Source organism: Taudactylus pleione, unplaced genomic scaffold (genome assembly GCF_031769625.1).
Source record: "Taudactylus pleione unplaced genomic scaffold, aTauple2 ptg000838l, whole genome shotgun sequence".
Taxonomy (NCBI): domain Eukaryota; kingdom Metazoa; phylum Chordata; class Amphibia; order Anura; family Myobatrachidae; genus Taudactylus; species Taudactylus pleione.
The window spans coordinates 548,911-620,999 of NW_028285240.1; the positions used below are offsets into that span (position 1 = coordinate 548,911).

General features: G+C 47.7%; 1 protein-coding gene and 1 pseudogene across 3 annotated transcripts; both read left to right on the forward strand.

Annotated features, from left to right (window-relative positions):
• Positions 1-19,593: 19,593 nt before the first annotated feature.
• LOC148474517 (5S ribosomal RNA) lies at positions 19,594-19,710 on the forward strand (annotated as a pseudogene).
• A 7,019-nt stretch (positions 19,711-26,729) lies between these two features.
• On the forward strand, positions 26,730-49,707 carry LOC148474518 (uncharacterized). 3 transcript variants are annotated; one of them, XM_088458500.1, is made up of 4 exons: positions 26,730-26,885; positions 28,196-28,275; positions 29,217-29,242; positions 47,792-49,707. In XM_088458500.1, exon 4 carries the CDS (start codon positions 47,801-47,803, stop codon positions 48,887-48,889), a length of 1,089 nt encoding a protein of 362 aa, XP_088314626.1. In that variant the 5' UTR covers positions 26,730-26,885; positions 28,196-28,275; positions 29,217-29,242; positions 47,792-47,800; the 3' UTR covers positions 48,890-49,707. The 3 variants fall into 3 exon arrangements, with proteins under 3 accessions (XP_088314626.1, XP_088314624.1, XP_088314625.1); XM_088458498.1 differs by having other exon boundaries at positions 26,730-26,865; XM_088458499.1 differs by lacking the exons at positions 26,730-26,885; positions 29,217-29,242 and adding an exon at positions 27,747-27,904.
• Positions 49,708-72,089: the final 22,382 nt, after the last annotated feature.

Sequence of the window (72,089 nt, forward strand, 5' to 3'; positions counted from 1 at the left end):
CATCCAACTAAACTGAAATTTTGTCAGCGGAAGCCCATCGCCATGCATCAGCCATGAGCCCTCCGCTGAGGGTCTGACAGATGCATAACGAGTGGCCAAGCCGACCGGACAAATTCGACAATCCGCCGAGGGGACCAATGTTATCCAGCGACCCCTGCCTAACTGATCGGTCTTAGAACGACGCAATCTGCACAGCAAGGACCTCTCACCCACCTTCACATCCGAACGCAGCATAGTTGAATCCCTCCACTTGGAGGGAGCAACCAATTCCGACACCCGGAAAGCACCATGAAAAGCCATGGAAAAAGCTAACTTAAACAAAAGCGTTTCGAAACCGGAGGCCGCCACGTCCGCAACCGCTCCTAGAATGGACGGTAACAGATAAATGTCTATAGGCCGTCTTTTATCGGGGTTAACCGGCTCAGCGCGCGCCCAACCTTTCAAGGCCTTTGTGATGACAAAACTCCTTGTAAGGTCAGGGATTCCCTTCAATTTGGAGAAAAACGAAATACCTGCCAGGTACCGTGAAACTACCGCTCTCGATTTGCCAGATACATACAGCTGCCAAATAAAAGCAAGCATCAATTGATGCTGACCCTTACCTCCAAGGCCTTGGCTACGGGAAAAAACTTCCCATTCTTCCCAAGACCGACGGTAAGCCTTGAGGGTACTTGGTACAATGGACAGCTCCGCTAACCCCTCCAGTCCGGCTTGATAACCTGCCAAACATAAGAGGGGCACAGCACACCATCAGTCTCTGCTTCAGGAGCCAATGTACGGAACCGACCCCATTGACATCTGGACAGCGCATCGGCAATCCCGTTGTCAACTCCGGGTACGTGTTGAGCTCGAAACAGCACATTATGGCGCAAACAGGCAAGCACCAGCTGCGCTAGCACACACAAAACCAGCAACGACTTTGCTTGCTGCCCGTTTATCGCATGCACCACGCCCAGATTGTCACATCTGAACAGAATGCTGCGATTGCAGATGCGCTCGCCCCAGACCTCCAAGGCGACCATTATTGGGAACAGTTCTAAGAGCAGCATATCTCTTGTCAAACCTGCACGAATCCACTCCTCCGGCCAAGTTGCGACGCACCAGGATCCCCTCAGGTAGCAACCGAACCCCGAAGATCCTGCTGCATCGGTGAAAAGCTGCAAATCGACATTGCCCACCAGAGGGGATAACCATATCCTGATCCCATTCAAATCTGCCAAAAAGGAAACCCAAACTTCCAGGTCTCTCTTTATTTCTGACGATAAACGGATCAAATGGTGAGGTTTGGAAACCCCCGCTGTGGCCCTCTCTAGCTTTCTGCAAAATACCCTCCCCATCGGTATAACTCTACAGGCAAAGTTCATACAACCCAACAGTGATTGGGCCTGCCTGAGCGAAATTTTGCGCGCAACCAAACACTCTGAAATGGAATCTCGCAATTTGTCAATTTTATCGCGCGGCAGCCGACAGGATCCAGCCAAGGTATCAATCTTGATACCTAAAAATGACAAACACGAGAGGGGTCCCTCTGTCTTTTCGTCTGCCACAGGTACTCCAAAATGAAAAAACAGCGCTCTCATGGAACCAAGTAACTCGTTACAACGCTCTGACCCAGCGGGCCCCACGCAGAGGAAGTCATCGAGATAGTGCGCTATCCCATGACCCCCACAAGAAAACTCTACGCACCAATGAAGGAAAGTGCTAAATTTTTCAAAGTATGCGCAGGAAATCGAAAACCCCATAGGCAAGCACTTGTCTATGAAGTATTCCCCCCCAATGCGAAAACCCATGAACCTAAACGATTCGGGGTGCAAAGGAAGCAAACGAAAAGCTGACTCCACATCCATCTTAGCCATGAGGGCCCCGCGTCCATATGCCCTAACGATACTGAGAGCATCATCAAAAGACTGATACCTCACTGAACAGAATTCAGGAGGTATAGCGTCATTAACGGAGGACCCCAATGGATAAGACAGATGCTGGATCAGCCAAAATTTTCCTGGAGTTTTCTTAGGCACCACCCCCACTGGGGAAAGAATCAGATTCCCCATTGGAGGATGCGCAAATGGACCCACCATACATCCTAACTGAACCTCTTTCTCGACTTTTAACTGAAGAACGTCAGGAAAAAGTCGAGCTGATTGTAAATTTCTCGGGGAACCGACTCGAACTTCCCCTATAACTGGTAAACGAAAACCCAACTTGAACCCGAAAAACAAAAACTTAGCGTCCTGCCTATTAGGGTACCACCCTAGCCACCTGGACATAGCATCCAAACGGATAGGGGTTGGTGCCCTATTTAGCGCCTGCGCTACCTCCCGCTTTGGGAATAGCTCCTCCTCCCGACTTGGATCCCTGTTGGGCTGACAACCTGAAACAATTAGAGGCGGGGTGCGATCCGTTGCAACGCAAGCAAAGGTGTCGAAAACGACACCGTTGGCCCTGGGAACAGGAGGCATTATTAAAGGCAAAACATTTACCTTTAAAAGGTGTCTGCGCAGAAAGCCGACCGGGGCCCGTCTGTCGACGCCCCGGGGAGGGATCAGAACTCGGGCGCCACGCCCCAGACCCCCCCTTATGAGTATCCCCGCCTACCCGAGAATCCTCCACTCCACCTTTTGGTGGTTGCGTGACGTCAAGCCACAATTCCACGTCCTTGCACCCAAAATCTAAGCGCTTGGATCCGTCCTGCTTGCGCCTAAATTCCTCATCATATGTTCTCCAGGCACTGCCCCTGGATTTACGCTGCATCCCATGAATCAGGTGGATATACCTTATTACGTTCAGGTGCTCCCCTGGGCGATCTTTCAAGTAGCATGCTGCGAATACGCAAAACCCAGCAAGCCAGTTATCATAGGAACGAAAAGCTTCCAACCCCACCCCGCCTTTAAGCTTAGCTGCCTTGAAATCTTTTTTGGCTTGCTCAGTTAAAATGAACATGTCCACATAATCGCCCTTCCTGATTTTTTTCTTGCAACAATCGCGCAGACCCCGCAATACTGCTGTATTGTCGCAATGCACCACACCTGGTTGATGCTGACGCTTCTTGGACTTCCGCGCGCTACTACTCTGACGCTGCCGCTTAGCCCGCTTATCCCGCCTATCCGCCTCCTTGCGCGCATATTTAGCAGCCCTCTTCCGCGCCTTTTTCGCGCTGCTGACAGAAGAAGCCAGAGAAGAAGAGGTCGACGACAAGTCAGAGACAGAGGAAGAAGAGGAGGCAGAGTCAGCAACATCATCATCTTCTGAGATCTCACCTGACGATCCGGACTGCTCCCTCCCGGACACGACAGATGATGAAGCCTCCTCGACGCTGAAATCCTGTTCCATAGCTTCGCCCTCAGCAGTATCTGAAATAGACGATGAAGCCGCCCCCTGGGCCGAAACCCTGGGCACGGTCGACACAGCAGGAGAAGACACAGCCGCACCAGCCCCAGACGCCTCTGGTCTTGCCAACTGAGCCGCAGCAGAGGCCATAGCCCTGCAAGCCCGCATGAACTGATCTACCGCTGGCCCTAGAGTAGCAGAAATTGAACGCTGCCTCTGATCCACCCTTTCACTATCTGCTTGGCTAGGAGCCAATGCCGCAACCATGGGAGCAAAAGCAGATGTCATTGATGACATCATGGCCGCAAAAGCTGCAGGGTCAAAGGACTGACTTGCACCCCCACTAGGGACCTGAGTATCCACATAGCCAGAAGCTGCTGCCCCAGACATGGCCCTGTCTGCTGATTGCTGACTAGCCTGCCAATCATCCTCCATATTAAGTGCAAGCCCCGCCCCCCTTTCATCAGCTCTCCCTGTCCTAAAATGGCTGCCTGCCTCCCTGTCTGACAAAGCCCCTAATGTGCTGCCAGGGCTGTCCATCTCCCCTACCTCCACATTCCCCACTTCATTAACTGTGGGGAAGTCCCCCCTGCCCCTCTGGGCACTAACAGGGCTATTAGCAGCCCTTCTCGCGGTGCGCGTGTGCGCCTGTGACCTTTGAACCCGCGGGGGGCGAGCGCTCACCGCCCTAATCGCGGCAGCTCTGCCCTCCCGCGGGCTCACTAACTGCCTCTCGCGGCTGCTCAGAGCAGCCGCGCCTTCCCCCTGCTGGCGGCTGTGTCCAGCCGCCCTGACACCACCTGCTTGACGGCCGCGGGTAAGCGTGGCCGCGCCCGGCCGCCCATGACGCCGTGGGGCCGCGCGACTCGCGCTAGCCCCTTCAGCTCCCTCTTGAGAGGCAGGAGCCTCCCCAGAACTCCCTGGGCCTTCTTCCTGCACCCGGTAACGGGCGGGGGTCCGCGATGCGCGGTGCGGGCGGGGCATGGTAACAAATGGGGGGGGTTGGGGCTCACAGTCCTTATAAGGGTTAGGAGGTAGCTAGAGAGTGCACAGCGCAAGTGTGTGGGGGGGGGGGTGTGGAAAAGAGAGAGGGATAGATGCAGAAGAAGCTGAAGAATAAAGATAAGAAGAGTAAAGAAACACAGAGAAGGATAGCTATGCAGATACTATAACAGCTCAGGTAAGAGCACTTACCCCACTTACCCACTTACCCCACTTACCCCACTCCAAGACAGGAACAAAAGAGGCTGACTCCGCCTCCAACAATCTCTAATATCCCTGCTATAACCTACAACCCTAAAAACCCATTGGCCCTAATTATCACATGATTCCTCACACTGGTCTGCCCCCAGCCTAGGAAGTTTAACCCTCTCCACTCCTATACAGTCATTTCGTTTATCTTATAGTAAGAGACAGTGACTTTATCTCAGTGCAGTTCATTATAGTAAGAGACAGTGACTTTATCTCAGTGCAGTTCATTATAGTAAGAGACAGTGACTTTATCTCAGTGCAGTTCATTATAGTAAGAGACAGTGGCCCTCATTCAGAGCCGTTCGCTATTTGCGGTCGTTCGTTTAAAAACAAGGGGTGGCTATTCAAATGATCCGTACGCACATTGCAGTCTGTTCACACCTCTAAGTCTGAACGAACGAGCAAAACATACGCTCGTTTATTTGTTAAAAACGCCCCCCTGGCCGCTCGCACCATACGTCATGTCCGCTATTTATTAGATTAATCGAGTACATCGACCAGCGTATGAACTGCTCGCTATTCTTGTGGTTGGTGTTTGCTACCACAAATTTGCGAGCAGTTCTGGCTCTAAAATAACCCAGTGACGTGGTCATTGACGCTGCTGTTTTAAATATACACACCCATAAAACGCCCGTTTTGACCTTTAAGCACGCCTGCGTTCGGATCTCCACTCCCCATTTTCAAGCACCTTCCCCTGTTACCACCCACATACGCCTCATTCTGTCACTCAAAATAGCAGGCACTCGCTATATAGCGTACAAACGATTTTCGGCCGCACTGACTGGTTCGCGCATGCGTACTAAAAAGCGTACGCATGCGCAGATGTGCAAACATCGCTCGGAACGAGCGTACTGCCGCTAACGAGCGGCTCTGAATGAGGGCCAGTGACTTTATCTCAGTGCAGTTCATTATAGTAAGAGACAGTGACTTTATCTCAGTGCAGTTCATTATAGTAAGAGACAGTGACTTTATCTCAGTGCAGTTCATTATAGTAAGAGACAGTGACTTTATCTCAGTGCAGTTCATTATAGTAAGAGACAGTGACTTTATCTCAGTGCAGTTCATTATAGTAAGAGACAGTGACTTTATCTCAGTGCAGTTCATTATAGTAAGAGACAGTGACTTTATCTCAGTGCAGTTCATTATAGTAAGAGACAGTGACTTTATCTCAGTGCAGTTCATTATAGTAAGAGACAGTGACTTTATCTCAGTGCAGTTCATTATAGTAAGAGACAGTGACTTTGGTTGCGTTCCTGGCGGTCGGCCAGAGTTTACAATAAATAAGGAATCAATTGCTGTAAGGAACAAGTTAGTCTCCTATCCCTTGCAGTGGAACTTTACCTGTTCAGCCGGCTAAGGATAAACTTATAAATAATATCCCGGGCAACGCAGTGCACCCTCAGGAGGACTTGTTACGTTATTAATGTATTAACTTGAAGCTTCTGGCCAGCAAGCGTTAGGTTAATTAATATATGCGCAAAGGTAATTGAAGTTTGTTATCATTCCTGTTACTATGGAAATAGTGTGAGTAAGATAAATTGTGTTTTATTGTGTTGCATGCAACAACTTTGAATCCCACAGGGAACGTCAGTTGCTGATCGTGGCCAGGAGGCCAAGTTCCTGTATAATAAAATCCAATTTACTGGTTGTGTGGTGAATAGACATAGTAAATGTTATTGTTATTGTAGATGCTGTTGTAAGTAGATCTGTGGTTCACTAAACAAAAGGAAACAAGTGGAAAATACTACGTTACCTGTCGTGGAAATAAAAGATTGTAAACTTCTTTTCTGAAATTGTTGCATACTTACCTCTTCACCTCTCTGTACCCAAAAAGAAGAATCTAGGAACCCCCGTCCGACGTATACCCAAAAGAAAAAGGGGTAGGTCACATTTGGCGTCACTAAGTACAGGATCCAGAGTCCAAAGTGAAGAGAGTAGGTGAGAAGTCATTAGAAAAGTGTACAATGTCACAGGAACAAAGAGCAATGGGGGACTCGGCTGGAGCAAGTGGAAGTGGTATTCCGCAAATCAACCCCATAACCCTTCCTTATTACTTCGGCGCTCCCTGGCTGCCTACGTTTAGTGGAGATAGATATGGAGGCGAGGGAAGTAACCTAACGGAATTCCGAAATAAAATAAGATCGATGTTTAGACTATACCCGTTAAATGAACGTCAACAAGTGGAAATCCTTATTGGCCAGTTAAAAGGGGCGGCTCTACGAGAAGTGACATCATGGCCAGCAGAGGAAAGACGTGATGTAGACCAAATCTTTCAGCGACTGGCCGCTACATTTGAAACCAGGACAGTATCAGAACTCAAGACGTTGTTCTATGGCCGTAAACAAATTCCAGGGGAGACACTAAGAGATTACGCTCTAAGTCTACAAGAGGCACTTCGGGATATTCGGACTATTGGAAATGAAGAAGTGGGAGACACGGATGAAGTACTCATAGCCCAATTCATCGAGGGCTCTAATGGGGAAGGCATTAAGTCCCAACTGAAATTGTTAAAAATGCAGATGCCGGAACATTCTTTTCTGGATTTTAAAGAAATGGCTATAAAAATAGTGGGTTCCCAAAGAGGACCCGAGTTAAGTTTTCCAGAAATGCCAGACTTCCAGGAGGGTCATAGTGGGACCAAGACAAGACATATGGGCGAAGGAAATCCTTTGACTAGAAAGGACCTTGTGAAACAAAGCACTCAGTTACCCTCTAATGATCCTCTTGAAACTGTAGAGAAACAGCTGAAGGAATTAATGTTGGGAATGGCTGAAATTCGCCACGAAATGCGAACTTTGAAGAAAAACAAATCTACCAATTATCAAACAACACGGTGGAGGAATGATAGAGAACGGAATACGGAGGATTGGTGGGCCCCTCCTAGAAGAACGGGACGATGGGCGACCGGCCAATTTGATGCCCAGGGGCGTCCTATTTGTCGACAATGCCAGAGACCAGGTCATATCGAAAGGAACTGTTCTTAAGTGGAGAGTTTAAACTCCCAGGCCCCGGGGAGAGAGAACGAACCCCGGGGGGAACAATAGTCACAGACCCTAGTATGGGGGAATGGTGGCCCCGTTATGTGGGAAAGTGTCCCATGCTCACCATTGATATTAATGGAATCAAAACCCCTGCAATGATTGACACTGGGTCGCAGATTACCACGATTCAAGTTACTCTCTTTCAACAACATTGGGCCGCGGACCAAGTCATGCTACCCCCACCATCCTGGTTACAATTAATAGCCAGCAATGGGCTAGGCATTGATTGTCTCGGATACTATGAAGCAGATATTAAAATTGGCAACAGTTCCTTATCTAAACAAGGGTGTTTGATTATGCATTCGGAAGACCCCAAGTCGATACCCGTCATACTTGGCATGAATATTCTCCAAAAATGCCCCGATGAATGGATTGCTGCTTTGAGGAAAGAATTATCGCAAGCCATGATGGCGGAACAACGGATTCTGAAGAAGACGATTAAGGTGCTCCAGGGGCATCAACACCTGGTAAATGCAAAAGGAGAAGTAGGATGGGTACGAATCGGGGATGGCAAACCTGTCAAAATCCCACCTAACTCGGAAGTTCTTCTATGGGGAAAAGGACCCAGTGGACCCCATGGGGAAAAATACGAGGCCATAGTAGAACCATGTATGATGCTGAACCGGGGGGAAGTGGCAGTAGCCCATGCTGTTGTCACTGTGGACCGAGGACGGGTACCTATTAGGGTACTGAACCCCCATAATAAGACGGTGAAACTGTATCGACATCAACCAGTGGCCAAACTTATTTGGACATCGTTCCAGGATGTTCATAGTCTGGGAATGGAAACCAAAAAAATGGAGGAAAGGACAGAAGAGGACAATTCCGAGGGGCTGCCTTGGTGGGAAGAGTTACACCTTGGTGGCGAGGAAACGACACCAGCTCAGAAGGAAGGAGCCCTGAGGGTGGTGAGAGAAAATGGCGAAGCTTTTAGTAAGCATCCGGCTGATTTTGGGACGGTAACTCATATTCTACACCGTATTGTGACTGGGGGAGTGCCACCAATTAAAGAAAGACATCGTCCCTTAGCGCCAGCCTTATATCAACCCGTGCGCCGAATGTTGGAGGAAATGAAGGCTGCAGGAGTGATCCAAGAGAGCCATAGTCCTTGGGCGGCGCCCATTGTACTAGTGAAAAAGAAAAATGGTCAACTACGACTATGCGTTGATTATAGGAAACTCAACCACGTTACACATCGAGATGCCTATCCACTGCCCCGGATAGAAGAGTCGCTGACGGCCTTAAAATCTGCACAGTATTTCTCTACATTGGACCTGACCAGTGGATACTGGCAAATCAGAATGGCCCCGGAAGATCAGGAAAAGACCGCCTTTACCACCCCAATGGGCTTACATGAATTCTTGAGGATGCCGTTTGGACTGTGCAATGCCCCCGCAACATTTCAAAGAGTTATGGAACATTGTTTGGGACATCTAAACTATGAGTTAGTACTCTTATATTTAGATGATATTATCATATTCTCCCGAACTTACGAAGAGCATCTCAACCATCTTCAGGAAGTGTTCCAACGCTTGATCAAATACGGACTCAAACTTAATCCGGCCATGTGTCATCTGCTAAAACCTGAGGTGAAATATCTGGGACACATAGTAAGTTCAAAAGGGGTAAAGCCCGATACCGATAAAATCCAAGTCATTCAGGAATGGCCCGTGCCCCGAACCATTAAGGACGTGAGGCGTTTCTTGGGATTTGTCGGGTATTATCGACGATTTATTAGGAACTTTGCCAAAGTGGCCTGCCCGTTGCATGAACTACTTAGAGGAGTACCCAAATCAGGAAGAGAAGTGTCCAAGGAAGTAGAGTGGAATGCTCGTCAGCAAGAGGTGTTTGAGCAACTGAGACAAGAACTAATGCAGGCTCCTATTCTGGCCTACCCCGATTACAGTCGCCCTTTCTCACTGTACACGGATGCGAGCAAACAGGGGTTGGGAGCCGTGCTGGCGCAGAAGCAAGATGGGGATGAAAGGGTTATAGCCTACGCTAGTAGAGGATTAAGAAAGACAGAACGGAACGATTCCAACTACAGTGCCTTCAAATTAGAGTTCTTGGCCTTAGTGTGGGCTGTCACTGAGAAATTCAAAGACTATTTAACTATGGCAGTTTTCACAGCTTACACTGATTGTAATCCACTAGCCCACTTGCAGACAGCGCAATTGGGAGCTCTAGAGCAACGATGGTACTCCCGTCTAGCCAACTTCAGATTTACCATCGCCTATCGGACTGGTAAAAGTAATAGCAACGCGGATGCGCTATCCCGCTTACCAAGTCAGGAAGAACCAGAACACATAGACCAACGGGAAACTATAGAGATCCCCGCTTTCATCAAAAACTTCATACCAAAAAGGAAAGCGATCTCCGCATGCAGTTCCATTAATTATGAAATCATTGACTTGGGGTCTGTGGGGGAGTGGCAAAAGTGGCAGCAGGAGTCCCTTATGATTAAACAACTAAAAACCATGTTACAACAAGGGAAGAGGCAAAAGAAACAACAATTACCAGAGGAGTTAACTAAACTCTGGCGGCAAAGGGACCGATTGACTGTGCAGGAGGGCATCATCTTAAGACAAAGCATAAATCCAAAGACGCACCAGCCCCATAGTCAAATTCTAATTCCTAGGGAGAAGTCTGCTGAATTGTTGCAAGCATACCATGACCGGTCAGGACATTTCGGTTACAAAAAAACAGAAGCTAACCTAAGACAGCGGTTCTATTGGGTCGGTCTACGCTTGGATGTAGAGGAGTGGTGCCAGAACTGTATTAATTGTAGCTTGAGGAAACCATCGTTGGGTACCCAAAAGGCCCCCCTACACCCCATCAACAGTACCAGTCCATTAGAATTGGTCACATTAGACCATGTGAAACTGGAAAGAAGCCATACCGGATTCGAGTATGCACTCACTATTGTCGACCATTATACTAAGTTCGCAGTGGTACTACCGGTAAAAGACCTAACAGCAAAAACCACTGCTGAACTCTTCTGGAGAGCTTTCGTACGTCCTTACGGGTACCCAATGAAAATATTAACGGATCAAGGACCGGCGTTTACCGCGAAGCTGTTCAAAGAGTTGTGCGCCTTATATGGGTGTCAAAAGCTGCAAACAACCGCCTACCATCCTCAAGGAAATGGGTTGTGTGAACGGACCAACCAAACTCTAATCCATATGCTGAGAGCATTGTCCATGCAGGAAAGACAGGAATGGCCTATGTGGGTGGCTGAACTAATATATATATACAATAATACCACTCATGACTCCACAGGGCACACGCCATATTATTTGTTGTTCGGAAGATTAGGGCAGCTACCTGAGGATATTCGTCTTCAATTACCGTTCGTTCGACAGCAAGAACCTACTCCAACCTCTGATTGGGTAACAGAACATCAACAGAGACTTAAAGCCACTCAAGAGATTGTAAGACGGCACATGGACATTGCTCATGAGAGGCAAAAAGAGAATTATGATCTGTCTGCTTGGGCTGAGCCATTGAAAATAGGAGATAGAGTTTTAAGAAAGAACAATCAAAGGCATAGTAAAATTGACCCATGGTGGGAACCAACACCTTACCTTATATTGGAATCAGCACATCAAGAGAAAGATGTATATAAAATACAAAAGGAAGATGGAGATCGTGCCATAGTGGTCCACCGGAACCAACTGAAACTATGTCCTTATCAAACAAAGAATGTTCCGCAGAGAGAGGATCATGCTAGCAGCATGCCAATGGAATCAGATACTCAGAATTCTGATGAATGCATGAACTTAATGATGAGTACGTACTGGCCAGTACTGTGGTCCTCCAAACTTTCCGAGACTGTGAGATCGGAGGAGTATAATGCAGCAATTCCAATAGGAACAGAAGAGAAAGAGTGTCAGTTGAGACGTTCCGAGAGAAGCACAAAAGGAATGTTGCCGCATAGATATCGTGAATAAGCATAACTTGTTGTAACTGTCATTAAATTGTACAAAATAGACAATGTTATAAAGTAAGATTTGCTTAATGTGTGGAAATGGTGAAATGCGTGAAGACACACATGATTCAAGTGGGGAGGAATGTGGCACCCCCAAAAATAGGGGAACCCACCAGTGGGGCATAAGGATGCTGATTAGAATGGGTGATATAGTTAATTTTAACCCTTGCTTGTATATAAATATTTAATTCGTGTAAGTAAAATAGGTTGGAGAACTGTCCCCTGGAATGAGGGGAGTAATTGGTTCTGCCCAGTGGAAAGCCTGTTAAACTGTGAGGGGAACACGAGGACGGGACACTACCAAGGGCAAGAATAGGGAGGAGAGTGCCCTGTTTGTACCATAGGGAGAGACAGCACGCGAGTAATGGCCCGTTGAGAGGAGCACGAGGGGGAAGAGACTGATATAAAAAGGGGGCATACGCGCGACAAGTGCGCAGTTGTACCGGAGTGTGAAGGGAGCTGGCTGATACGTGGCTGCAAGGAGCTTACCTGTTGTCCGGAAGGTGTTCGCCGACGGTCGGACGGCCAGCGGCATCTAGAGAGTGTCCTCCGCGAAAGGAGAAGGCGGACGGAAGTGAAGAGGCGTCCCGACAGGCGGAAGGTGTGTCCGGGGGCGGAGGCTTGGAGACTGTCAATCCTGCTGGACAGAGGCGGGTCCGGAGGCGGGGATCTCGGGACGACACCCACCGGAGGCGGAGTAAGACTCTCTGGAAAATAAGCAGAAAAGTGAAATTGGGATTAACGGAGCGGGGTAAGAGACTAGTGACCGTATGCACTTCCCTGCCTTCCCGCACGCACTCACAGTTAACCCCTGCTTAAAGTCTGGTCATCGCAGCTTATAGTCTCCAGGATTGGGGTCTTACAGTTACATCCCAATCACCTTGTTAGCAGTCACCCTGTCTATCTGACCTAACCACAGTCTAGTACCAAGCAAGAACTCTGCAAAGAGTAAAAGAGACTGGTTTACACGATTAGTGCCCCATTAAAGTAGACCCTCGCAGCAAGCTACAGTAGGGGTGCCAGTATAAAGCTGGCTCATAAACTATCATAACGAGTGGTACATAGTAACAAAAGGACCCCTCCCACTGTCATTGCAGCAACTGGCCCTCAGTGTAGCCCAGGAGAGTAAGAGACAGTGACTTTATCTCAGTGCAGTTCATTATAGTAAGAGACAGTGACTTTATCTCAGTGCAGTTCATTATAGTAAGAGACAGTGACTTTATCTCAGTGCAGTTCATTATAGTAAGAGACAGTGACTTTATCTCAGTGCAGTTCATTATAGTAAGAGACAGTGACTTTATCTCAGTGCAGTTCATTATAGTAAGAGACAGTGACTTTATCTCAGTGCAGTTCATTATAGTAAGAGACAGTGACTTTATCTCAGTGCAGTTCATTATAGTAAGAGACAGTGACTTTATCTCAGTGCAGTTCATTATAGTAAGAGACAGTGACTTTATCTCAGTGCAGTTCATTATAGTAAGAGACAGTGACTTTATCTCAGTGCAGTTCATTATAGTAAGAGACAGTGACTTTGGTTGCGTTCCTGGCGGTCGGCCAGAGTTTACAATAAATAAGGAATCAATTGCTGTAAGGAACAAGTTAGTCTCCTATCCCTTGCAGTGGAACTTTACCTGTTCAGCCGGCTAAGGATAAACTTATAAATAATATCCCGGGCAACGCAGTGCACCCTCAGGAGGACTTGTTACGTTATTAATGTATTAACTTGAAGCTTCTGGCCAGCAAGCGTTAGGTTAATTAATATATGCGCAAAGGTAATTGAAGTTTGTTATCATTCCTGTTACTATGGAAATAGTGTGAGTAAGATAAATTGTGTTTTATTGTGTTGCATGCAACAACTTTGAATCCCACAGGGAACGTCAGTTGCTGATCGTGGCCAGGAGGCCAAGTTCCTGTATAATAAAATCCAATTTACTGGTTGTGTGGTGAATAGACATAGTAAATGTTATTGTTATTGTAGATGCTGTTGTAAGTAGATCTGTGGTTCACTAAACAAAAGGAAACAAGTGGAAAATACTACGTTACCTGTCGTGGAAATAAAAGATTGTAAACTTCTTTTCTGAAATTGTTGCATACTTACCTCTTCACCTCTCTGTACCCAAAAAGAAGAATCTAGGAACCCCCGTCCGACGTATACCCAAAAGAAAAAGGGGTAGGTCACAAGAGCAGGAAGTTCACTCGGGCTTGCGGGAACCGAGACCCTACCACAAGGGTCTTGTTGTAAGCCTGATGGTGGCGATAATCGCGACCATTGCCAGGCCGCTCGCAAAAGCTGTGGGTGGTCACCCACAGCTATGCGAGCGGCCTGGAGGCGGATTTCTTTTGGAAAAAAAATCTGCCCTGATTCAGAGCGAGCGCCTCTGAATCAGGCCCTTAAAATCGTCTCCACATTGACGACCAATATTTTTCACAAAGCAACAGATAAAAACACCTTTCTGCATGCAGGAAGTTACCACCATCCAGTTCCTATGAGAAAGGGACCGCCTTACTCCCAGTTCCTCAGAATAAGAAGGATTGTGAGCGATCAGAGGTCGGCAGCAGGGGTGTATCTACCTATTGGCTAGGATAGCACTCGCCAGGGGCGCCGGCCAAAGGGGGAGGCGCTGTACGGCAGTGCCACCAGCAGCCAATAGGTGGACTACTCCAGGGGCTTGAACTAGCCCCGCTAGTACTCTGGGCCCCAAAAGTGTAGGGCAGACTGCAGTGAGAGTGGTCTGCCCTACACAGTAATAAACACACACAGCCACCAGTGGCGGTTGTGTGTTTGTTATAGTAGCCAGTCAGTGAGAGTCAGAAAGACTCTAATTGGCTGCTGCGTCCACGGAGGGAGCCGGCTGGAGCTCACTCTTGAGCTCCACCTTCCGGCTCCCCCCATCCCATAGTGCAGAGCGAGAGCGGGCTCGGAGGAGTGGACAGCGGCGGACGTCGGCAGGAGCGGGGATTAGGTAAGTTGCTTTTTTTTCCAGTTTTTTTTCTGGCACAGCACAGGGGGGTGTGGCTACTAGGGTGCACTATATAGGGAGACCGCTACTGGGGGCACATTATGTGGGGGATGGCTGCTACTGGGGGCACGTTTTGGGGGGGTGGCCGCTACTGAGGGCACTGTATAGGGGGGCCACTACTGGGGGCACGTTATGGGGGGTATGGCTGCTACTGGGGGCACAGTATAGGGACTACTACTACTGTGGGCAATGTATAGGGGGGACTACTACTGGGGGCAATGCATAGGGTGGACTACTACTGGGGGCACTGCATAGAAGGGACTACTACTGGGGGCAGTGCATAAAGGGGACTACTACTGGGGGCACTGCTACTGAGGGCACTTCCTGAAATTATGAGGGGAGGGGGGGCGCCAGTCCATTACCTTGCCAGGGGCGCTCGGATCCCTGGATACACCCCTGGTCGGCAGAAAAAGAAATGGACGAGTTGTTACAAAAATGTCTCCAGATGGGATACCTATATCAAGATCTAGCTTCTGCTAAGAGGAAAGCATTATTGATTCCACGAGAACATTGCTTAGCTCCGAGAGAACACACTTCTAAGAAAAATGTCCCACTTGTCAGTACTTACTCAACAGCCAGTAAAACTGTATCTAGGACCTCCAAAAAATGATGGCCTCTTATAAAAACAGATAGAAGATTAACATGCTTCAAAGATGCGGGACTACTGAATTGCTATAAACGTGGCCGCAACTTGAAGGACTGGCTTGTCAAAAATGACATTACAACATATCAACAACCACTATCCACGCTTTACTTACAAACATTGCTAGTGAATATATATATAGCAAAAGTTCCTGCACTCACATCACAGTGGGCCTCATTCAGAGGCGGTCGTAGGATGCAAGCGGTCGTACTGAAACAGGGCAGCCGCTTGCATCCTGAACGACCGCCTCCATGTCGGTCGTTAGGCTGTGGGTTAACACCCACAGCTATAACGACCGCTAAGGGTGATGGTCGCAATGGTCAAGACCATCGCGACCATCGGGGCTTTTGACGAGACCCTAAGGTTGGGTCTCGTCAACCTTAAGCCCCAGGGAGCTTCCTGCTCTGTTTGAGCAGGAAGCTCCCCACTGACATCACTGATGATATCAGTGGGACCGCCCCCAAACGGCAACCGTTCCGACAGGAACGCCTCCGTTTGGCCGGGCACACCCCGGCCCGCCCAGCAAATGGAGCGAGCTGTCATTCAACATCGATAGCTCGCCCCGTCTGCTACGAGACCCCTAACGACGGATCACCCGTCGTTAGCCGGGTCTCGCGCATGCGCACGACGGAGCCGGCTCCGTCGTGCGCATGCGCACTAGAGCAACATCGACCCGGTTGCGTGCTCGTAGAGCTAACAACCGGGTCTGAATAAGCTCCAGAGTCCCAGCAGCGGGGTGCAGCCCCCCAAACCAGTTAATCGGTCTTTTTATAGATACAAAGTATTTTCCAATATAGGAAAAAAAACATGTAGAGACAATCCCAGCAGAATCATAGTATCGTCAACGTTTCAGTCCGGTAAGACCCTTGTCAAGACTGCAGCATATTATGCATCATATAACCAACAGCAGCACACAGCCAGCAGCATGCTTGTCACACATAGTTATAGCATGCTTGTCACACATAGTTATAGCATGCTTGTCACACAGAGTTATAGCATGCTTGTCACACAGAGTTATAGCATGCTTGTCACACAGAGTTATAGCATGCTTGTCACACAGAGTTATAGCATGCTTGTCACACAGAGTTATAGCATGCTTGTCACACAGAGTTATAGCATGCTTGTCACACATAGTTATAGCATGCTTGTCACACATAGTTATAGCATGCTTGTCACACATAGTTATAGCATGCTTGTCACACATAGTTATAGCATGCTTGTCACACAGAGTTATAGCATGCTTGTCACACAGAGTTACAGCATGCTTGTCACACATAGTTACAGCATGCTTGTCACACAGAGTTATAGCATGCTTGTCACACAGAGTTATAGCATGCTTGTCACACATAGTTATAGCATGCTTGTCACACAGAGTTATAGCATGCTTGTCACACAGAGTTATAGCATGCTTGTCACACAGAGTTATAGCATGCTTGTCACACAGAGTTATAGCATGCTTGTCACACATAGTTATAGCATGCTTGTCACACATAGTTATAGCATGCTTGTCACACATAGTTATAGCATGCTTGTCACACATAGTTATAGCATGCTTGTCACACAGAGTTACAGCATGCTTGTCACACAGAGTTACAGCATGCTTGTCACACAGAGTTACAGCATGCTTGTCACACAGAGTTATAGCATGCTTGTCACACAGAGTTATAGCATGCTTGTCACACAGATTATAGCATGCTTGTCACACAGAGTTATAGCATGCTTGTCACACAGAGTTATAGCATGCTTGTCACACAGAGTTATAGCATGCTTGTCACACATAGTTATAGCATGCTTGTCACACATAGTTATAGCATGCTTGTCACACATAGTTATAGCATGCTTGTCACACAGAGTTGTAGCATGCTTGTCACACAGAGTTGTAGCATGCTTGTCACACAGAGTTATAGCATGCTTGTCACACAGAGTTATAGCATGCTTGTCACACAGAGTTATAGCATGCTTGTCACACATAGTTATAGCATGCTTGTCACACATAGTTATAGCATGCTTGTCACACATAGTTATAGCATGCTTGTCACACATAGTTATAGCATGCTTGTCACACATAGTTATAGCATGCTTGTCACACATAGTTATAGCATGCTTGTCACACATAGCTATAGCATGCTTGTCACACATAGTTATAGCATGCTGCTGGCTGTGTGCTGCTGTTGGCTATACGGGACTGAAACTTTGAATCAGATCAACGTTTCGATGCTTTAATGCATCGTTTTCAAGATACAAAAAGACCAATAAAACAGTTTACTTACCCTTCACCACACCATGTGAAACGCCGCGGCATCCGGGTCCAACATGGAACGCCCACTGATGACGTCACAGGTGCGACCCGTTGCCATGGCAACAATCGTGCAACTAAAAACAAAAAAGTCAGACATGGAAACATGTAAGCACAGATGTAAACATCAGCATATTATAATCAATGTTTCTCTTTTATCCACTAGGGGACACTGGAGGTGCTTACGCTGGGGTATAGAGGCGTGGATAGCTGGAGCCGGCACTTTAATTAATTTAGAAGTGTGAAGCTCCTCCCCCTCTATGCCCCATCAGCCCTCAGTTTAGAAAATGTGCCTCATGGAGCTGGTCACAATCTGCTGTGCTCCAGCAACACATATATGTTTATTATTTTCTTTTATTTAGGTTTATTTATTTTGTACACTTTTTACACTATATTAGGTACCCTTCGCCACCTCTCTAAAGGTGGGGTCCGGGTACCTGGCGCCCTGTCCTTATAGGAGGCAGGAAGGAGTGCACAGCGCTTATACTAAAAGCACTGACAGCTCCTTACCGCCACAGCACATTCTCAACAAGGAAGAAGAGAAGAACACTACAGAGAGACTCCATCGGGGACCACGCGGTGAGTAACCACCTGCACATCCCCCGGCTCCCGCACCCGCCGCTGCCCAGCGTTCTTACAGAACTTAGTGTGCTGGGCAGCTAATGCAGACGGCTCCCTGCTCTGCTGACTAAGGGCCTGATTCAAAGCCGCTCGTAAGCGGCAGTACGCTCGTTCTGAGCGATGTTCGCACTTCTGCGCATGCGTACGGTTTATAATACGCATGCGCGAACCAGTCAGTGCGGCCGTAAATTGTTTGTTCGCTATATAGCGAATGCCTGCTACTTTGAGTGACAGGATGAGGCCTATGTGGGTGGTAACAGGGGAAGGTGCTTGAAAACGGGGAGTGGAATTAAGAACGCAGGCGCGCTTAAAGGTCAAAACGGGAGTTTTATGGGTGTGCATAATTACAACAGCAGCGTCATTGACCACGTCACCTGGTTGTTTTATAGTCAGAACTGCTCGCAAGATTGTGTTAGGAAAAACCAACCACAAGAATAGCGAGCAGTTCATACGCTGTTCGATGTACTCGATTAATCTAATAAATAGCGGACATGACGTATGATGCGAGCGGCCAGGGGGCGTATTTTTCAAATAAACGTCCGCAAGTTTTGTTCGCTCGTTCAGATATGGAGGCGTCAACAGACCGCAAAGAGCGAACGGATCATTTGAATAGCCACCCCCTTTTTCTGAACGAGCGAGCGCTAATTGTGTCCGGCTCTGAATCAGGCCCTAAGTGCGCTCTCCCTCCTCCCGCTGTTAAGGCGCTGAACCCCGCTCTTACAGTGGCGCAGGGCTGCTAATGCAGAGTCTCTTTATCTCCGCGCTATTACAAGGCGCGGGGCTGCTGACTAAGAGCGCTACAGCGCGGCACCCGGCTCTCTCTCTCTCCCCGCTGATTAACTGGGGCAGCTAATTAAGTGCACTACCGCACGGCTGCACCTGCTCTCCCTATCCCCGCTGTACATGCGGTGAGGCACGCTGGGGGGGAGGTTAATGTCCAGACATCTTGTATAGCCCTTTAGGGCATAAAGAAGGGGTGGAGCTTAAAGGCAGCGTGGGTCTCTCTCCTCTACGCGGCAATGGCTGTATAACAGCGGGGCTGCTGTTCTCTCATACATACTGCATCTCCATTACAAGAAGATTGCAGTGTAAGAGACACAAGACTGGACTCCTCTGCCTCCATTCCTCTGCTGCAGGACACGTACATCTCCTGATTACATCCCTGGTAGAGAGGCTGTAAGTAACTGGGGTGTAAGTGCAGGGGAATCTGATTAGTGGGAGGGGGTTTCTCCTCCTCTGTGTCCCACAGACTTCTTGTTTTTATATGTCTGTGTCTCTTCTGTTTTATGCTGTGTATCTCTGGGTGACTGTGTGTACCAGGTCCAACAGAACCAAGGCTTCTCAAAGGCTGTTTGTCTGTTCCAAGTGTAACAACAAACAGACCAAGCCACATGCCAAGGGATCCAGCCTACGGCCACACCACCCTGAACACGCCCGATCTCGTCTGATCTCGGAAGCTAAACAGGGTCAGACCTGGTTAGTACTTGGATGGGACCGCCTGGGAATACCAGGTGCTGTACGTTATGTGATGCTAACAACGGATCCACAGATGGCGATTACTAACTCTCCTACACCGCCATGGGCCACTGACGTGGTAGGAGTTATGTCAGACTTAGCAAAGTTGGCTGAGGCGCGCAGGTCTTAACCTCCCTGGATAGCTGGGTTAACCAAATCTCCAGACACCTGGGTCAGGTAAGGGGTGCAGCGGTGCCTGCACCCTTCACTTCCTACCAAAAAAAAAAAACTGTCACAAAAGCGTACTCTAATGCCTGTTCTCCAGTCAGAAGAGTTGGTCGAAGAATTCCTCGATGCGCGGTACTTATAAGACAGCATCTGTTGAGCAATGCAGCCAGATAACTGGTTCCAAATTCTACGTAGGTTTCCGTCTAGCTTCCCTTTTCCATCATCCATGATGGAGAAGTGGGAAACACCTCCTCCTATAGATGTCTGTTTCCCGTCCCTCTAAGAAAACAGCACTTCCGGTGTCAGGAGCTACTGTTTTAAAGGACCCTTCAGATCGTGGGTTGGAGACAACACTAAGATCTATATATACCGCAGCGGGAGCTCAACTTAGAGCTACCCTTGTTACCCCTGGGTTAACAAGGCTGTGGTGTGCTGAGCTGACCAGTCAAATCAGGATCCCAGAAGACCTTATACTGGATCTTCGTTTGATTCCTTTCGTGCGCCTCATTCCTTTCGTGGTAGAGCCAGAAAGTTCCCACGCAACCGGAGGCGGCAGAGTTATAGGTCGTCCTCACACGGTTCCACGTAGACCAGAGCCTAAACCAGTTGAGAAACAGGTGGGAGCCCGCTTGCAAGAATTTCAACAGGTTTGGAACCAGACCTCTTCAGAACCGTGGATTCACAGTACCGAACAGACTTCGAAGCCCCCACCTCCACCTCGGTTCTTCACTACGAATTCTACAGGAGGCTCTCAGGTCTCTAGTGGTGTCATCTGTGCTAGTTCCGGTTCCGGAGCATTAGCGAGGTATGGGGTTTTTACTCAAACCTGTTTGTAGTGCTCAAACCGGATGGTTCGGTCAGACCCATACTAAGCCTTAGGTTTTTAAACCGGTATCTGAAGATGTATCGTCCAAACTCATGTCAGTCATGATCGCTCTCCTTCGGTCATCAGGAGTGAACATTGTGAGCTTGAGACCAGGGGAGTTCCTATTATCCCTGGATATCAAGGATGCTTATCTCCTTGTTCCCATTTGGGAACCACACCAGGCTTTTCTGCATTTTTCCATAATTAAGATCATTGCCAGTTTCAGACATTGCCGTTCGGGTTATCCTCGGCTCCCCGCTTAATCCCTTATTTGGACGATCTGTTGCTCAAGGCTCCATCAGTATCTATTTTATTAGATATGCCTTACTGACCTATCACACTCTAACCTAACACGGTTGGATAGTCAACTTCAAGAATTCAAATCTCAATCCGTACCAGAAACTTCTATTTCTGGGCATGATATTGGAATCACAGTGGATTTTTCTTCCAACAGACAAGGCCAGGGATATCCTGTTGTTAGTTCAGCTGGTCCTCAGAACAAGGAAGGTGTCAATACTTCTTTGTCTGCGTCTCTTAGGGAGGATGGTAGCTGCCTTTGAGGCACTGAAGTTCGGACGCTTTTCAGCTGGACCTGTTAGCACAGGGATCAGGGTCTCATCTGCTTCTACATCGACAGATCCGTCTGAGCCCGGTTACCAGAGTGGCCCTTTTCTGGTGGACGCAATCCACCAATTTTTTAGGGGGCAGGAAATTCGGAGTGGGAGACTGGATCATCGTAACACGGATGCCTGCCTCCGAGGATGGCAAGCAGTAGTCCTCGATTTCCACTTTCAGGGTAGATGGTCTCCTCTAGAACAGACGTGGCCCATAAATGTGTTGGAGCGATTTACAATGCTCTGATAGAGACAATAGAGTTTCTACAGGCTCGTCCTGTAAGAGTTGAGGCCGACAACGCGACGGCCGTCGCTTACATCAACCACCTAGGAGGAACTTGGCTATGCAAGAAGTAACTCAGATCCTCCGGTTGGCTGAGAACCAGTCAGTAATCCTGTCGGCGGTATTCATTCCGGGTGTGAACAACTGGGAAGCAGATTACCTAAATCGACAGGATGTCCATCCCGGGGAATGGATGCTTCATCCATCGCGCTGATACGTCGATGGGGAGGTCCTCAGGTGGACCTCATGGCATCACGACTGAATTACAGCTCCCGGTATACGTGTCCAAATCTCGAGATCCGCAAACGGAAGCAGTAGACGCTCTGACAAGTCCGTGGATCTACGACTTCGCTTACATTTTTCCTTCTATTCCGCTTCTTCCTCATCTTCTACAAAGGATAAACAAAAGACAGCCTCTGTAATTCTCGTGGCTCCGATCTGGCTTCGGAAAAGTTGATTGTCGGACCTTCGGTCCCTATTGTCGAATGATCCGTGGCCCCTTCCAAGTTTTACAAATTTGGTACGTTTGCTGCTTCGGCATACCGTTTTGGCCGTCTAGTTCTGCAGGCGCCGCAGAGCGCTCCCGCTCATTGGGAAAACTTTGGGACGTCCCCAGCGTAAGCACCTCCAGTGTCCCCTAGTGGATGAAAGAGAAGATGGGATTTTGGTACCTACCGGTAAATCCTTTTCTCTGATTCCACAGGGGACACTGGACGCCCACCTCTGCGCTCTTTGCCTGCCTGTTCGGCTTGTTCCGTATGTTGTATGATTCAGTTATTGTGTGTTCTTCTCTCCCTTTTATTACTCAGCTTGTTCTCCATCTCCTCTCGGTCTTCCATTTTCTAAACTGAGGGCTGATGGGGCATAGAGGGGGAGGAGCTTCACACTTCTAAATTAATTAAAGTGCCGGCTCCAGTTATCCACGCCTCTATACCCCAGCGTAAGCACCTCCAGTGTCCCCTGTGGTATCAGAGAAAAGGATTTACCGGTAGGTACCAAAATCCCATTATCACATATCATACTATAAACATGTTATAACATAGAAAAGGCAAGATTATCTAGAGAAAATCACGATGAACCAGATCATATATCAAAGCATATGAATACACGATCTGCAGGTATATAGCAATTATTTATAATAATTGAAAGATTATAAGAAAAAAGTACAATATATTACCATGGTGCAAATCAGGGACCCGGACAGACGTCCGCGGTCACAGTATAAGCATCATACTAAAGACACATTACTAACGCAAACATCTTCCCTCTGATCCTATAGCTTCAACAAGAGGACCACATACCAATGTATACAGGGGAAAATACCTACGAAAAACAATGCAGGCCTAGATTCTCGTTAAGCCCTTTAGGGTATAATGTCCCCAGTCTCTGGGTCCACCGAGACTCACACTGGAGCAATTTTTGGGATCTATTACCACCACGTGCCCAAACTGGTACATGGTCGATGATCATATATCTGAGCGTGGCTAAATTGTGATGTGCTCCAAAGAAATGTCCCTAATGGCCGACCGATGCAAAGCCATCGGCTCACATAATGTTCTGTCCGTCTTACCAATATAAGACCACAGGGGCATGTAATCATGTAGGTGATGAACCTAGTCGTACACCTCACCCTGTGTCTTCTGATATATTTCTTGCCACTAAGGGGGTGATGAAATAAATCACCTGTGGTCATATACCTGCATGTGAGGCAACTGAGACATCCTGGTTTTATTCTAAGGAAGCCCTCACCTTCCTTTTTGTCTAACCCACTAATATCTGCTTTCACCAGCCAATTACGGATGTTTTTGCCACGTGTATAGCACGACATCAACCTGGTGTCCACCAAATTCAGCTCTCCATCTTTTTGCACAATTGACCAGTGTTGTTTAGAGACAAAATAAATTCTGTGGCTAAATGTATTATAGTGATTAACCCATGGCAAACGTTTCTGAGCATGCGTATGTTTGTAGGTGCATAAAAGATCATCACAAGACTTAAGGCCCCCATACATCAGAGACTGATTGCAGCAATCGTGCAATTTGCAATCGATTGTGTATAAAAATATTTCCCTTTTTCAATCGATTGCAGAATTGCCACAATCGATTGAAAAAGGTAAAGATTTTTATGCACGATCGATTGCAATTTGCACGATTGCTGCAATCAATGTCTGGTTGGGGGCCTGTATATATATATATATATAAAAAAAAAAATATATATATATATATATATATATATATATATATATAATGGTGCCTCAAGTGGTCTTCTGGTATAACAGGACGGTACAGGGTACACAAAACATTACAATAACCAAAATATAAAGAGAGCACAAGTAATAAATAGTGGTTATGCTGTATATACACACAGGGATGGTGGTTATGCTGTATATATACACACAGGGATGGTGGTTATGCTGTATACACACAGGGATGGTGGTTATGCTGTATACACACACAGGGATGGTGGTTATGCTGTATACACACACAGGGATGGTGGTTATGCTGTATATATACACACAGGGATGGTGGTTATGCTGTATACACACACAGGGATGGTGGTTATGCTGTATATATACACACAGGGATGGTGGTTATGCTGTATATATACACACAGGGATGGTGGTTATGCTGTATATATACACACAGGGATGGTGGTTATGCTGTATATACACACAGGGATGGTGGTTATGCTGTATATACACACAGGGATGGTGGTTATGCTGTATACACACAGGGATGGTGGTTATGCTGTATATATACACACAGGGATGGTGGTTATGCTGTATACACACAGGGATGGTGGTTATGCTGTATATATACACACAGGGATGGTGGTTATGCTGTATACACACACACAGGGATGGTGGTTATGCTGTATACACACAGGGATGGTGGTTATGCTGTATATATACACACAGGGATGGTGGTTATGCTGTATACACACAGGGATGGTGGTTATGCTGTATATACACACAGGGATGGTGGTTATGCTGTATATATACACACAGGGATGGTGGTTATGCTGTATACACACAGGGATGGTGGTTATGCTGTATATATACACACAGGGATGGTGGTTATGCTGTATACACACACAGGGATGGTGGTTATGCTGTATACACACACAGGGATGGTGGTTATGCTGTATATATACACACAGGGATGGTGGTTATGCTGTATACACACACAGGGATGGTGGTTATGCTGTATATATACACACAGGGATGGTGGTTATGCTGTATATATACACACAGGGATGGTGGTTATGCTGTATATACACACAGGGATGGTGGTTATGCTGTATATATACACACAGGGATGGTGGTTATGCTGTATATATACACACAGGGATGGTGGTTATGCTGTATACACACAGGGATGGTGGTTATGCTGTATATATACACACAGGGATGGTGGTTATGCTGTATACACACACACAGGGATGGTGGTTATGCTGTATACACACAGGGATGGTGGTTATGCTGTATATATACACACAGGGATGGTGGTTATGCTGTATATATACACACAGGGATGGTGGTTATGCTGTATATATACACACAGGGATGGTGGTTATGCTGTATACACACAGGGATGGTGGTTATGCTGTATATATACACACAGGGATGGTGGTTATGCTGTATACACACAGGGATGGTGGTTATGCTGTATATATACACACAGGGATGGTGGTTATGCTGTATACACACACACAGGGATGGTGGTTATGCTGTATACACACACACAGGGATGGTGGTTATGCTGTATACACACAGGGATGGTGGTTATGCTGTATATATACACACAGGGATGGTGGTTATGCTGTATATACACACAGGGATGGTGGTTATGCTGTATACACACACAGGGATGGTGGTTATGCTGTATACACACACAGGGATGGTGGTTATGCTGTATATATACACACAGGGATGGTGGTTATGCTGTATATATACACACAGGGATGGTGGTTATGCTGTATATATACACACAGGGATGGTGGTTATGCTGTATACACACAGGGATGGTGGTTATGCTGTATATATACACACAGGGATGGTGGTTATGCTGTATACACACACACAGGGATGGTGGTTATGCTGTATACACACAGGGATGGTGGTTATGCTGTATATATACACACAGGGATGGTGGTTATGCTGTATATATACACACAGGGATGGTGGTTATGCTGTATATATACACACAGGGATGGTGGTTATGCTGTATACACACAGGGATGGTGGTTATGCTGTATATATACACACAGGGATGGTGGTTATGCTGTATACACACAGGGATGGTGGTTATGCTGTATATATACACACAGGGATGGTGGTTATGCTGTATACACACACACAGGGATGGTGGTTATGCTGTATACACACACACAGGGATGGTGGTTATGCTGTATACACACAGGGATGGTGGTTATGCTGTATATATACACACAGGGATGGTGGTTATGCTGTATATACACACAGGGATGGTGGTTATGCTGTATACACACACAGGGATGGTGGTTATGCTGTATACACACACAGGGATGGTGGTTATGCTGTATATATACACACAGGGATGGTGGTTATGCTGTATACACACACAGGGATGGTGGTTATGCTGTATACACACACAGGGATGGTGGTTATGCTGTATATATACACACAGGGATGGTGGTTATGCTGTATATATACACACAGGGATGATGGTTATGCTGTATACACACAGGGATGGTGATCACACAGTATTTCATGGTAGTAACATGGTGTCATATGGTGCATGAAGGACGGGACTGGCACAGTGCAGGCTGGCAGGAGAGAGAGGGGAGACACACACTGACTGCTGCCTGTGCCGCTGGGCTAAGGGGGGACTGTCACTGACTGTACTGTGGGCGGGAGGGAGGGAGGAGACTGGCTGGGGGGCGGGGAGGAGGGGATTGTACTGTGGGCGGGAGGGAGCAGCTAGCTGGGGGGGCGGGGAGGAGGGGTATGTACTATGGGCGGGAGCAGACTAGCTGGGGGGCGGGAAGGAGGGGATTGCACTGTATAGACTGGCTGGGGGGCGGGGAGGAGATTGTTATGTGGGCGGGAGACTGGCTGAGGGCAGCAGATGGCTGGGAGAGGAGGAGGAGCCTGCGTGACGTCACCACACCCATCACTTCTCGTGTCGTCACGTCCGGTTGTTCTCTGTCGCCGCCGCGATCTTTTTGGCGCCTCATCTCCATTTCCGCTGCGGTGAGGACGGTGCTGTCCGGGTGGGTGAACCGGGGTCGGCGGCGGGACGGGGTTGTGATCTGGTTTCCCGGCACCGGGCGGTACAGCTCACCGCACAGGGCGCCCCGGGGAGGGAGCGGCGGGCCCCGGGCATCCTCTTGCTCTCTTCTCCCGTCCCCGCATGTCAGTGTCCCGCCCGTCACACAGCGCACATGGGCGGCCGCAGGGGAGACCTCAGGGAGGGGGAGACCCGAGTTGGGAGAGTCCGCGGCCCACCTCAATGTTAGGGAGTGGGGACAGTGTTTCAGCCGCCTCTCCCGGGGTGAGGGGAGATCTCTGGGGTAGGAGAGGAGGAGACTCGGGTCTGTGAGGGAATCTCTGGTGTGCAAGTGGGTGGTATCAGGGGTAAGAGGAGGAGGAGGAGGGGAGCGACTTCTGGGGTAAGAAGAAGAGGAGGAGGGGAGCGACTTCTGGGGTAAGAGGAGGAGGAGGGGAGCGACTTCTGGGGTAAGAGGAGGAGGGGAGCGACTTCTGGGGTAAGAGGAGGAGGAGGAGGGGAGCGACTTCTGGGGTAAGAGGAGGAGGGGAGCGACTTCTGGGGTAAGAGGAGGAGGGGAGCGACTTCTGGGGTAAGAAGAGGAGGGTAGCGACTTCTGGGGTAAGAGGAGGAGGAGGAGGGGAGCGACTTCTGGGGTAAGAAGAGGAGGAGGAGGGGAGCAACTTCTGGGGTATAATCACCCGCGTGGATGTGAAGTACTGGGGGAATCAGTGTGTACACAATCCTCAGAAACTTTTACTACTAAATAAAAAAATTAAAGAATCTTGTTTTGGGAAATGGATAAAACGGGGGGGGGGTGGGAGGAGAGAGAGACCGTCTTTGGGATACACTTATAGAAGCCGGTACACAGAAATAAAACTAAATAGTTAAAAAAAAAAAAAGAACAAACATTAATGAATAAAAACTCCCTACGTTTAGAACAACTTCATGTGGTGCAAGATGACTCCTGACCGCCGTTTCACACACAGAAAACTATCCTGCATTATAAGTCTGGCAATCTGGGTACATTTATAGTGGAAACTATTTAGCTGCTCGGTCTTAATCATTTTTTTTTTATATATTTATGGCATAAACCGCTATGAACACTGGGGCTAGAGGTGGTACTCTTAATGGCATACGCAGCTATCTGCACTGGGTGCAGGGGAGAGGTCATCTGGAGTTGGGGAAACCGATTGAGAGTAATATTAGAATTGGAAATCACACTAGATATAAAGCATTTTCCTACCTACCTAGACCTAAGTTTGCAATCTTTGCGGGAATGCCTTCTAACGTGCGTCTCTTCTCTCTCCGCAGGCGTTTTCTGGTGCTGACAGCACCGTTGACATTGTGCCACTGGGGTGTTTCCATATCTACCTGCCGGTCTGGTTTCTCTGGTGAGTACCTGAGGATGCTGTAGAACCCTGGTCCTCTCATCCTTCGTGTTGCCGCAGGGCAGTGACCTCCATCCAGAACTGAGCTTTTGCTGCTGTACTCCTCCTGCACCCAGCAGACCCCCCCCCAGCCCTGCCATAAGGGAGGTGTTTGTACACCAGTCCATGACACCTTTTGTGGTGGGAGCCCTGATTGGGACGCTCAAAATCAACCAATCGGTTCACTTGATACAAGATAGCTCAGGTGTTGGCTAGCGTCTCCTGAAAGACCATTGATAAGGTGCCAAATAGGGAAGGTACTGGTAAATGGAGATGGTATAGTGGGAGATCCCAGCCACAATATCTCTAAGACGCAGCAGTGGGGGTCCTAGCGCCGGTCTTGCGAGTGGGATGGAACTGGTGCGGTTGTATATCTGGTGTATAGAATGTGATTTTATTTTATAGCAAAGCATCCCATGTTTAGCTATTAACCGCATTGTCCTTTTTACATTTACATGCAAAGTTGCTGTTTAGTAAATCCTTAAAGACTTTTTTTTATTATTATTAAAGCATCATTGGTCAAATAGCCCTTAGTTTAATTTGGTTTATGTATTATAAGTAATAATTCCCGTGATTCTTTCATGGATAATACAGGTTGAGTCTCTCATATCCAAAAATGCTTGAGGCACAAAATAGTAAAATGATAGGAGAGAGGACAGGTGACGGGACATTTTTAAAAGGTATCACCCAATTTTTTACAGCTGATGATGGTTTGCAAACGGTGTGCTATAAGAGATAGACAGTAATTAGTTAGACAATGTTTAGATAGACACCAGATGTTAGACAGTCAATAGTTAGACAGGGGAAAAAGTTAGACATAAACAAGTGAGACACTAAAGTTAGACGGGGTCAAAACTTCAACATGAAAATGGTTGACAATTTTTTTTTTTATTTTTTTTTTTTAGCCCTAATCTTCACCCTAACCGTGGGGGTAAGTGCCTAACCCTCCAGTAAGTGCCTAATCCTAATTTAAAAAAAAAAAAGATTCGACCATTTTTGTGTCGATCTTTTTCATGTCGATTTTTTTAGCCCTGTCTATCTTTTTGTATCTTGTCTGCCGAACTTTTTACGTACCTAACTTTAGTGTGTCTGACTTTTGTCTGTCGAACTTTTATCCTTCTCCTAACTATTAGCTATCTAACATCTGGTGTTTATCTAGGCATTGTCTAACTAATTACTGTCTAACTATAGTCCGGAACCCGTTTGCAAAACTATCTGCTGTAAGACCGTTAGCTGCAGTGTATCTCTATTGTTCTCCCAAACCTTCACAATAACACATACACATAACCAATAGGATGACTGTGCTGCTATCTATATTACTCTCACATACACATAACCAATAGGATGACTGTGCTGCTATCTATATTACTCTCTCACATACACATAACCAATAGGATGACTGTGCTGCTATCTATATTACTCTCTCACATACACATAACCAATAGGATGACGGTGCTGCTATCTATATTACTCTCTCATACACATAACCAATAGGATGACGGTGCTGCTATCTATATTACTCTCTCACATACACATAACCAATAGGATAACTGTGCTGCTATCTATATTACTCTCTCACATACACATAACCAATAGGATGACTGTGCTGCTATCTATATTACTCTCTCACATACACATAACCAATAGGATAACTGTGCTGATATCTATATTACTCTCTCATACACATAACCAATAGGATGACTGTGCTGCTATCTATATTACTCTCTCATACACATAACCAATAGGATGACTGCGCTGCTATCTATATTACTCTCATACACATAACCAATAGGATGACTGTGCTGCTATCTATATTACTCTCTCACATACACATAACCAATAGGATGACGGTGCTGCTATCTATATTACTCTCACATACACATAACCAATAGGATGACTGTGCTGCTATCTATATTACTCTCTCATACACATAACCAATAGGATGACGGTGCTGCTATCTATATTACTCTCTCACATACACATAACCAATAGGATGACTGCGCTGCTATCTATATTACTCTCATACACATAACCAATAGGATGACTGTGCTGCTATCTATATTACTCTCTCACATACACATAACCAATAGGATGACGGTGCTGCTATCTATATTACTCTCTCACATACACATAACCAATAGGATGACGGTGCTGCTATCTATATTACTCTCACATACACATAACCAATAGGATGACGGTGCTGCTATCTATATTACTCTCTCACATACACATAACCAATAGGATGACTGTGCTGCTATCTATATTACTCTCACATACACATAACCAATAGGATGACGGTGCTGCTATCTATATTACTCTCATACACATAACCAATAGGATGACTGTGCTGCTATCTATATTACTCTCTCATACACATAACCAATAGGATGACTGTGCTGCTATCTATATTACTCTCACATACACATAACCAATAGGATGACTGTGCTGCTATCTATATTACTCTCTCACATACACATAACCAATAGGATGACTGTGCTGCTATCTATATTACTCTCTCACATACACATAACCAATAGGATGACGGTGCTGCTATCTATATTACTCTCTCACATACACATAACCAATAGGATGACTGTGCTGCTATCTATATTACTCTCACATACACATAACCAATAGGATGACTGTGCTGCTATCTATATTACTCTCTCACATACACATAACCAATAGGATGACTGTGCTGCTATCTATATTACTCTCTCACATACACATAACCAATAGGATGACTGTGCTGCTATCTATATTACTCTCTCACATACACATAACCAATAGGATGACTGTGCTGCTATCTATATTACTCTCACATACACATAACCAATAGGATGACTGTGCTGCTATCTATATTACTCTCACATACACATAACCAATAGGATGACGGTGCTGCTATCTATATTACTCTCTCATACACATAACCAATAGGATGACGGCGCTGCTATCTATATTACTCTCTCACATACACATAACCAATAGGATGACGGCGCTGCTATCTATATTACTCTCTCACATACACATAACCAATAGGATGACTGTGCTGCTATCTATATTACTCTCACACATACACATAACCAATAGGATGACTGTGCTGCTATCTATATTACTCTCTCATACACATAACCAATAGGATGACTGTGCTGCTATCTATATTACTCTCTCATACACATAACCAATAGGATGACTGTGCTGCTATCTATATTACTCTCTCACATACACATAACCAATAGGATGACGGTGCTGCTATCTATATTACTCTCTCACATACACATAACCAATAGGATGACTGTGCTGCTATCTATATTACTCTCTCACATACACATAACCAATAGGATGACGGTGCTGCTATCTATATTACTCTCTCATACACATAACCAATAGGATGACTGTGCTGCTATCTATATTACTCTCTCACATACACATATAACCAATAGGATGACGGTGCTGCTATCTATATTACTCTCTCACATACACATAACCAATAGGATGACGGTGCTGCTATCTATATTACTCTCTCACATACACATAACCAATAGGATGACGGTGCTGCTATCTATATTACTCTCTCACATACACATAACCAATAGGATGACGGTGCTGCTATCTATATTACTCTCTCACATACACATAACCAATAGGATGACTGTGCTGCTATCTATATTACTCTCACATACACATAACCAATAGGATGACTGTGCTGCTATCTATATTACTCTCACATACACATAACCAATAGGATGACTGTGCTGCTATCTATATTACTCTCACATACACATAACCAATAGGATGACTGTGCTGCTATCTATATTACTCTCTCACATACACATAACCAATAGGATGACTGTGCTGCTATCTATATTACTCTCTCATACACATAACCAATAGGATGACTGTGCTGCTATCTATATTACTCTCTCACATACACATAACCAATAGGATGACGGTGCTGCTATCTATATTACTCTCACATACACATAACCAATAGGATGACGGTGCTGCTATCTATATTACTCTCACATACACATAACCAATAGGATGACTGTGCTGCTATCTATATTACTCTCTCACATACACATATAACCAATAGGATGACGGTGCTGCTATCTATATTACTCTCTCACATACACATAACCAATAGGATGACGGTGCTGCTATCTATATTACTCTCTCACATACACATAACCAATAGGATGACGGTGCTGCTATCTATATTACTCTCTCACATACACATAACCAATAGGATGACGGTGCTGCTATCTATATTACTCTCTCACATACACATAACCAATAGGACGACTGTGCTGCTATCTATATTACTCTCACATACACATAACCAATAGGATGACTGTGCTGCTATCTATATTACTCTCTCACATACACATAACCAATAGGATGACTGTGCTGCTATCTATATTACTCTCTCACATACACATAACCAATAGGATGACGGTGCTGCTATCTATATTACTCTCACATACACATAACCAATAGGATGACTGTGCTGCTATCTATATTACTCTCACATACACATAACCAATAGGATGACTGTGCTGCTATCTATATTACTCTCACATACACATAACCAATAGGATGACTGTGCTGCTATCTATATTACTCTCTCACATACACATAACCAATAGGATGACTGTGCTGCTATCTATATTACTCTCTCACATACACATAACCAATAGGATGACTGTGCTGCTATCTATATTACTCTCTCACATACACATAACCAATAGGATGACTGTGCTGCTATCTATATTACTCTCATACACATAACCAATAGGATGACTGTGCTGATATCTATATTACTCTCTCACATACACATAACCAATAGGATGACGGTGCTGCTATCTATATTACTCTCTCACATACACATAACCAATAGGATGACGGTGCTGCTATCTATATTACTCTCTCACATACACATAACCAATAGGATGACGGTGCTGCTATCTATATTACTCTCTCACATACACATAACCAATAGGACGACTGTGCTGCTATCTATATTACTCTCACATACACATAACCAATAGGATGACTGTGCTGCTATCTATATTACTCTCTCACATACACATAACCAATAGGATGACTGTGCTGCTATCTATATTACTCTCTCACATACACATAACCAATAGGATGACGGTGCTGCTATCTATATTACTCTCACATACACATAACCAATAGGATGACTGTGCTGCTATCTATATTACTCTCTCACATACACATAACCAATAGGATGACGGTGCTGCTATCTATATTACTCTCTCACATACACATAACCAATAGGATGACTGTGCTGCTATCTATATTACTCTCATACACATAACCAATAGGATGACTGTGCTGCTATCTAGATTACTCTCACATACACATAACCAATAGGATGACTGTGCTGCTATCTATATTACTCTCACATACACATAACCAATAGGATGACTGTGCTGCTATCTATATTACTCTCTCTCATACACATAACCAATAGGATGACTGTGCTGCTATCTATATTACTCTCTCTCATACACATAACCAATAGGATGACTGTGCTGCTATCTATATTACTCTCTCACATACACATAACCAATAGGATGACTGTGCTGCTATCTATATTACTCTCTCATACACATAACCAATAGGATGACTGTGCTGATATCTATATTACTCTCTCACATACACATAACCAATAGGATGACGGTGCTGCTATCTATATTACTCTCTCATACACATAACCAATAGGATGACTGTGCTGCTATCTATATTACTCTCACATACACATAACCAATAGGATGACGGTGCTGCTATCTATATTACTCTCTCACATACACATAACCAATAGGATGACTGCGCTGATATCTATATTACTCTCTCACATACACATAACCAATAGGATGACTGTGCTGCTATCTATATTACTCTCACATACACATAACCAATAGGATGACTGTGCTGCTATCTATATTACTCTCTCACATAGCAGCACAGTCATCCTATTGGTTATCTATATTACTCTCACATACACATAACCAATAGGATGACTGTGCTGCTATCTTTCTACTTCAGGGTCCATAGGGGGTCCACAGGGTTGACCTTGGGGGTATAGGTTGGGAACCAAATCCGGGCACCACGCAGTTAAAGCTTTTAGCTCCCAGGATGCACTTGGGTCCACTCTCCCTATAACCCCACCCCCAGCCAGAGTCACCTCAGTTTAAGTTGTGCCCGGCCGGAGTCGGGTCACCGTTTAGTGCAGTGGGGAGCTGATTAGCAGCACCTAAGCTTTATTTTTTTCTAAGTACAGAGTTTTTTATTTTTACTTTGGACTTTCAGAGCGGCAGCGTCGGACTGTCCATAGGACGTCTAAGCTGCCGCTCCGTCACCCCGCCGGCGCTGAGACGCCAGTACAGATCTGGGGATCTCAGCGGGACCCCCAGAGTCTGTACTAGCCGGACTCTGCGGGCGCCCAGGACTGCTGCCGGATCTACGGGGAGCAGGTAAGGTCGCGGATCACCGCTTGCATTTAATATGCAGTCCTGTGCCTCCGGTCTCCGGGGACACACCGGAGGCGCCAGCAGTGGCAGCGGGCCCCCCATACCCCGTGTGTCCACTAGACCACCAGGGACTTAGTTTTCGGCGCTGGGAGCCGGCGTCCCGGGGGCTTAATAGCCGGCCAGGGGAGGAAGCTTTCCCTGTTACAGCGGCTCCTCCCCTCAGCTCAGCGCGCCTTTCAGTATGTATAGTCTGGCGTCGCTGAGCTGCTTCCTCCGCGGGCCACGCTTCTCCTGAGGTCTCCAGCGGCCATTTTCTTGTGGTGCAGCAGCAGAGCTCCGGAGATGGCAGTGAGTCCAGTCCCCCTGCGTACCTCACCATCAGGTCAGTGTACACAGCGCTGTAGCCTTCCCAGACACTGAATCTGGGTAAGTTGAATGCAGTGTAATAGTGCAGTATATTATATGACATGTTTATGTATATATGTATATATCTGCATGGTATGTGACTTATGCTAGTGCTGACTGTCTGTATTTAATTCTCTCACCTGTCAGTGTATATCTATCCCTTTTCCTTATCTGCCCTAATACAGCTGTACTTAGGGTGGTTCTGAGACCTCACATTTATATACTCGTTGATATTTGTGAGGTTTGTCACATACTGTTGCGTGCTGCACGTTGCCACATTTTCGTTGGAACTGTGTGTTGCATACGCTGAAAATGGGTCCCTGCGGCTAATTTTAGCATCAGTCAGGACCAGTATAGCACTGCTTGATATTTCCGCCAAGATTGGTCAGATATGTTTGACCAGGAGATAGAGCGTTATACTGCACCCATTTTTGCTATCCTGCAAGTCATGTGCTGCAGGTGTTAGTGCGGAGGATTTGACTCATAAAGGGTTCTGTGTGTGGCGTCATCTGGTGCCGGCCCCTTTCACGACCCCCTTGGGAGGTTTGTTTTCTCGGGATCCTCTCAATTGCGGATCGCCGGGCGGGAACCATTGTTGTACCTCACTTGGGGTTACTTCACCATACTGCCCTTTTTCATCTCAGGGTATCTCGCAGTTTCTTGCACTCTTCCCCTGTGACACAGACTATCGCTCCCTGCATGGGGTTTTCGCAGTATATGAAATCCCCCTGGTGCCACCATAGTCTGTCATTCCCCTTGCAGGGATTCCCACGGCCACCCTGGGTGGATGTCGTTTTCTACGAAACGCAAATTGGTGTGGTTGACGCCCTGTGGTTACTTCCCAGTTGGCTCTGCGTGAACTGGATACTGTTTTGGGCTCTTTCCCTCTTACACGGGGGGAAGCCTATTTCAAGTATTATTATCCCTGCTTTGGGCTGGTGGCAGGTCCATTCTGGTTAGAGTGAATGTTGACCTGCACCTGTATCATACACCCTCAGTATTACGTGCCTTCTGGGTCCCTGTTGCTGACTAGCGGGGGGATCGCATGGCGGGACTCTGGCTGTTGTCAGTTATGAGGTATTACAACAGTGTTTGGCCTCCTGTCCCAAATTCCCTGAGGATAATCACGAGCCCCTCATGGGGTGGATGGGCGTGTTACTCGTCAGATTACAGACGTTACTATGCCTCCCATTCCTGCGTGGTCGGATTCTTCTGATCCGTAGGTGGTAACTCTGCCTGAAATCAATTAATACTCGCTTTCAGGGGTTGTTACCCATCCTACCATGGCTATAGCATGGTTGGTTAATACTATTGCATACTGAGCTGATGCATTTGTAATGTTTTTTCCCCACCAACACGTCTGGGGTTCAAATGTATTTGGTCGCTCATGTAATATATGCAGTTGTCATAGGTGGACATGCCTATATTGGATACCAGTCTCCTAACTTTCAGAGTTCCGGCTGCGACGGTATCCTCCGTAATACCCTATGGCTGCGCTCTGGGAATGCAGAGGAGCAGATACCATCTATAGGGTAGATCTTGTTGGGTCCTGACCTTGACAGTGGCAGTACAAATTTCCCGCCTTCAGCTATGTCCACTACAGGGCCTCAGACTAAGTCTATTAAGTCTTTTTGTCCTCTGGGTCAGCCTAAAGGTCTGTTTCTTCAACCGAGCAGGCCTGGACTGCCAGCCGATCCTGCTTCTGAACCTACGGATATATCGTCAGCATGACGAGACAGGCCTACCACTGGGAGATGGCGATTTTCTCAGTTCGCCCGGTACTAGTGTCTAGTTGCCGCGGCTACGTGGGTAGGAGGGTACGCCCTCTCTTTGCTCAGGTGGCCTATTTCCATGTGATGGTACGCAGGCCCTTATTTGGACCCGAACAGGGCCTTACGAATCCAGAAAGCTATACAGTTGTTGGGGTAAGCGGAGCTAATTGGGCCATCCCCACTTTCTCAGCGAGGGACTGGTTGTTCTGCTTTCTTTCTGGTGCGGTGGCTGAATGGTCCTCTTTGGCCTATTCTCTGTCTCAATTCCCTGAACCAGTTCCTAAAGCTACCTGGGCTCAGGAGGCAATCCCTATGCTCCATCATACTATGTTTGGAACCTGGGGACTTTATGGTATCACTGGATATACAGGACGCGTGCCTACGGGCACTTACAGAGACCTTGCCTCAGCATGGACTGAGGTTTGCTGTATCACAGAACTTACGGTTTTCGGGCTCTGCCTGTTGGGACTGTTCTCAGCCCCACAGTGGTTTACCAGCGTTTTGGATTTTCTGACAGTTCTTCTGTTCAGTATATCCCAATGCTCCTGTACCTGGATGGCCTCCTGCTCTTAGCAGGATCACCGGGGTACTTTACAGCCGGGTCAGGTTGACTGTGGCTTCTTCAGGGTGCAGAAGTTTAATCAATGGGGAAAAAGTCCTCCCTGCATCCCTCTCTCTGGGTATTCTTCACCTAGGAGCCCTGCTGGATTCTCAGAATCTGAGAATTCTTCTGGCGTAAGACGGCATCTCCACTCTTCCATTAGGAGTACATGGATGTCTGCGCAGTCGACATATGTCTTTGCACTCTGGGAGGCATGGTCCACTATTCAGTGTCTGCCTTTGGGAGGGTGGAATGGGCTTAGTTCCTTTCCAGGCCTTTCCATAATTGGCTTATCTCCAAATGGAACAAGTTTTTTTTTTCTGTCTGATCACTGTTCAAATGATGCTGCTCTCCCCGGAGGCAAGTCTGTCCCTTTTCGGGTGACTATGACCATCTCGTCCAGGGTATTCTTTGCTAAGGACAGTGTCTGGTTCGCATCCATTTCAGTGCAATTGGATGTCTGTCGATTCCACCCTGTCAATTAACTTGTTGGAACTTTAGCCTGTCTTGGGCCTTCACTCTGGCATAGCCCTTGTTTCCCGGTGAACCTGAAAAAGTTCAGTCCGACAGGGTCAGAACAGTAGCTTCCTTTTTAGCAATACTGTTCGTTGGGTGGCAATGTCGGGTATGTCATACATTCGGACATTGTCTGAGGGTCTCCTCCCGACCATCTCGACAGTGTTCATTTCAGGTGCTCCCCATTGGGAAGCGGGAGTCCTCAGCCGTTACGACGTGCATCCCGGGGACTAGTCTCTTCCCCAAGAGAGGTTTCATCTCCTGGTGAGCAGGGGGGGGGCCCTCCTGAGGTGACACTCATGGCCTTCTGACTCTATCACACTATGGTGTTACAGTCCAACTCTGGGGATTCTGAAGCAACCTTCAGTGACTCTTTGTCGGTGAAGGGGTTCTTCCAATTTGCGTACCTGTGTTCTCCAGTCTCCATTATTCCTTGAGGGAAGTGTTTCAATCGAGACAGAGATGCTTTCCTGCTGGTGGCTCCTGATTGCCCCAGATGTCAGGGGTACTTGGTTTTTCGGAGTCTCTCCATCGATACTCCATTCCTGATGCTTCACTACCCAGACCTGTTGTCTCAGGGTCCTGGGGTTTGCCTTGGACCTGGGTCGTTTGTCTTTGACTACGTCCCTACAGTGGTCTTACGGCTTCCATGGCTTTTTCATCGTTGGAATGATTGGAGCACATGGATCAGCTTTTGCTGGAACCTACCACAAACTGTGGCAGCCATCATTCTTATGGTATTATACCTATCGATGCGATCCTCTGGTGTCCAGGATTTCCAGATATTCTGGCATTCCTTCCGGCTGGCTTGGGTTTCACCCTCGGCCTGGCCTTCCTGACAGTGCAGATCTCTACACTGTCAGTATGATTAGGTTATGGAATTGCTCCGCTCTGATATCCAGTTCATCCTTTGGAGTGTTTTCTGGATTATGCCTCCATTTTTCCTCCCTAGGGACTCCTTGGGAGTTAGGAGTGGTTCTTTGTTAACTCCGGGGAAAGTTAATGGAACCGCTGGTTGTGATAGCCATTACATGGTCTATTGCTTTGGCTTTCTCTCTTTCTATCAGGGAGTTTATATCAACCAGGTGAGTGTCGGAATTGGGAGCGTTCTCATGTGGCTCCCTCTTCTGGAGGGCATCTTGTCAGGGTGTGAGTTGCTCTCACCCTGTGTTTCTTCTTAGTGATTTTCAGGTTCCATATTATTCTGGAACTTATGGTGCGGCCATTCAGTCCCCAGTCCTCTCGGGTGGTGTGGCCTTATTGACTGTGGTCCGGCCTCTGTGGATTTATGTGATCCATTCAAGTTCCTGACGGAAATCGGACTCCTTATTGGTGGTCTGAGATTAACAGGAAAGGATGGCCGGCCTATGGCCATATGTTGGCTGGACGGCCTCGTATGTCTTCTTCAGGGGCCTACCCATGGGTAGGCCTTTCTGATGTTGCTGCTTGTTTTTTCTCGGGCCATGTAACCCTCGTGGGTGGCTCGCTGTGGCGCCTTGGCTGCTTTGCCTTGCTAGGTGGCCACGGTCTTCTGTCCACACCTTTTTAAGGTTCTAGGCATTGTTTTCCTTTGCCTCTCAGGATGCTTCCTTTTTGGCGGCGGATTCTCCTCTCAGCACAGGAGCGTCCCCTCCCTTGGTTGAACTGCTTTGGGACATCCCCAAGGTCAACCCTGTGGACCCTGAAGTAGAAAACAAGAGATATGGTAAGAACTTACCTTTGTTATCTCTGTTTCTACGAAGTCCATAGGGTCCACAGGGCGCCCGCCCTGACGCACCTGGCTTCAAATGGGCTGTGTGACTGGTCACTGGTTTTCCGTCTCCCATTTCTGTGAGTATGGTTATCGAGTGTTCCAGTTTTCTCTCTTTTTTTTCTCCTCCTCCGGCCTTTGGCTACTTACAAACTGAGGTGCCTCTGGCTGGGGGTGGGGTTATAGGGAGAGTGGACCCAAGTGCATCCTGGGAGCTAAAAGCTTTAACTGCGTGGTGCCCGGATTTGGTTCCCAACCTATACCCCCAAGGTCAACCCTGTGGACCCTATGGACTTCGTAGAAACAGAGATAACAAAGGTAAGTTCTTACCATATCTCTTGTTATATTACTCTCACATACACATAACCAATAGGATGACTGTGCTGCTATCTATATTACTCTCACATACACATAACCAATAGGATGACTGTGCTGCTATCTATATTACTCTCACATACACATAACCAATAGGATGACTGTGCTGCTATCTATATTACTCTCTCATACACATAACCAATAGGATGACTGTGCTGCTATCTATATTACTCTCTCTCATACACATAACCAATAGGATGACTGTGCTGCTATCTATATTACTCTCTCATACACATAACCAATAGGATGACGGTGCTGATATCTATATTACTCTCTCACATACACATAACCAATAGGATGACGGTGCTGATATCTATATTACTCTCTCACATACACATAACCAATAGGATGACTGTGCTGCTATCTATATTACTCTCTCACATACACATAACCAATAGGATGACTGTGCTGCTATCTATATTACTCTCTCACATACACATAACCAATAGGATGACTGTGCTGCTATCTATATTACTCTCTCATACACATAACCAATAGGATGACTGTGCTGATATCTATATTACTCTCTCACATACACATAACCAATAGGATGACGGTGCTGCTATCTATATTACTCTCTCACATACACATAACCAATAGGATGACGGTGCTGCTATCTATATTACTCTCTCATACACATAACCAATAGGATGACTGTGCTGCTATCTATATTACTCTCTCACATACACATAACCAATAGGATGACTGTGCTGCTATCTATATTACTCTCTCACATACACATAACCAATAGGATGACTGTGCTGCTATCTATATTACTCTCTCACATACACATAACCAATAGGATGACGGTGCTGCTATCTATATTACTCTCTCACATACACATAACCAATAGGATGACGGTGCTGCTATCTATATTACTCTCTCACATACACATAACCAATAGGATGACTGTGCTGCTATCTATATTACTCTCTCACATACACATAACCAATAGGATGACTGTGCTGCTATCTATATTACTCTCTCACATACACATAACCAATAGGATGACTGTGCTGCTATCTATATTACTCTCATACACATAACCAATAGGATGACTGTGCTGCTATCTATATTACTCTCTCACATACACATAACCAATAGGATGACTGTGCTGCTATCTATATTACTCTCATACACATAACCAATAGGATGACTGTGCTGATATCTATATTACTCTCTCACATACACATAACCAATAGGATGACGGTGCTGCTATCTATATTACTCTCTCATACACATAACCAATAGGATGACTGTGCTGCTATCTATATTACTCTCTCACATACACATAACCAATAGGATGACTGTGCTGCTATCTATATTACTCTCTCATACACATAACCAATAGGATGACTGTGCTGATATCTATATTACTCTCTCACATACACATAACCAATAGGATGACTGTGCTGATATCTATATTACTCTCACATACACATAACCAATAGGATGACTGTGCTGCTATCTATATTACTCTCTCACATACACATAACCAATAGGATGACGGTGCTGCTATCTATATTACTCTCTCATACACATAACCAATAGGATGACTGTGCTGCTATCTATATTACTCTCTCACATACACATAACCAATAGGATGACGGTGCTACTATCTATATTACTCTCTCACATACACATAACCAATAGGATGACTGTGCTGCTATCTATATTACTCTCTCACATACACATAACCAATAGGATGACTGTGCTGCTATCTATATTACTCTCTCATACACATAACCAATAGGATGACTGTGCTGATATCTATATTACTCTCTCACATACACATAACCAATAGGATGACTGTGCTGCTATCTATATTACTCTCTCATACACATAACCAATAGGATGACGGCACTGCTAGATATAATGCAGAGCTAAGGAAAGTCTTACAGAACTAGATGAGCCTTGAACTGTGTTTTTCTTCATTTCCCATTTAATGATGATCTTTTTCATCCATCTGGGGGGTGCCATTACTTCTGGGTTATGCGTAGGGAGGTTTGGAGTCGGTCACTAATTAAAACAGTCACCCACCCCCTATATAACTCCTCCCCTACCACTAGAACCTCAGTCTTGTTTTTAGTGCCTTGGAGTAAGGCACTGGCTAGGTCCTAGCATTTAGTTGGGTTTTGCTGTTTGGTATGGGTGTTTAGTTCCTGGCAGCAAGCACTAGCTGAGTGGGAGTTAGATAGAATAGAGGTTTGTTTGTGACCCTGTATCCCACTCTAAAGACCCCCCCCCCCCTGGGAGAGTAGCCAAACTACATAGTCTAGTATTTACTCTAGGTCTGGCAGCAGGCTGGGCGCCGGAACTAGAGAAAGGTCACTTCTGCGCGTGCCTGAGAAGGGGGTGTGGCCAAGGAAAAGGGGACGGGACTTTTACGCATCCCCTTTTCGTCACTCTGGGGGCGTGCCTGGCACTTACGGACATGCAGGGCAGCCCCTAAGCTCTGTGGTCACTGTGAATGGATGCCGGACGCGTGTGCGCCCGGCATCCATCCACCGGTGGTGACCGCTGCAGAACCTGCAGGATGCTTCAGCGGGGTGCCGTGCTGGAGGGCAGGGTGCTTTCTGCCCTTCAGAAATAGGGCAGGGGACGGCACCCCACGCTAACAGCAGAGCTCTCTGGATGGAAACGCCGGAGGCTAGGTAATGCCTAGGATAACGTCAGGCGTCCTGAGTGAAGCAGGATGCCTACAGCGTGCCCACCTCCCCCAGGTATTTGAGTAGCAGCAGGCTCACGGGGCTTTAGAGCCACATACAAACAGGTGTTGGGCTCTGCTGGAGTTCTGCTTGGCTGAGACACTGCAAATTACGGGGATGGCTGTATATTACAGATAAGCCGTTTAACTGGGATTAGTACTTTCGGGTATTTACCTGGTGACATATGTTGGTCTTATAACATTGCGATGTGTATATATAAGCACCTTTACTGCACTGTTTCTCAGGACTCTAGGCAGTAACATACATGGGTCTAATAAAGATTATTTGTTTGCCTTTGTTTTTTTGCAAGTGAATATGGACTTCAAGGAGTCCGAGGTTTGTTTTGCATTTTTACAGATAGGTGAATTAGAGTCTAAAGCCTCTTCATATTTTCTGTTATTGGTGGTTATAAAACATTTTGGTTTTTTTTCTATTCAAACAGTGCTACACTTTTCACAGAGGAATTTAAGTAGCTATCTGTACTGGTTAGATTGGTCTTTCTCTCTCAGTATGAAGAAGCCAGACACGGGTTCCAAAAAATAGGTATCAGTCACTTTTTATACTTGTACAAAATGTGAGAAAAAATTGCCAAAAGGTACGGACCCAGGGCCCTCTGTGCTGGTTGTTCACAGGGGATTCATTACCAGGATGTTCGGCTGAACTGTCGGTGATGCCTGATTGGGCCAGGTGTATGGCTTACCTGGACAATTTGCTGTTAAGGGCATCCTCAATAGCCCTATTGCAACATCATCTTCAGATTACCTTAGGCATGCTCCAGAGATTCGGCTGGTTTCTCAATTTTCCCAAACCAAATTTAAATCCATCTCGGAGGATGGCATTTTTGGGTCTTCTCTTTGACAGCCAGTGTCACAGAGTGTTTCTTCCGCAGGCAAAGATTTAGGATCTTCAATCCAAAATAAGGATCATTTTACAGATGCCTCAGACCTCAGGGCTCTGCAGTTATTGGCAAAAATGGTGGCTTCATTCGAAGCCATTCCTTTAGCCAGATTCCATGCCTGATCTCTGCAAAACCAATTGCTTCATCGATGGGTAAAGTCAGACTCTCGATTGAACAGGAAGATGTTCAGATTATGTCTGCAGGCCTGTCAGTCACTTCTATGGTGGTGGCAGGATCCAATTGTCACTAATAAATTGGATCATTGATGCCAGCCTAACAGGCTGGAGACCGGTGGTTCTAGACAGGCACCTACAGGGTCTTTGGTCCGTCCAGGAAGCTTCTCTTTCCAACAACATACTGGAATTAAGGGTGATTCGGTGTGCATTGGTTCAGGCTCAGTCCCATCTAAGCAGCCTACTAGTGCAAATCCAATCAGACAATGCCACGGCTGTTGCTTATATAATCAAGCAGGGTGGAACAAGCAGCTGGCAAGTAATGAGGAAGGTTTCTCACGTCCTCCATTGGGCAGAAAATTGTGTTCCAGCTATTTTGGCAATTTTCATTCCAGAGGTGGACAACTGGGAGTCGGACTTCTTAGGTCGCCACAGTGTGCATCCAGGGGACTGGGAATTACACAAGGGGGTGTTTGCAGATTAGTTTCCAAATGGGGGTCTCCAGACATAGATCTAATGGATTCTCGTCTCTTACATGAAACTTCCAAGGTATGGATCTCGGCCCTGGGATCCTCAGGCATCTCTGGTGGATGCCATGACAGCACCTTGGGTGTTCCAGCTGGGATACTTCTTTCCTTCTCTGGTAATGTTACCAAAGGTAATTCAGCGGATTCGATCAGTAGCCCGGCCGGTCATTCTGGTGGCTCCAGATTGGCCGCACCGTCATTGGTACACAGCTCTAGGGAACATGCTGACGGGTGTTCTGCATAGTCTACCCCTGCTCTCAGGACTGTTACTTCGGGGGTCCATGCCGTCACCCCAATTTTCCTCACTTGGCTTTGACAGCATGGTTCTTGAATCCAATATCTTGAGTACCAAAGGGTTTTCAGAATCTGTTGTGAAAACCATGACACAGGCTCGCAAACCAGTTACTTCCCAGATTTATCTTCGGATATGGAAGATATATATTTCTTGGTGTAAACGGCGCAAGTTCAAACCAGAAAGGTTCCAAGTGTCTCGTCTCTTGTCTTTTATGGAAGAGGGGTTGGTTAAGTGTCTGAAATTGTCCTCTAAAGGGACAAATTTCGGCCCTGTCGATCTTGTTTCAGAGGAAATTGGCCACCATTCCTGAAGTTCAAACATTCTTGCAGGGGGTTCTGCGCATACAGCCTCCTTTTGTCCCACCGGTTCCTCCTTGGGACTTGAACTTCGTTTTGGAGGCACTTCAAAATGCACCGTTTGAGCCTTTGGAATCTGTAGAACTGCGATTATCTATCTCACTCTGAAGGTTGTGTTCCTGTTGGCCATTGCCTTGGCCAGAAGAGTATCTGAGCTACCGACTTTCTTGTGAATCTCCGCTTCTCATTTTTCATGAGGATAGGGTAGTGTTATGCACTAAACCTTCCTTTCTCCCAAAGGTGGCATCAGCTTTCCACATTAACCGGTATATCGTCCTTCCAGCCCTTCACCAGGCTTCAGTGACTAGTGAAGCTTCTTCCTTAGCACTGTTGGATGTGGTACGTGCGTTACTTGTAGCGCACTGTGTCTTTGAGGCGTACAAATTCTTTATTGGTGTTGATGCACCAAAAAGAGTCTGGCCAGCCTTGAAAGGATCTATTGCTAGATGGGTCACTTCTGCCACCCTGGAAGGCATATTTGTCCTCTAATGTGACTGTTCCGGTCTCAATTCGGACCCACTCGACCTGTGCTGTCGGGGCTTCTTGGGCTGTATGGCATGGTTCATCGGAAGAGCAGCTACCTGGTCATCCATACACACTTTTTTACAAAATGTTACCGTTTCCATACATTTGGAGCATGGGTCGCCAGTGTTGGGCGAAAAATTCTTCGAGCAGTCTGTTTTGACGCTCCACCCCCTTCCATTTAAATAGCTTGCTCTGGTATGTCCCAAAATGAATGGCATCCCTCAGATGGATGAAAAAGGAAATACGATATTTACTCACCGTAAAACCTCTTCTTTGGAGTCCATCTGGGGGGTGACCGGATCCCTCCCATGTTTGGTTTCATACTAGTTACCTGTTGGTTTCTGTTTTTTTCAGTTCTTCTGTGGGTCTTTCTCGGGCTATGTTAAACATAGCCTGAGGTTCTAATGGAAGGGGAGGGGGTCATATAGGGGGTGGGAGACAGTTTTAATTAGTTAGCGCCTGACTCTACACCTCACTACGCATAACCCAGAGGTAATGGCATCGCCCCGATGGACTCCAAGGAAGAGATTTTATGGTGAGTAAAAATCGTGTGTCATCACAGTAGATAGGGCAATCCTGATTTGATGATATGCTCAGGTCAACACACTTCAGTTTTTCAAGGACCTTTAAGACAATACCATCTGATACACGCTGTCTGTTCAACTCCCTGCATCATATCAGGATTGCCTTATCTATTGAGAGCACTTTTTTGAAAGGAGAAATAAACATTAAATGGGAAATTGAAGGAAAAAGAAACCGGTGTCGCAGTTGCAGGCTCACCTAGTTCTGGAGGGTAGGTAAGTTACTCTTAAGCTGGGTACACACGTAAAGATTTTCTGTCCAACTAGTTGATTGGTTGGAATGAGAATCTGGTAACGTATGGGAGTAACTGATGATCAGCAATTTGCTCCTAAATGCCAGAAAACAGATGAAAATAGTCGGTCAGACAAGTTTGCTGATTGTCATTTGTTTTCATTCCAACCAATCAACTAGTTGGATGGTTGGACAGAAAATCTTTACGTGTGTGCGCACCTATATGGTCCATACACATGGTCAGATCTGTCAGACGAACGATTTTACCAACGATTTCATGAACTACCAACGATTTTTGACAGTATTAAAATGAATGAAAATGTGACTGCAAACCCATCAGATGTGAGATATCGTTATCTGACACGCGGGAACGCGCCTTGTTCATCGTCGCAGGGACACATGTCAGATTTTCTTTCAGATATGAATGATTGTACGATTTTTAAAATGGTAATTGTACAAATATGAAGGAAAATCTGACCGTGTGTATGCACCATTATAGTGTTATATCTTTATTTACAGTGATACTTTCCTTTGTTCTGCTTTGTACCTAGGGTCAGCCTATTGTTGTCTGCTCAGTAACCGTAAAGATGATTTTCCCATAGGAAAAGTGTTATTTCAGTAAAGGGCCCCTTAACACCCAGCAATGGAGTTTTCGGATATGAACTGTGAATGTAAAACGTTTGCGTGTGACCCTGACATCGCACTGCGGCCCTGTCACAAAGCATCCTCTCCCCGCTCTGTAATGGGCAGCTGAGGCGCCCCCTGGGTCCCTAGGAGAGGGACCTGATGGGATCTCATGTATGAATCCTCTCTCTGGGTACACACCATATGGTATATCATCCTGACGCTGATTAGAACAATATATCGCAAGCACTGTATAGTATGTGCGCCCGATCCGTCGTTCCTGGCCTTCGCTCATTTAATCGTCCCATTGGATGTGCTGGACGTCCAATGGGACTATTCAGTGAACAATATGGTGTAGTTTAAATGCAGCATGTAACAATCCCATTGCTCCGAAGTACGGCGGATCGTGCAGTGTGTACTGCACGCCTGATGTATCGTAACATCCCTGGCTGCATCGCACCTTCGTATGGTCTGTACCCAGTCTGAATATCTATCATAACCGCATGGGTGAATTGGTTGGATGTCATGTGATATTTCCCGCTCACGTGATGCGCAACACCTCACATGGCTGTAATGTGTACACTACCGGCGGTAACTGCGGCTGCGTTTAACCACATCCTTTTTTTTTTTCTTGCTTCCCAGACTACAGAAATGGATAACAGTCCTTCCCATGTAGAAACGATTGATGTTTACATCGAGCCCGACCCGGAGGAAGAGGCGGAGGAGAAGAAGAAGAGGGCGGTGAAGAGGCCCCGCAGGGAGAAGAGCCCGGACGAGGAGGCGGAGGAAGAAGAAGAAGAAAGCGCTCATGATGACGACAATGACAGCGATTATTCTCCCCCGACCCACGGTAGGAATCTGAGAAGGCGCAGGCAGTATTATTGCTCGGAGTGTGAGAAGTGCTTCAAGCACAGCGCTGCTCTGGAAGCCCACCGCAAGATGCACAAAGGCGACAAAACCTTCCAGTGCGACGTCTGCGACGCCCGCTTCAGCCTGAAGTCTGACTTGACTGTTCATCGCACCAAGCATGTAACAAATAACAGTGTTGAGAGTCCACAGACCAGCGGAACTCCGACCGAAAGTTCCAACTCTAGTGGAAGTAACAGTCCCCTCCTGGACGAGAAAAGTCACCCGTGCAAGTTCTGTGATAAAAAGTTCAGGGATAAGTCCATTCTGGAAGCTCACCAGAGGATCCACACCGGGAAACTTGCTTACCCCTGCCCGGTGTGCGACGAAAGCTTCTCCAAACCGGCTCTGCTTGCGGCTCACAGCAACATCCATCGAGAAGGAAAGCCGTTCCATTGCGACCAGTGTGACAAGAAGTTCAACGACCAGTCGCTCCTCGTTGCCCACAAGAGAACCCACACCGGGGAGAAGCCGCAGAAGTGCAACCACTGCAACAAATGGTTCCCCAACCGCAGCAGCCTGGAAGCCCATGGAGAATGCCACCTGAAGCCCAAGCCGTACAAGTGTCGACACTGCGAGAAGAGCTTCAACGACAAGTCCTTGCTCATCACTCACGAGGGAGTGCACACAGACACTAAGCCCTTCAAGTGCAGTCAGTGCAACGAGAGCTTCTTCCTGAAGACGCAGTTGGTGTCTCACCAGGCCACCCATGCCCCCGACAAGCCCTTCCCATGCAGCCAGTGCGATAGGAGCTTCAACAAAGAGGAGACATTGCAGGCTCACATCCGGGTCCACAACTTGCAAGGTGCTGAAAAGCCAAAGCTTCATAATTAGTTGTTTTTAACGGTAGAATTTACACTTTAATGTCTTGTTTTTAAAATTTCAAGCTGATTCCCCCCCCCCCCCCCCCCCCCCCGTTACCACCTTCCAGCCGAGACCCCGATGGGCATTATCCAACATTCTTTATATTGTGACCACATTGTCATTCTCACAGCTACACAAAGGGATGTTATGCGCCTATAAAAGTACATTGTACATATAGTAAAAATTTATATATCTTGCTCCATTAGAGGAATGTTGGGGTAAGATTGTCAGCTGCTCCTTTTATTAAGACCTTGGCACCTACTCTTGGAGACTTCTGCATGCAAAGATGCTGGACCCTCCCTGCCCGGTATCTCTGAGGTGCTGGGGGTCCCGGGAGATGACGTGTAGGAAAAGAACTCTACGCATGGGGGTAGATAGCCTTTATGTGATCAGATACATTAGTGTGCGGAGTCCCTGTGCCTTGTTGGGTTTCCTCCATTTAGAATGGGACATAATACTCTCTGTGGGAGCCGTATAAGGCAGTGAGGGGGGGGGGGGGGGAGAATAGGTCTCTCGTGCCAGCCGATATGTCCTGGTGTATATACCGCCTGATCGCCACCACATCCTCTCTCCTTCCATCATCGCCTGTTCTGCAGCAGAGCCTCTTACCGGGATGCTGGTTGGAGAAGTTCGTCTTTTTGTTTTTTACATTTTAAACTTTTGCGTCTATGAAATAAAATGATAAAATGTTATGTCCTGCAGTTCATCCAGTTTGTTGTAGCTTAGGCAGCCGTTGCGTTGGAAATACAAAGCTTTTTTCATTTTGAAATAAAAACCTGTAACGTTCACAGATTTTGCAATGTTTATTCGCAGGGCCACAAAAAGTGATCAGTAGGCGCAGTTCAGTCATGTCAGCCACCTGCCTGCGGGGGTGTGAGATCTATAAGAGACAGACGGTAATTAGTTAGACAGTGTCCAGATAGACACCAGTTGTTAGACAGGGAAAAAAGTTCTTCTTTGATCAAAAGTCAGACACACTAAAGTTAGACATGTCAAAAGTTCGACAGGTACAAAAGGTTGTCGAGGTCAAAAGTTCGACATGAAAATGGTTGACAATTTTTTTATATATTTTTTTTTTTAGCCCTAATCTTCACCCTAACTTTCCAGTAAGTGCCTAATCCTTAAAAAGGAAAAATGTGTCAATCATTTTCATGTCGAATTTTTGACCCTGTCGAACTTTTCCCATGTCTAACTTTAGTGTGTCTGACTTTTTCCGTGTCGATCTTTTATCCTTGTCTAACTATTGACTGTTTAACATCTGGTGTCTATCTAATTACTGTCTGTCTGTAGTCCGGAACCCCCACAAAGCACATACAGAGCATCCCAAGGCGCCATGCAGCGGATGACCCAGTGCGCCCTCACACCCAATAGAGTTGCTTCCATATTACACTCACTACTGCCTATCCCCCCCCCCCAGATGTGATTCACTGTGGAATATGGAAGCATAGATGGTGTAATGGTTAGCGTTACTGCCTCACAGCACTGAGGTCGTGGGTTCGATTCCCACCACGGCCCTACCTGTGCGGAGTTTGTATATTCTCCCTGTGCTTGCGTGGGTTTCCTCCGGGTACTCCGGTTTCCTCCCACACTCCAAAAATATACGGGTAGGTTAATTGGCTCCCAACACAAATTAACCCTAGTGTGTATGTGTGTGCGCAAGTGATAGGGAATATAGATTGTAAGCTCCATCGGGGCAGGGACTGATGTGAATGGCCAAATATTCTCTCTGTAAAGCGCTGCGGAATATGTGTGCACTATATAAATAATTGGTAATAATAATAATAATATGGGGGGTGCTCTGGGGCCCTTTGAATTTATACACTATGTAGATAAAAGTGATTGGATACTGACAGCAGATAGGTCAGTGAGATGTTAGTGACGTCAGTACTGTGTAGGTCACAACGTGCGGTGATTACTGCAGACGCCCTTCTTGGCAAACTGCCCACAAGTTCCTGGACAGCAGCGGGCGGTATGTTCTGCCATTCTGCGTACAGTGACCAACTGTGACACTGAAAAGGTTACATCGGCCTAGATCATCGCACCCGTCGCCCCAATTCATCCCAGAGGTCCTCAGTGGGTTAAGATCTGGACTCTGAGCTGGCCAGTCGATCTGGGTTACTGAATTCTCTATGTACCGGTCCAGCGTCGCCCTGGAAACATGACAGGTGGCATTGTCGCCCTGATAAAAACTTTTGTTGTTTCCGTAGAACTGCCGCCATGTTTAATTTAGATACACGCACACATGTATGCGTCTATAGAGATCCACTGTGATAAAATTGTCATCATGTTGGCATGTAATTACCAACTCGATGGGAGTGGACCTCTGATGTCATCCTCCAGTGTCAGGAGGGGGTAGGGTCAGGAGACTTACCTGCTGATGTCGGAATCCTCATCTTGTTGGGCTGCCTCTGTTGGGATTTGTACCACCGGCATTTCAATCTCATTTAATTCCCTATACTTATCACATTACTACATCCCTGATAGTGGGGTTTTTACAGGCCACATGCAGAGAGAAAAAGGTGAGGACATCCCAAAAAGTACAATGATGATGACAGGAAAAGGGTCATGGTAAGGATAATATTGTGAGCTCATATGAGAAATGGACAGATTAAGGGGAAGGGAGGGGGGGGGGGTCGGGCTGAAGAGGCAGAAGAAGCCACAGGAGGCCACAGCTTGCTTGCTGCTAGCCACTCTTACTCTCCTCCTGTCACAAGGTAAGTTTGGGGTCTTCATTATCAGCGCTGCACCTGTGACACGGGAGCACACATCCCGAGTGCCCCCTGGTGGTGCCCGTATGGTTGCAGAGACCGTTTCTCACCCCAAACATGAGGTGACCATCACACTGATGAGAAATAATGGCGCACACCTGGGGAGCTTTATCCCTTGCGGAGGTGGATAGTATGGCAGGCTTTAGGAGGATGGTATGCCAGGAAGGAAAGGGGAGAAGAGGCAGGGCCAGGTGATCCAGGGAAAGATGGGGGGGGGAACCTGGGAATGACTGGTAGTGACAAGGCAAGTGACTGCTCCATTATCCTAGTACAGTAAGTGTATATAGATATATGCACATATGTGTGATTTGGGATTACAGGTGCAGCTGGACCCCAGTGGGAGCTATGGGTGGACATGACATGGACTTGAGTAATGGTGAACTGGTGCAGCGCCAGGATTGTGATGTGCCAGGGACATGAGCAGGGGTGCAGAGCCAGGATTGGGGTTATGTGGCAGGGACATGAGCTGGGGTGCAGAACCAGGATTGGTTTATGTGGCAGGGACATGAGCTGGGGTGCGGAGCCAGGAGTGGGGTTTATGTGGCAGGGACATGAGCTGGGGTGCAGAGCCAGGATTGGGGGTTTATGTGGCAGGGACATGAGCTGGGGTGCAGAGCCAGGATTGGGGTTATGTGGCAGGGACATGAGCTGGGATTGGGGTTATCTGGCAGGCACATGAGCTGGGGTGCGGAGCCAGGATTGTGATGTGGCAGGGACTTGAGCTGGGGTGCGGAGCCAGGATTGGTGTGACGTGGCAGGGACATGAGCTGGGGTGCGGAGCCAGGATTGGTGTGACGTGGCAGGGACATGAGCTGGGGTGCAGAGACAGGATTGGTGTGACGTGCCAGGGACATAGGCTGGGGTGCAGAGCCAGGATTGGTGTGACGTGCTAGGGACATAGGCTGGGGTGCAGAGCCAGGATTGGTGTGACGTGCTAGGGACATGAGCTGGGGTGCGGAGCCAGGATTGGTGTGACGTGTCAGGGACATGAGCTGGGGTGCAGAGCCAGGATTGGTGTGACGTTTCCGGGACATGAGCTGGGGTACGGAGCCAGGATTGGGGTTATGTGGCAGGGACATGAGCTGGGGTGCAGAGCCAGGATTGGGGTTTTGTGTCAGGGACATGAGCTGGGGTGCAGAGCCAGGATTGGGGTGATGTGGCAGGGACATGAGCTGGGGTGCGGAGCCAGGATTGGTGTGACATGCCAGGGACATGAGCTGGGGTGCGGAGCCAGGATTGGGGTTATGTGGCAGGGACATGAGCTGGGGTGCGGAGCCAGGATTGGTGTGACGTGTCAGGGACATGAGCTGGGGTGCAGAGCCAGGATTGGGGCTGTGTGGCAGGGACATGAGCTGGGGTACGGAGCCAGGATTGGGGTTATGTGGCAGAGATATGAGCTGGGGTGCGGAGCCAGGATTGGTGTGATGTGGCAGGGATATGACCTGGGGTGCGGAGCCAGGATTGGGGATATGTGGCAGGGACATGAGCTGGGGTGCAGAGCCAGGATTGGTGTGACGTGGGAGGGACATGAGCTGGAGTGCAGAACCAGGATTGTGATGTGACAGGGACATGAGCTGGGGTGCAGAGCCAGGATTGGGGTTATGTGGCAGGCACATGAGCTGGGGTGCGGAGCCAGGATTGTGATGTGACAGGGACATGAGCTGGGATTGGGGTTATGTGGCAGGCACATGAGCTGGGGTGCAGAACCAGGATTGGTTTATGTGGCAGGGACATGAGCTGGGGTGCGGAGCCAGGAGTGGGGTTTATGTGGCAGGGACATGAGCTGGGGTGCAGAGCCAGGATTGGGGTTTATGTGGCAGGGACATGAGCTGGGGTGCAGAGCCAGGATTGGGGTTATGTGGCAGGGACATGAGCTGGGATTGGGGTTATCTGGCAGGCACATGAGCTGGGGTGCGGAGCCAGGATTGTGATGTGGCAGGGACTTGAGCTGGGGTGCGGAGCCAGGATTGGTGTGACGTGGCAGGGACATGAGCTGGGGTGCGGAGCCAGGATTGGTGTGACGTGGCAGGGACATGAGCTGGGGTGCAGAGACAGGATTGGTGTGACGTGCCAGGGACATAGGCTGGGGTGCAGAGCCAGGATTGGTGTGACGTGCTAGGGACATAGGCTGGGGTGCAGAGCCAGGATTGGTGTGACGTGCTAGGGACATGAGCTGGGGTGCGGAGCCAGGATTGGTGTGACGTGTCAGGGACATGAGCTGGGGTGCAGAGCCAGGATTGGTGTGACGTTTCCGGGACATGAGCTGGGGTACGGAGCCAGGATTGGGGTTATGTGGCAGGGACATGAGCTGGGGTGCAGAGCCAGGATTGGGGTTTTGTGTCAGGGACATGAGCTGGGGTGCAGAGCCAGGATTGGGGTGATGTGGCAGGGACATGAGCTGGGGTGCGGAGCCAGGATTGGTGTGACATGCCAGGGACATGAGCTGGGGTGCGGAGCCAGGATTGGGGTTATGTGGCAGGGACATGAGCTGGGGTGCGGAGCCAGGATTGGTGTGACGTGTCAGGGACATGAGCTGGGGTGCAGAGCCAGGATTGGGGCTGTGTGGCAGGGACATGAGCTGGGGTACGGAGCCAGGATTGGGGTTATGTGGCAGAGATATGAGCTGGGGTGCGGAGCCAGGATTGGTGTGATGTGGCAGGGATATGACCTGGGGTGCGGAGCCAGGATTGGGGATATGTGGCAGGGACATGAGCTGGGGTGCAGAGCCAGGATTGGTGTGACGTGGGAGGGACATGAGCTGGAGTGCAGAACCAGGATTGTGATGTGACAGGGACATGAGCTGGGGTGCAGAGCCAGGATTGGGGTTATGTGGCAGGCACATGAGCTGGGGTGCGGAGCCAGGATTGTGATGTGACAGGGACATGAGCTGGGATTGGGGTTATGTGGCAGGCACATGAGCTGGGGTGCGGAGCCAGGATTGGTGTGACGTGGCAGGGACATGAGCTGGGGTGCAGAGACAGGATTGGTGTGACGTGCCAGGGACATGAGCTGGGGTGCAGAGCCAGGATTGGGGTTATGTGTCAGGGACATGAGCTGGGGTGCAGAGCCAGGATTGGGGTTATGTGGCAGGCACATGAGCTGGTGTGCGGAGCCAGGATTGTGATGTGACAGGGACATGAGCTGGGGTGCACAGCCAGGATTGGTGTTATGTGGCAGGGACATGAGCTGGGGTGCAGAGCCCGGATTGGGGTTATGTGGCAGGGACATGAGCTGGGGTGCAGAGCCAGGATTGGGGTTATGTGGCAGGGACATGAGCTGGGGTGCAGAGCCAGGATTGGTGTGACGTGGCAGGGACATGAGCTGGGGTGCAGAGACAGGATTGGTGTGACGTGCCAGGGACATAGGCTGGGGTGCAGAGCCAGGATTGGTGTGACGTGCTAGGGACATGAGATGGGGTGCAGAGCCAGGATTGGGGTTATGTGGCAGGGACATGAGCTGGTGTGCAGAGCCAGGATTGGGGTTATGTGGCAGGGACTTGAGCTGGGGTGCGGAGCCAGGATTGGTGTGACGTGGCAGGGACATGAGCTGGGGTGCGGAGCCAGGATTGGTGTGACGTGGCAGGGACATGAGCTGGGGTGCGGAGCCAGGATTGGTGTGACGTGGCAGGGACATGAGCTGGGGTGCAGAGACAGGATTGGTGTGACGTGCCAGGGACATGAGCTGGGGTGCAGAGCCAGGATTGGGGTTATGTGTCAGGGACATGAGCTGGGGTGCAGAGCTTAATGTGATGTGGCACCTCATCTGTCCTACTGCCTAGCAATGGAAGAAGAGTGAGAAAAGTGTGTTAGGCTACAGCGAGAGGAGCATCTTCCCCAAAGACAAAGGTAATTATACATGCATGAAATTTGAACTCCAGTTTTCTCCCTGCATGAATAGGGCGTTACTGTGTCCAAAGATGTAACAAATCATATCCAACTGAATAAGGAGACTCATGAAAGGTGGAAATGATGGGCATGGTAACAGTGATTTATGTCCTCCAGATCTCAATGAGTCATGTTGGCTAGGAGAAGATGGCCTTCATTTGTCAACTGGCTATCTAAACGCATTATCTGATGCCTCACAAAGGTTGTAGACAATATGACTTACTGAGAAGGGGCTGAAACTTTCACTGGTCATATCCCAGTTGTGCAGACCAGCCAAGATATATATGGGGGGGCCCTGCCTGGCACGAGGGAGTTGCTGCTGTTACAGCCAACATAGAAAAAGTGGAGAATTGGCCTAGACCAGTGTTTTTCAACTCCAGTTCTCAAGTGCCCCCAACAGGTCATGTTTTCGGTAATTCTTTACTAATGCACTAGTTGAGTTAATCCATTTTGCTGGGTCAGTAATTTTCCCACCTGTTTCCATGGATAAAAATCCTGAAAACATGATCTGTCAGGGGTACTTAAGAGCTGGGGGTAAATTTACTAAAGTGAGAGATTTTAGAAGAGAGTTTTAGAAGAGATGTTGCCCATAGCAACCAATCAGATTCTACTTAACTTTTAACTAGCACCTTATAGAAGATAATAGCTAGAATCTGATTGGTTGCTATGGGCAACCTCCACTTCTAAAATCTCTCACTTTAGTAAATTTACCCCCTGGAGTTGAGGATCACTGGCCTAGGTATAAGCTTGTGCAGGTCATTCTTGGGGTGTTGTGAGTATTACTGAAGATTGGTGCCTTAATATTCAGCTATCTCAACGTCCCCCCCAACAAAGCAAACTCTCCACTCAGGTATACGCTCCACCTTAGGATGTCTCCACCTGAAGCAAGAGGGGAGAGTCGAGTATTGAAAAGTAAATTATACTTTCTGGTACAGATGGACCCCACGGTGTCAGAAGTGTGCGCCAGCGGCAGCCATCTTTGCCTATGCAGACTTGTGGTAATACCATTTAATTGTCTTTCAATAACAAGCAATATGGAGTTTTTCATGCTCAAAAGGGACCTAGCATGTATATGTTGGAGCTGCAATATGCAGCAGGCGTGCCTCACTGCATTCTCCTTCCACCACATGTCAAGACTATTCTGGGCGGCCAGACGAGACTTGTATAGATGACCATTCGGCAGCCACATCCAGGCTCCAGGCCATTCTGCCGATATGAGAGATTGGCTGCCTGCACCTATTTAGTGCTAGCCATTCTCTCACACTACCTGCTGTAGGTTACTGGGTTCTGCCTTGTGCTTGGACTCGAGCCTGACGCTGTCTCCTGCCATGATCAAGGGTGATGCTGCACCTGGCGTCTGACCACCAAGGTAAGCTGGAGCTGCGGTGAGTAACGCCCGATCCCAGGCCGCATCCTGACAACAGCACTGAGGTCATGGGTTTGATTCCCACTACGGCCCTATATTCTCCCTGTGCTTGCGTGGGTTTCCTCCGGGTACTCCAGTTTCCTCCCACACCCCAAAAATATACTGGTAGGGTAATGTTAATTGGCTGCTCACTAAAAAAAAAAAATGTATCCTAGTGTGTATGTGTGTGACCATGTGATGGGGAATATAGAGTGTAAGCACTGGGGCAGGGAGTGATGTGACCCCTAGTGTGTATGTGTGTGACCATGTGATGGGGAATATAGAGTGTAAGCACTGGGGCAGGGAGTGATGTGACCCCTAGTGTGTATGTGTGTGACCATGTGATGGGGAATATAGAGTGTAAGCACTGGGGCAGGGAGTGATGTGACCCCTAGTGTGTATGTGTGACCATGTGATGGGGAATATAGAGTGCAAGCACCACTGGGGCAGGGAGTGATGTGACCCCTAGTGTGTATGTGTGTGAGCATGTGATGGGGAATATAGAGTGTAAGCACTGGGGCAGGGAGTGATGTGACCCCTAGTGTGTATGTGTGGGACCATGTGATGGGGAATATAGAGTGTAAGCTGCACTGGGGCAGGGAGTGATGTGACCCCTAGTGTGTATGTGTGTGACCATGTGATGGGGAATATAGAGTGTAAGCACTGGGGCAGAGAGTGATGCGACCCCTAGTGTGTATATGTGTGAGCATGTGATGGGGAATATAGAGTGTAAGCACTGGGGCAGGGAGTGATGTGACCCCTAGTGTGTATGGGTGTGACCATGTGATGGGGAATATAGAGTGTAAGCTGCACTGGGGCAGGGAGTGATGCGACTCCTAGTGTGTATGTGTGTGACCATGTGATGGGGAATATAGAATGTAAGCACTGGAGCAGGGAGTGATGTGACCCCTAGTGTGTATGTGTGTGACCATGTGATGGGGAATACAGAGTGTAAGCTGCACTGGGGCAGGGAGTGATGTGACCCCTAGTGTGTATGTGTGTGACCATGTGATGGGGAATATAGAGTGTAAGCACTGGGGCAGGGAGTGATGTGACCCCTAGTGTGTATGTGTGACCATGTGATGGGCAATATAGAGTGTAAGCTGCACTGGGGCAGGGAGTGATGTGATCCCTAGTGTATATGTGTGTGACCATGTGATGGGGAATATAGAATGTAAGCACTGGAGCAGGGAGTGATGTGACCCCTAGTGTGTATGTGTGTGACCATGTGATGGGGAATACAGAGTGTAAGCTGCACTGGGGCAGGGAGTGATGTGACCCCTAGTGTGTATGTGTGTGACCATGTGATGGGGAATATAGAGTGTATGCACTGGGGCAGGGAGTGATGTGACCCCTAGTGTGTATGACCATATGATAGGGAATATAGAGTGTAAGCACTGGGGCAGGAAGTGATGTGACCCCTAGTGTGTATGTGTGTGACTATGTGATGGGGAATATAGAGTGCAAGCACTGGGGCAGGGAGTGATGTGACCCCTAGTGTGTATGTGTGTGACCATGTGATGGGGAATATAGAGTGTAAGCACTGGGGCAGGGAGTGATGTGACCCCTAGTGTGTATGTGTGTGACCATGTGATGGGGAATATAGAGTGTAAGCACTGGGGCAGGAAGTGATGTGATCCCTAGTGTGTATGTGTGTGACCATGTGATGGGGAATATAGAGTGTAAGCACTGGGGCAGGGAGTGATGTGACCCCTAGTGTGTATGTGTGTGAGCATGTGATGGGGAATATAGAGTGTAAGCACTGGGGCAGGGAGTGATGTGACCCCTAGTGTGTATGTGTGTGACCATGTGATGGGGAATACAGAGTGTAAGCACTGGGGCAGGAAGTGATGTGATCCCTAGTGTGTATGTGTGTGACCATGTGATGGGGAATATAGAGTGTAAGCACTGGGGCAGGGAGTGATGTGACCCCTAGTGTGTATGTGTGTGAGCATGTGATGGGGAATATAGAGTGTAAGCACTGGGGCAGGGAGTGATGTGTCCCCTAGTGTGTATGTGTGTGACCATGTGATGGGGAATATAGAGTGTAAGCTGCACTGGGGCAGGGAGTGATGTGACCCCTAGTGTGTATGTGTGTGACCATGTGATGGGGAATATAGAGCGTAAGCACTGGGGCAGGGAGTGATGTGATCCCTAGTGTGTATGTGTGTGACCATGTGATGGGGAATATAGAGTGTAAGCACTGGGGCAGGGAGTGATGTGACCCCTAGTGTGTATGTGTGTGACCATGTGATGGGGAATATAGAGTGTAAGCACTGGGACAGGGAGTGATGTGACCCCTAGTGTGTATGTGTGTGACCATGCAATGGGGAATATAGAGTGTAAGCTTCACTGGGGCAGGGAGTGATGTGACCCCTAGTGTGTATGTGTGTGAGCATGTGATGGGGAATATAGAGTGTAAGCACTGGGGCAGGGAGTGATGTGACCCCTAGTGTGTATGTGTGGGAATATAGAGTGTAAGCACTGGGGCAGGGAGTGATGTGATCCCTAGTGTGTATGTGTGTGACCATGTGATGGGGAATATAGAGTGTAAACACTGGGGCAGGGAGTGATGTGACCCCTAGTGTGTATGTGTGTGACCATATGATGGGGAATATAGAGTGTAAGCTGCACTGGGGCAGAGAGTGATGCGACCCCTAGTGTGTATGACCATGTGGTAGGGAATATACAGTGTAAGCACTGGGGCAGGGAGTGATGTGACCCCTAGTGTGTATGTATGTGACCATGTGATAGGGAATATAGAGTGTAAGCTGCACTGGGGCAGGGAGTGATGTGACCCCTAGTGTGTATGTGTGCGACCATGTGATGGGGAATATAGAGTGTAAGCACTGGGGCAGGGACTGATGTGACCCCTAGTGTGTATGTGTGTGACCATGTGATGGGGAATATAGAGTGTAAGCTGCACTGGGGCAGGGAGTGATGCGACCCCTAGTGTGTATGACCATGTGGTAGGGAATATACAGTGTAAGCACTGGGGCAGGGAGTGATGTGACCCCTAGTGTGTATGTATGTGACCATGTGATAGGGAATATAGAGTGTAAGCTGCACTGGGGCAGGGAGTGATGTGACCCCTAGTGTGTATGTATGTGACCATGTGATTGGGAATATAGAGTGCAAGCACTGGGGCAGGAAGTGATGTGACCCCTAGTGTGTATGTGTGTGACCATGTGATGGGGAATATAGAGTGTAAGCACTGGGGCAGGAAGTGATGTGATCCCTAGTGTGTATGTGTGTGACCATGTGATGGGGAATATAGAGTGTAAGCACTGGGGCAGGGAGTGATGTGACCCCTAGTGTGTATGTGTGTGACCATGTGATGGGGAATATAGAGTGTAAGCACTGGGGCAGGGAGTGATGTGACCCCTAGTGTGTATGTGTGTGACCATGTGATGGGGAATACAGAGTGTAAGCACTGGGGCAGGGAGTGATGTGACCCCTAGTGTGTATGTGTGTGAGCATGTGATGGGGAATATAGAGTGTAAGCAGCACTTGGGGAGGGACTGATGTGACCCCTAGTGTGTACGTGTGTGACCATGTGATGGGGAATATAGAGTGTAAGCACTGGGGCAGGGAGTGATGTGACCCCTAGTGTGTATGTGTGTGACCATGTGATGGGGAATATAGCGTGTAAGCACTGGGGCAGGGAGTGATGTGACCCCTAGTGTGTATGTGTGTGACCATGTGATGGGGAATACAGAGTGTAAGCACTGGGGCAGGGAGTGATGTGTCCCCTAGTGTGTATGTGTGTGACCATGTGATGGGGAATATAGAGTGTAAGCTGCACTGGGGCAGGGAGTGATGTGACCCCTAGTGTGTATGTGTGTGACCATGTGATGGGGAATATAGAGCGTAAGCACTGGGGCAGGGAGTGATGTGATCCCTAGTGTGTATGTGTGTGACCATGTGATGGGGAATATAGAGTGTAAGCACTGGGGCAGGGAGTGATGTGACCCCTAGTGTGTATGTGTGTGACCATGTGATGGGGAATATAGAGTGTAAGCACTGGGACAGGGAGTGATGTGACCCCTAGTGTGTATGTGTGTGACCATGCAATGGGGAATATAGAGTGTAAGCTTCACTGGGGCAGGGAGTGATGTGACCCCTAGTGTGTATGTGTGTGAGCATGTGATGGGGAATATAGAGTGTAAGCACTGGGGCAGGGAGTGATGTGACCCCTAGTGTGTATGTGTGGGAATATAGAGTGTAAGCACTGGGGCAGAGAGTGATGCGACCCCTAGTGTGTATGACCATGTGGTAGGGAATATACAGTGTAAGCACTGGGGCAGGGAGTGATGTGACCCCTAGTGTGTATGTATGTGACCATGTGATAGGGAATATAGAGTGTAAGCTGCACTGGGGCAGGGAGTGATGTGACCCCTAGTGTGTATGTGTGCGACCATGTGATGGGGAATATAGAGTGTAAGCACTGGGGCAGGGACTGATGTGACCCCTAGTGTGTATGTGTGTGACCATGTGATGGGGAATATAGAGTGTAAGCTGCACTGGGGCAGGGAGTGATGCGACCCCTAGTGTGTATGACCATGTGGTAGGGAATATACAGTGTAAGCACTGGGGCAGGGAGTGATGTGACCCCTAGTGTGTATGTATGTGACCATGTGATAGGGAATATAGAGTGTAAGCTGCACTGGGGCAGGGAGTGATGTGACCCCTAGTGTGTATGTATGTGACCATGTGATTGGGAATATAGAGTGTAAGCACTGGGGCAGGAAGTGATGTGACCCCTAGTGTGTATGTGTGTGAGCATGTGATGGGGAATATAGAGTGTAAGCACTGGGGCAGGGAGTGATGTGTCCCCTAGTGTGTATGTGTGTGACCATGTGATGGGGAATATAGAGTGCAAGCACCACTGGGGCAGGGAGTGATGTGACCCCCAGTGTGTATGTGTGTGACCATGTGATGGGGAATATAGAGTGTAAGCACTGGGGCAGGGAGTGATGTGACCCCTAGTGTGTATGTGTGTGACCATGTGATGGGGAATACAGAGTGTAAGCACTGGGGCAGGGAGTGATGTGACCCCTAGTGTGTATGTGTGTGAGCATGTGATGCGGAATATAGAGTGTAAGCACTGGGGCAGGGAGTGATGTGACCCCTAGTGTGTATGTGTGTGACCATGTGATGGGGAATACAGAGTGTAAGCACTGGGGCAGGGAGTGATGTGTCCCCTAGTGTGTATGTGTGTGACCATGTGATGGGGAATATAGAGTGTAAGCTGCACTGGGGCAGGGAGTGATGTGACCCCTAGTGTGTATGTGTGTCCATGTGATGGGGAATATAGAGCGTAAGCACTGGGGCAGGGAGTGATGTGATCCCTAGTGTGTATGTGTGTGACCATGTGATGGGGAATATAGAGTGTAAGCACTGGGGCAGGGAGTGATGTGACCCCTAGTGTGTATGTGTGTGACCATGTGATGGGGAATATAGAGTGTAAGCACTGGGACAGGGAGTGATGTGACCCCTAGTGTGTATGTGTGTGACCATGCAATGGGGAATATAGAGTGTAAGCTGCACTGGGGCAGGGAGTGATGTGACCCCTAGTGTGTATGTGTGTGAGCATGTGATGGGGAATATAGAGTGTAAGCACTGGGGCAGGGAGTGATGTGACCCCAAGTGTGTATGTGTGGGAATATAGAGTGTAAGCACTGGGGCAGGGAGTGATGTGACCCCTAGTGTGTATGTGTGTGAGCATGTGATAGGGAATATAGAGTGTAAGCTGCACTGGGGCAGGGAGTGATGTGACCCCTAGTGTGTATGTGTGTGACCATGTGGTAGGGAACATAGAGTGTAAGCAATGGGGCAGGGACTGATGTGACCCCTAGTGTGTATGTGTGCGACCATGTGATGGGGAATATAGAGTGTAAGCACTGGGGCAGGGACTGATGTGACCCCTAGTGTGTATGTGTGTGACCATGTGATGGGGAATATACAGTGTAAGCTGCACTGGGGCAGGGAGTGATGCGACCCCTAGTGTGTATGACCATGTGGTAGGGAATATACAGTGTAAGCACTGGGGCAGGGAGTGATGTGACCCCTAGTGTGTATGTATGTGACCATGTGATGGGGAATATAGAGTGTAAGCTGCACTGGGGCAGGGAGTGATGTGACCCCTAGTGTGTACGTATGTGACCATATGATAGGGAATATAGAGTGTAAGCACTGGGGCAGGAAGTGATGTGACCCCTAGTGTGTATGTGTGTGAGCATGTGATGGGGAATATAGAGTGTAAGCACTGGGGCAGGGAGTGATGTGTCCCCTAGTGTGTATGTGTGTGACCATGTGATGGGGAATATAGAGTGTAAGCACTGGGGCAGGGAGTGATGTGACCCCTAGTGTGTATGTGTGTGACCATGTGATGGGGAATATAGAATGTAAGCACTGGAGCAGGGAGTGATGTGACCCCTAGTGTGTATGTGTGTGACCATGTGATGGGGAATACAGAGTGTAAGCTGCACTGGGGCAGGGAGTGATGTGATCCCTAGTGTATATGTGTGTGACCATGTGATGGGGAATATAGAGTGTAAGCACTGGGACAGGGAGTGATGTGACCCCTAGTGTGTATGACCATATGATAGGGAATATAGAGTGTAAGCACTGGGGCAGGAAGTGATGTGACCCCTAGTGTGTATGTGTGTGACTATGTGATGGGGAATATAGAGTGTAAGCACTGGGGCAGGAAGTGATGTGACCCCTAGTGTGTATGTGTGTGACCATGTGATGGGGAATATAGAGTGTAAGCACTGGGGCAGGAAGTGATGTGATCCCTAGTGTGTATGTGTGTGACCATGTGATGGGGAATATAGAGTGTAAGCACTGGGGCAGGAAGTGATGTGATCCCTAGTGTGTATGTGTGTGACCATGTGATGGGGAATATAGAGTGTAAGCACTGGGGCAGGAAGTGATGTGATCCCTAGTGTGTATGTGTGTGACCATGTGATGGGGAATATAGAGTGTAAGCACTGGGGCAGGGAGTGATGTGACCCCTAGTGTGTATGTGTGTGACCATGTGATGGGGAATATAGAGTGTAAGCACTGGGGCAGGGAGTGATGTGACCCCTAGTGTGTATGTATGTGACCATGTGATGGGGAATATAGAGTGTAAGCTGCACTGGGGCAGGGAGTGATGTGACCCCTAGTGTGTATGTGTGTGACCATGTGATAGGGAATATAGAGTGTAAGCTGCACTGGGGCAGGGAGTGATGTGACCCCTAGTGTGTATGTGTGTGAGCATGTGATAGGGAATATAGAGTGTAAGCTGCACTTGGGCAGGGAGTGATGTGACCCCTAGTGTGTACGTGTGTGACCATGTGATGGGGAATATAGAGTGTAAGCACTGGGGCAGGGAGTGATGTGACCCCTAGTGTGTATGTGTCACCATGTGATGGGGAATATAGAGTGCAAGCAGCACTGGGGCAGGGAGTGATGTGACCCCTAGTGTGTATGTGTGTGAGCATGTGATGGGGAACATAGAGTGTAAGCACTGGGGCAGGGAGTGATGTGACCCCTAGTGTGTATGTGTGTGACCATATGATGGGGAATATAGAATGTAAGCACTGGGGCAGGGAGTGATGTGACCCCTAGTATGTATGTGTGTGACCATGTGATTGGGAATATAGAATGGAAGCACTGGGGCAGGGAGTGATGTGACCCCTAGTGTGTATGTGTGTGACCATGTGATGGGGAATATAGAGTGTAAGCTGCACTGGGGCAGGGAGTGATGTGACCTCTAGTGTGTATGTGTGTGAGCATGTGATAGGGAATATAGAGTGTAAGCTGCACTGGGGCAGAGAGTGATGTGACCACTAGTGTGTATGTGTGTGACCATGTGATGGGGAATATAGAGTGTAAGCTGCACTAGGGCAGGGAGTGATGCGACCCCTAGTGTGTATGACCATGTGGTAGGGAATATAGAGTGTAAGCAATGGGGCAGGGAGTGATGTGACCCCTAGTGTGTATGTGTGTGACCATGTGATGGGGAATATAGAGTGTAAGCTCTGGGGCAGGGAGTGATGTGACCCCTAGTGTGTATGTGTGTGACCATGTGATGGGGAATATAGAGTGTAAGCACTGGGGCAGGGAGTGATGTGACCCCAAGTGTGTATGTGTGTGACTATGTTTTGGGGAATTTAGAGTGTAAGCTGCAGTGGGGCAGGGAGTGATGTGATCCCTAGTGTGTATGTGTGTGACCATGTGATGGGGAATATAGAGTGTAAGCTGCACTGGGGCAGGGAGTGATGTGACCCCGAGTGTGTATGTGTGTGACCATGTGATGGGGAATATAGAGTGTAAGCACTGGGGCAGGGAGTGATGTGACCCCTAGTGTGTATGTGTGTGACCATGTGAGGGGGAATATAGAGTGTAAGCACTGGGGCAGGGAGTGATGTGAATGGACAAATATTCTCTCTGTACAACGTTGCAGAATATGTGTGCACTATATAAATACCTGGTAATAAATAAATGTAGGCCAGTGTTTCTCAAACCTGGATCTCATGGCCCACTTACTATCCAGGTACTAAATACAGTCAGGTGCATAAATATTGGGACATTGACAGAATTTTCATATTTTGGCCTCTATTCACCACCACAATGGCTTGGAAATGAAACAAACAAGATGTGCTTTAACTGCAGACTTTCAGATTTAATTTGAGGGTAATTACATCCAAATCAGGTGAACGGTGTAGGAATTACAATGGTTTCTATATGTGCCTCCCACTTTTTAAGGGGCCAAAAGTAATGGGACTATCAACGCAAAAGCTATTTCATGGACAGGTGTGGGCTATTCCCTCATTATTTCATTATCAATTAAGCAGGTAAAAGGTCTGGAGTTGATTCTAGGTGTGACAATTGCATTTGGAATCAGTTGCTGTCAACTCTCAATATGAGATCGAAAGTGCTGTCACTATCAGTGAAGCAAGCCATCATTAGGCTGAAAAATCTAAACAAACCCATCAGAGAAATAGCAAAAACATTAGGTGTGGCCAAATCAACTGCTTGGAACATTCTTAAAAAGAAAGAACGCATCGGAGAGCTCAGCAACACCAAAAGACCCGGAAGACCATGGAAAGCAACTGTGGTGGATGACATTAGAATTATTTCCCTGGTGAAGAAAAACCCCTTCACAACAGTTGGCCAAATCAAGAACACTCTTCAGGAGGTAGGTGTATATGTGTCAAAGTCAACAATCAAGAGAAGACTTCACAAGAGTGAATATAGAGAGTTCACCACAAGATGTAAACCATTGGTGAGCCTCAAAAACAGGAAGACCAGATTAGAGTTTGCCAAACAACATCTAAAAAAGCCATTACAGTTCTGGAACAACATCCTATGGACAGATGAGACAAAGATCAACTTGTACCAGAGTGATGGGAAGAGAAGAGTATGGAGAAGGAAAGGAACTGCTCATGATCCAAAACATACCACCTCATCAGTGAAGCATGGTGGTGGTAGTGTCAAGGCGTGGGCATGTATGGCTGCCAATGGAACTGGTTCCCTTGTATTTATTGATGATGTGACTGCTGACAAAAGCAACAGAATGAATTCTGAAGTGTTTCGGGCAATATTATATGCTCATATTCAGTCAAATGCTTGAGAACTCATTGGACGGCGCTTCACAGTGCAGATGGACAATGACCCGAAGCATACCGCAAAAGCAACCAAAGAGTTTTTTAAGGCTAAAAAGTGGAATGTTATGCAATGGCCAAGTCAATCCCCTGACCTGAATCCGATTGAGCATGCATTTCACTTGATGAAGACAAAACTGAAGGGAAAATGCCCCAAGAACAAGCAGGAACTGAAGACATTTGCAGTAGAGGCCTGGCAGAGCATCACCAGGGATTAAACCCAGCGTCTGGTGATGTCTATGCGTTCCAGACTTCAGGCTGTAATTGCCTGCAAAGGATTTGCAACAAAGTATTAAAAAGTGAAGGTTAGATTTAGGATTGTTTCGTTTGTCCCATTACTTTTGGCCCCTTAAAAAGTGGGAGGCACATATAGAAACCGTTGTAATTCCTACACCGTTCACCTGATTTGGATGTAATTACCCTCAATTAAATCTGAAAGTCTGCAATTAAAGCACATATTGTTTGTTTCATTTCAAAGCCATTGTGGTGGTGAATAAAGGCCAAAATATGAAAATTCTGTCAATGTCCCAATATTTATGCACCTGACTGTATATCCATGCATGAGCTCAGCTATCCCTAATGCCTGGACTGTGAGTGGGCCACGAGGTCCGGGTTTGGGAAACACCGATGTAGACAAACCCTGTACATGTTTTTGCTGACCAGCTCCACGTCGTCACTCAGCTGGAGCCAGACTGGAAACGATCCTGTAACGCTCAGGAAAGCGGTCAGCGCTGCTTCCAGTGAAGACCCTGCTCATCTGGTTTTCAGGGACAGACGTTGGATATGGCGCCGATGTTTGCGCAGTTGTCCAATATTTATTGTACTGTGGATGTGTCACGGTGGTTACCTCGGGGGCGCAGAACAAATTTTTATTGTAGAGAGGCAATTTTGGTGTGCGTTCCTGGGAGGTAACGGGTGGCTAGTCAGAAGTCTTTTTTTCACAGTTGCACTGGCACCGGCGGCCATGTTTCGATGCGCAACCTCTGCACTTCTAAGCCGTGTCAGCCTAGACCTATCGGAGCAGATAAGGCATTATTTGGTGCAGACTCTCGTCCCAGGATCCATGGAGAAATTTATGCAACGAGGACAGAGAAAGAATTAGAGGGGAGATGAGGAGAAAATTAGGGGAGATGAGGAGAAAATTAGAGGGGAGATGAGAATTAGAGGGGAGATGAGGAGAATTAGATGGGACATGAGGAGAAAATTAGAGGGGAGATGAGGAGAAAATTAGAGGGGAGATGAGGAGAATTAGAGGGGAGATGAGAATTAGAGGGGAAATGAGGAGAAAATTAGAGGGGAAATGAGGAGAATTAGAGGGGTGAGAATTAGAGGGGAGATGAGGAGAATTAGAGGGGAGATGAGAGGGGAAATGAGAAGAATTAGAGGAGAGAAGAGGAGAATTAGGGATGTTTTATTCCCGAGGTCACTGACTAAGGAGAAACATCATGGCAGGACTCTGTGTTGGTGTCTGGGCAGAGGCCAGTTGGGAAGTTACAAGGTATAAATCAGGTAGGGGGTCTAAGCCAGCAGGTATTTACTTTCCTGATTTGGTTCTCTGGAAATTGAGAGAAAATAAGTTATTTGAAAATGAGAAAAAAAAGTGAATTTGAGGTGGCTGAGGTTTCCTGTTGGGCTACATCAATCCTGAGGCTGGGGTCAGTCTGGATCCTGAGATGGTAAAGGCCATTGTATCTTGGCAGCATACTTTGTCAGTACTGACCAATGCCTTAGTAACATCAGATTATACCCTTGGTATTGCGGATTTCTCACTTCAATTACGTTATTCACCCTACTGTCTATGCCAGTGGGTCTCAACTTCAACAGCTCATGTTTTCAAGATTTCTATCTGTGAATCTAGGTGGGTTAATTACTGGCCCATCGGTGGATGATTATAGAAATCATGAAAACATGACCTGTTAAGGGGACTGGACTTAAGAACCACTGGCCTATAGGGATCACAAGAACCTGCAATATATGGATTCTGGCCCTGATTCAGAGCCGCTCGTAAGCGGCCGCTCGTTCGTTCTGACCGATGTTCGCACATCTGCGCATGCGTACGGATTTTAATACGCATGCGTGAACCAGTCAGTGCGGCCGAAAATCGTTTGTTCACTATATAGCGAATGCCTGCTATTTTGAGTGACAGAATGAGGCGTATGTGGGTGGTAACAGGGGAAGGTGCTTGAAAACGGGGGTGTGGAATTCGAACGCAGGCGTGCTTAAAGGTCAAAACGGGCGTTTTAAAGGGAGTGCATAATTAATACAGCAGCGCCATTGACCACGTCACTTGGTTTTTTTTTACTCAGAACTGCTCGCAAAATAGCGGTTGAAAAAACCAGCCACAAGAATAGCGAGCAGTTCATACGCTGTTCGATGTACTCGATTAATCTCTTAAATAGCGGACATGACGTATGGTGCGAGCGGCAAGGGGGCGCATTTTTCAAAATTACAACCGCAAGTTTTGCTCGCTCGTTCAGACTTAGAGGCGTGAACAGACCACAATTAGCGAGCGGCTCTGAATCAGGGCCTCTGTGCAGAGATAGCACCTTAGACAGGTTAACACATATAGACCAGGGATCTTGCCATAGTGCATACATTTCATTTCGCACTCCGATATTATGGCAGACTAAATTTAGGATGACACAGTGGTCAGTATTGTTGCCTCACAGCACTGAGATCTTGAGTTGAATTTCTATGTCTCTCCTATATGTGCATGTGTTTCCTATGGGCATTCCAGTTTTCTTCCACGCTCTACAAAAACACTGGTATGCTAATTGCTGGAATATAGAGTGTAAGCTCCACTGGTTAAGAAAAGAATCACTGCGCTGATCTATACCTTGTTAAAAACCTCACTAAAGACTGATAAACTAATATTACAATTAAAATGACATATACTATGTTACAACAAACCAATGACAAAAGAGATCGCAATAGATATAAATTACTTGGACAATAACTTAAGGACATCAGTGTAATGAACATGATTTTGTGAATACTGTCAGCATATGATCCTCATAAACTGAATTATTACAGTGGTTCCCAAACCGTGCGGCGTGGCACCCTGGGGTGTCTTGGGACACTTGCAGGGGAGCCTCAGGACACTTGCAGGACACTTACAGGGGTACATCAGGACACTTGCAGGGGTGCCTCAGGTTGGTGGTCCAGTACCAAATGAAATTATTTATTGTCAATGTAATGTAAATATGTGGACAAACAGAAGCGCATCCCTGTCCTCACCACATAACTGACCCTAAGGATGACAGGTCAGCACATCCCTGTCCCCACCACATAACTGACCCTAAGGATGACAGGTTAGCACATCCCTGTCCCCACCACATAACTGACCCTAAGGATGACAGGTCAGCACATCCCTGTCCTCACCACATAACTGACCCTAAGGGTGACAGGTCAGCATATCCCTGTCCTCACCACATAACTGACCCTAAGGATGACAGGTCAGCACATCCCTGTCCCCACCACATAACTGACCCTAAGGGTGACAGGTCAGCACATCCCTGTCCTCACCACATAACTATCCCTAAGGGTGACAGCACATCCCTGTCCCCACCACATAACTGACCCTAAGGATGACAGGTCAGCACATCCCTGTCCTCACCACATAACTGACCCTAAGGATGACAGGTCAGCACATCCCTGTCCCCACCACATAACTGACCCTAAGGGTGACAGGTCAGCACATCCCTGTCCTCACCACATAACTATCCCTAAGGGTGACAGCACATCCCTGTCCCCACCACATAACTGACCCTAAGGATGACAGGTCAGCACATCCCTGTCCTCACCACATAACTGACCCTAAGGATGACAGGTCAGCACATCCCTGTCCTCACCACATAACTGACACTAAGGGTGACAGGTCAGCACATCCCTGTCCTCACCACATAACTGACCCTAAGGATGACAGGTCAGCACATCCCCGTCCCCACCACATAACTGACCCTAAGGGTGACAGGTCAGCACATCCCCGTCCCCACCACATAACTGACCCTAAGGATGACAGGTCAGCACATCCCCGTCCCCATCACATAACTGACCCTAAGGATGACAGGTCAGCACATCCCCAGCCTCACCACATAACTGACACTAAGGGTGACAGGTCAGCACATCCCTGTCCCCACCACATAACTGACCCTAAGGGTGACAGGTCAGCACATCCCTGTCCCCACCACATAACTGACCCTAAGGGTGACAGGTCAGCACATCCCTGTCCTCACTACATAACTGACCCTAAGGATGTCAGCTAAGCACATCCCTGTCCCCATCACATAACTGACCCTAAGGGTGACAGGTCAGCACATCCCTGTCCTCACCACATAACTGACCCTAAGGGTGACAGGTCAGCACATCCCTGTCCCCACCACATAACTGACCCTAAGGGTGACAGGTCAGCACATCCCTGTCCTCACCACATAACTGACCCTAAGGATGACAGGTCAGCACATCCCTGTCCTCACCACATAACTGACACTAAGGGTGACAGGTCAGCACATCCCCGTCCCCACCACATAACTGACCCTAAGGATGACAGGTCAACACATCCCCGTCCCCATCACATAACTGACCCTAAGGATGACAGGTCAGCACATCCCCGTCCTCACCACATAACTGACCCTAAGGATGACAGGTCAGCACATCCCTATCCTCACCACATAACTGACCCTAAAGGTTACAGGTCAGCACATCCCTGTCCTCACCACATAAGTGACCCTAAGGATGACAGGTCAGCACATCCCTGTCCTCACCACATAACTGACACTAAGGGTGGCAGGTCAGCACATCCCTGTCCCCACCACATAACTGACCCTAAGGGTGACAGGTCAGCACATCCCTGTCCCCACCACATAACTGACCCTAAGGGTGACAGGTCAGCACATCCCTGTCCTCACCACATAACTGACCCTAAGGATGTCAGCTAAGCACATCCCTGTCCCCATCACATAACTGACCCTAACGGTGACAGGTCAGCACATCCCTGTCCTCACCACATAACTGACCCTAAGGGTGACAGGTCAGCACATCCCTGTCCCCAATACATAACTGACCCTAAGGGTGACAGGTCAGCACATCCCTGTCCTCACCACATAACTGACCCTAAGGGTGACAGGTCAGCACATCCCTGTCCCCACCACATAACTGACCCTAAGGATGACAGGTCAGCACATCCCTGTCCCCACCACATAACTGACCCTAAGGATGACAGGTCAGCACATCCCTGTCCCCACCACATAACTGACCCTAAGGATGACAGGTCAGCACATCCCTGTCCCCACCACATAACTGACCCTAAGGGTTACAGGTCAGCACATCCCTGTCCTCACCACATAACTGACCCTAAGGATGACAGGTCAGCACATCCCTGTCCGCCACCACATAACTGACCCTAAGGATGGCAGGTCAGCACATCCCTGTCCCCCACCACATAACTGACCCTAAGGA

Bases quoted from the DNA above. Each gene is read 5' to 3' on its own strand.
- LOC148474518 (XM_088458498.1), top strand. From the start codon at position 26,741: ATGGCTGGGAGAGGAGGAGGAGCCTGCGTGACGTCACCACACCCATCA. The intron at 26,866-28,195 runs GTGAGGACGGTG...CTCTCTCCGCAG, and splicing joins TCATCTCCATTTCCGCTGCG to GCGTTTTCTGGTGCTGACAG. The intron at 28,276-29,216 runs GTGAGTACCTGA...TTTTTTTTTTAG, and splicing joins CTGCCGGTCTGGTTTCTCTG to CCCTAATCTTCACCCTAACC.